Below are 72,089 nucleotides of genomic sequence, written 5' to 3'. Positions count from 1 at the left end.
CACAACTTCCCACTACTATCCTTGACTGGACCGATACCTACCCTAGTCATCCTTTTATTCTTGACATACCTATAGAAAGCCTTTGGGTTTTCCCTAATCCTACCAGCTAAAGACTTTTCATGTCCCCTTCTCGCTTCTCTTAGCTCCCTCTTTAGCTCCTTCCTGGCTACCTTATAACACTCAATCGCCCCTACTGAACCTTCACGCCTCATCTTTACATATGCCGCCTTCTTCCCTTTCACAAGGGACTCCAATTCCTTACTAAACCACGGCTGCCTCACAAGGCCCTTTACACCATGCCTGACTGGTACATACCTATCGAGGACACGCAGTAGCTGCTCCTTGAACACTCCCCACATCTCATTAGTGTTCTTCTCTTGAAGCCTGTTTTTCCAATCCACACATCCTAAGTCATGCCTCACTGCATCATAATTTCCCTGCCCCCAGCTATAGCTCTTGCCCTGCGGCACACGATTATCCCTCTCCATCACTAAAGTAAAAGTCACCGAGTTGTGGTCACTGTCCCCGAAGTGCTCACCTACCTCCAAGTCTAACACCTGGCCTGGTTCATTACCTAGAACCAAATCCAATATAGCCTCCCCTCTTGTTGGCCTGTCGACATATTGTGTCAGGAAACCCTCCTGCACACATTGTACAAACACCGACCCATCTAATGAACTCGAGCTATAGCTCTCCCAGTCAATATCTGGGAAGTTAAAGTCCCCCATAACAACCACCCTGCTACCTTCACTCTTTTCCTGAATCATCCTCGCAATATTATCCTCTACTTCTCTAGGACTATTAGGAGGCCTGTAGAAAACACCTAACAGGGTGACCTCACCTTGCCTATTTCTAACCTCAGCCCAAACTACCTCAGATGGCAAGTCCTCTTCCATCGTCCATTCCACTGCTGTGATACTGTCTTTGACAAGTAATGCCACGCCTCCCCCTTTTTTACCCCCATGTCTGATCCTACTAAAACATTTGAACCCTGGAACGTGCAACAGCCATTCTTGTCCCTGTTCTACCCACGTCTCTGTAATGGCCACAACATCGAAGTCCCAGGTACCAACCCACGCTGCAAGTTCACCTACCTTATTCCTTATACTTCTGGCATTGAAGTATACACACTTCAATCCACCTTTCTGGTTACAGGCACCCTCCTTAGAGATCGCTGCATTATTCCTAACCTCCCTACACTCAAGGTCCTGTACCCTAAAGCTACAGTCCTGGTTCCCATGCCCCCGCGGAGTTAGTTTAAACCCTCCCAAAGAGCACTAGCAAACCTCCCCCCAAGGATACTGGTGCCCCTCAGGTTCAAGTGTAGACCATCCTTTTTATAGAGGTCCCACCTTCCCCAGAAAGGACCCCAGTTATCCAGAAACCGGAATCCCTCCCTCCTGCACCATCCCTGTAGCCACGCATTTAACTGCTCTCTCTCCCTGTTCCTCGACTCTCTATCACGTGGCACGGGTAACAAACCAGAGACTACAACTCTGTTTGTTCTAACTCTGAGCTTCCAACCTAGCTCCCTGAAAGCCTGCCTTACATCCTCACCCTTCTTCCTACCTATATCGTTGGTGCCAACGTGGACCACGATCTGGGGCTGCTCCCCCTCCCCCTTAAGGACCCGGAAGACACGATCAGCGACATCACGTACCCTTGCACCTGGGAGGCAACATACCAAACGTGAGTCCCTGTCGCCCCCACAAAACCGTCTGTCTGTACCCCTCACTATCGAGTCCCCAAGAACAATTGCTCTACCTTTCTCCACCCTACCCTTCTGAGCAACGGGGCCAGGCTCCGTGCCAGAGGCCTGAACCTCGTTGCTTACCCCTGGTAAGTCATCCCCCCCACAAGTATCCAAAACGGTATACTTGTTCTTGAGGGGAATGACCGCAGGGGGTCCCTGCACTGTCTTCCTCCTCCCACTCCCCCTCACTGTCACCCATCTATCTTGAACTTTCGGAGTAACTACTTGCCTATAGCTCCGATCTATGACCTCCTCTGCCTCCCGAATGATCCGCAGTTCATCCAACTCCAGCTCCAGTTCCCTAACACGGGTTTGGAGGAGCTGGAGATGGGTGCACTTCTTGCAAGTGTACTCAGCAGGGACGCTAATGGCTTCCCTCACCTCATACATGTTGCAAGAGGAACATTGCCCTCTCTGCACTGCCATCCCTCTAAAAGTAAGCTTTCCTTAAAAAAAAAACAAAAACCAACTAAATCTAAAGAAACAAACAAGGAAAATGCAGCACTTACCCGCTAGTCACAATTGGTCTTATTATTAGGTTAGAGGAGGTGGAAGGGTGGGAGGCACTACTCGTGTAGTGCCTTGGGTGACTCGCCTACGCGTTTAAATAAGGGGAGAGAAAAAACCTTACCCAGGTAACCTAGCGCGCCTTCCGGGTCTGCTACCGCTTTTTCAAAGGAAAACTTTAAATTTACAACTATTAAATAAACGACCAAACTTACCCACCAGCCGTCGCGAAGTCTTCCGAGAGACTGAGGCCTACAACTCGGAGCCCGCGTTTAAATAAGGGGAGAGAAAAAACCTTACCCAGGTAACGTAGCGCGCCTTCCGGGTCTGCTACCGCTTTTTCAAAGGAAAACTTTAAATTTACAACTATTTTATGTCATCCCTTATTTCCATGTTGCGTGACACTGAACCCACTGCCTCAGAGCTGGCTCCCAGAGTGAGCAGAACCCCCGACCCTCCCGTTTATTTTCCATCTCCTCTTTGCTAGCAGCAGTGCTTATTCCGCACACCCCCACCCACCACATCCACGGCACGTGTATTTGCAGGCGTCGGACACAGTGTAAAACAACTAGGGTGTACACTTTATTGATACCAGGAAGAAAGGACACACCCGAGTGGCCAGTGACAAGCAGTGTCCTTCACAAAGACAGTGACAATGACATTTGTACATTAAACAATATGGTTACATACAGAAGTGCGGACAATACAGACCCAGCAAGCTCCCGCCCCTCCCACACTCCTGTTTATTTTTTATTTTTTTTATTTTTTTTCCAGATCCTTCCTCCTTCCTCCTTCCTCCTTCACTGGTCCAACTCCTAACAGGGAAAACACCCAAGTGGTCCAGTGACAAGCAGTGCCCCATCCCCTGGTTATATATTTTTTTTTCCTCCTGTTCTTTTTTTTCTTTTTTGTTTCTTTTCCCTTTTTTTCTTTCTTTTTTAACCCCCACACTACCGCCTAACTGCGGTAGTGCTTATTATTTTTATCCCCAGCACCCATGGTGTGTGTGCGCAGGTGTGAGACACAGTGAGAGACAAGGTGTACAAATCTTTATTCAATTTCCACCACCAGGAAAAGTAGGAAAACACCCGAGTGGCCTGTGACAAGCAGTGCCCTTCACAAAAGGCAATGCTGTGTGACCTCTCCTGTCTTTTTTAAAATTATTTTTTATTTTATTAAACAACTTGCAAAACAGTTTAGAAAAGACATTTACAGCTGTACACAAGAGACTGCAATTTTACAAGGGAGAGGAGCAGCAAAGCCAGGCCCCAAACCCTACTGTTCAACCAGTTTACAGGGAGATGAGGACAACCCTCAAATCCCAGTCCCACATATGACAAGACAGTGACAATGACATTTGTACATTAAACAATATGGTTACATACAGAAGTGCGGACAATACAGACCCAGCAAGCTCCCGCCCCTCCCACACTCCTGTTTATATCTGTCAGCCAGGGCTCCCTGATTGGCTCCAGATTAACAACCCCAAATCAGGGATCTCATAACCAAAGACATCCACCTGGTTCCAATTCCCACAGGGGGAAAGCTGGGAAACTGTGGATTGAGCCATTTGCGACTTCATCTCTCAATTTTCAAAAACTTGCTGATGATATTTATTCCCTCTGTATTTTCTTGGGGTACATTCTGCGTTGTGCACTGTTGTCACTCGGTTGAGTTGCCAGCAAAGTGGTCAGCCATTTTAGATCCATCTGGGAATTGCTGCCGGGGACTGAAGGGACCTGAGTAAAACGGCTTTTACAAACTGACCCACAATTCAACACACCTCGGGCAACAACACTGAGAGCCCACACCACACTGAAGCACACTTTCTATCCCATCAGAAATGTTCCGAAGATCCTTTCGACAGCGATTATATCAGGGATCAATGTGTCATCTGAGGGGGAACGGGTGAGGAGAGTAGAGGAGATGCCGGAAGATTGTGGCTTTGAGGTGTCCTTGTGAAATGAAGTGGAATCTGACACTTATAGGACCTTGTCTCAACAGGAAACTTTTTATTCACTCATGGCACAAGGGCTGCGTTGGCTGGGCCAACATCAACTGCCCGTCCCTAGTTGCCCAGAGAGAAGGTGGTGGTGAGCTGCCTTCTTGAACCACTGCAGTCCACCCGGCTCTCAACGGGAGGGAATTCCAGGTTTGTCGCCCAGCCACAGTAAGGAATAGCTATGTACTTCCAAGTCAGGAGTCAACCGCCAAGTAAACCCAGGGGGACCCAAACCCCAATTAAACCCAGGGACCCAAACCCCAATTAAACCCAGGGGGCTCAAACCCCAATTAAACCCAGGGGACCCAAACCCCAATTAAACCCAGGGGGCTCAAACCCCAATTAAACCCAGAGACCCAAACCCCAATTAAACTCAGGGGGCTCAAACCACAATTAAACCCAGGGGGCTCAAACCCCAATTAAACCCAGGGGGACCCAAACCCCAATTAAACCCAGGGGGACCAAAACCCCAATTAAACTCAGGGGACTCAAACCCCAATTAAACCCAGAGACCCAAACCCCAATTAAACCCATGGGGCTCAAACCCCAATTAAACCCAGGGGACCCAAACCCCAATTAAACCCAGGGGCCCAAACCCCAATTAAACCCAGGGACCCAAACCCCAATTAAACCCAGGGGACCCAAACCCTAATTAAACCCAAGGACCCAAACCCCAATTAAACCCAGGGGAACCGAACCCCAATTAAACCCAGGGGACCCAAACCCCAATTAAACCCAGGGGGCTCAACCCCCAATTAAACCCAGGGGACCCAAACCCCAATTAAACCCAGGGGGCTCAACCCCCAATTAAACCCAGGGGGACCCAAACCCCAATTAAACCCAGGGGGCTCAAACCCCAATTAAACCCAGGGACCCAAACCCCAATTAAACCCAGGGGACCCAAACCCCAATTAAACTCAGGGGGACCCAAACCCCAATTAAACCCAGGGGGCTCAACCCCCAATTAAACCCAGGGGGACCCAAACCCCAATTAAACCCAGGGGGCTCAAACCCCAATTAAACCCAGGGACCCAAACCCCAATTAAACCCAGGGGGATCAAACCCCAATTAAACCCAGGGACCCAAACCCCAATTAAACCCAGGGGCCCAAACCCCAATTAAACCCAGGGACCCAAACCCCAATTAAACCCAGGGGACCCAAACCCTAATTAAACCCAAGGACCCAAACCCCAATTAAACCCAGGGGAACCGAACCCCAATTAAACCCAGGGGACCCAAACCCCAATTAAACCCAGGGGGCTCAACCCCCAATTAAACCCAGGGGACCCAAACCCCAATTAAACCCAGGGGGCTCAACCCCCAATTAAACCCAGGGGGACCCAAACCCCAATTAAACCCAGGGGGCTCAAACCCCAATTAAACCCAGGGACCCAAACCCCAATTAAACCCAGGGGACCCAAACCCCAATTAAACTCAGGGGGACCCAAACCCCAATTAAACCCAGGGGGCTCAACCCCCAATTAAACCCAGGGGGACCCAAACCCCAATTAAACCCAGGGGGCTCAAACCCCAATTAAACCCAGGGACCCAAACCCCAATTAAACCCAGGGGGATCAAACCCCAATTAAACCCAGGGACCCAAACCCCAATTAAACCCAGGGGACCCAAACCCCAATTAAACTCAGGGGGACCCAAACCCCAATTAAACCCAGGGGGCTCAATCCCCAATTAAATCCAGAGGACCCAAACCCCAATTAAACCCAGGGGGCTCAACCCCCAATTAAACCCAGGGGGACCCAAACCCCAATTAAACCCAGGGGGCTCAAACCCCAATTAAACCCAGGGACCCAAACCCCAATTAAACCCAGGGGGATCAAACCCCAATTAAACCCAGGGACCCAAACCCCAATTAAACCCAGGGGACCCAAACCCCAATTAAACTCAGGGGGACCCAAACCCCAATTAAACCCAGGGGGCTCAATCCCCAATTAAATCCAGAGGACCCAAACCCCAATTAAACCCAGGGGGCTCAACCCCCAATTAAACCCAGGGGGACCCAAACCCCAATTAAACCCAGGGGGCTCAAACCCCAATTAAACCCAGGGACCCAAACCCCAATTAAACCCAGGGGGCTCAAACCCCAATTAAACTCAGGGGACTCAAACCCCAATTAAACCCAGGGACCCAAACCCCAATTAAACCCAGGGGGACCAAAACCCCAATTAAACTCAGGGGACTCAAACCCCAATTAAACCCAGAGACCCAAACCCCAATTAAACCCATGGGGCTCAAACCCCAATTAAACCCAGGGGACCCAAACCTCAATTAAACCCATGGGGCTCAAACCCCAATTAAACCCAGGGACGCAAACCCCAATTAAACCCATGGGACCCAAACCCCAATTAAACCCAGGGGCCCAAACCCCAATTAAACCCAGGGACCCAAACCCCAATTAAACCCAGGGGACCCAAACCCTAATTAAACCCAGGGACCCAAACCCCAATTAAACCCAGGGGAACCGAACCCCAATTAAACCCAGGGGACCCAAACCCCAATTAAACCCAGGGGGCTCAACCCCCAATTAAACCCAGGGGACCCAAACCCCAATTAAACCCAGGGGGCTCAACCCCCAATTAAACCCAGGGGGACCCAAACCCCAATTAAACCCAGGGGGCTCAAACCCCAATTAAACCCAGGGACCCAAACCCCAATTAAACCCGGGGGGATCAAACCCCAATTAAACCCAGGGACCCAAACCCCAATTAAACCCAGGGGACCCAAACCCCAATTAAACTCAGGGGGACCCAAACCCCAATTAAACCCAGGGGGCTCAATCCCCAATTAAATCCAGAGGACCCAAACCCCAATTAAACCCAGGGGGCTCAACCCCCAATTAAACCCAGGGGGACCCAAACCCCAATTAAACCCAGGGGGCTCAAACCCCAATTAAACCCAGGGACCCAAACCCCAATTAAACCCAGGGGGATCAAACCCCAATTAAACCCAGGGACCCAAACCCCAATTAAACCCAGGGGACCCAAACCCTAATTAAACCCAGGGACCCAAACCCCAATTAAACCCAGGGGAACCGAACCCCAATTAAACCCAGGGGACCCAAACCCTAATTAAACCCAGGGACCCAAACCCCAATTAAACCCAGGGTCCCAAACCCCAATTAAACACAGGGGGCTCAAACCCCAATTAAACCCAGGGGGACCCAAACCCCAATTAAACCCAGGGGGCTCAAACCCCAATTACACCCAGGGGACCTAAACCCCAATTAAACACGGGGACCCAAACCCCAATTAAACCCAGGGACCCAAACCCCAATTAAACCCAGGGGTCTCAAACCCCAATTTGGATTTCTTCAGACACTAGTGAAAATGCATGATAGATATTGTACCCTCATTCTCCCCCCCACCCCCCCGATTGCAAAATGTTTCACCATCTTCCAAAGGTGTGTTGGTGCTGGTGACAATGTTGGGAAATTGGAGCTAAATTAGATAAGATCCTTGTTTCGAGACGTTCCAGAACATGTGCTGTTGTGTATCAATAATATAACTCTCCCAGGAGCTTGAAAACATGGTCTCCCATGTGACCAGTCAAATACACTGGCCGCCTTTCACTGTCATTGGCTGTTAGTCACCTCTTTAACAATCACAGATTGTGAAAACAAAACAGTTCCTATTGCCTGAGACCAGGGAATTCCAACGTTCCTTCCCATTGGTTTTAGTCATCGATATTTCTGGATGTTTCAGTTCACCTCAGCTCTCTTCCGAATACAAAAACCCAAGGCAGTGTTCCTCAGCACAGCCAATCGCTGATCAAATCCCCTCCGACCCCAAACACACCCCCACTGTGACCCACTCAACAATCCTTCCCAAAGAACTCTTCAAACATATCTGAAGTCAGAATTCAGCTGGTGAATGTTGTTTTCCTAACTTCAGTTGTGCCTCGGGTAACGACAATAATCTTCATTTGAAAGTGTCCCAGAGTCACCAGCTCTTCATTCGAGACACACTGATCTCCACACTTGACCAGATAACCAGAGGCCGGTGGATTCAGGAACACCGACAGCACTTTCCCGATCAGTGTCCCGAGGTGGGACTCTGTGCTCTACGGGCTGTTCCCTGAGACACACTCCGAGACAAACATCCACTGCGCCTGGAGGACCATCAACGCTGTGAAAGATGCTCTTTGGTCTGCCCGAAACCTGTTGGCCTTTCAGAGCAAGGGGTTGACCCTAACCAAGTGTTGCAGTCTGGGGCATTCCAATGTCCAGGACCACGTGCCGAGGGATGTACGGAAGCTTGGGGAGCTGCTGCCAAGGCACAACAGGGAAAGACCACTGTCTGAGGTCTTCCTGCTGAAGGTTAAATAGGGGCCTGTTCAGTTATTGGACCCTCCCAGCCCCTGAAATGTGTGTCAATATAGTCTTGTAAGAGATGGCTTTGCCTATGTTGGATAGAGTCAAACTCCAATGTTTGTTTGTTCTTTCATGTGTGACTGCACAGAACTGAACTGCCTCAGTGATTAAGTACGTATATATATCACAAAGATATTTTTATGAATAAAGTATATTTTTGAAATAAAAAAAGGAAGCAAACGTACAGTATCAAAGCCACCAGCTCCTTAACAGACAACCTCTGCAAAACATTCAATATTGACGTGCTTATGTGAGCAGAGCTGTTGGTGTAATGGTAGTATCCCTATCTCTGGGTCAGGAGACCCAGATTCAACTCCCACCTGGCCCAGAGGTGTGTCATAGCATGTTTGAACAGGTTGGTTAAAATAACTGTAAGCACATGCGCTGAGGGGCTCTCATTGCACAGTGGTAGTGTCCCCACCTCTGACCCAGAAGAGCCCAGTTTCAAGTCCCGCCCTGCCCCAGAGATGTGTCAAAACATGTCAGCACAGATCGGTTAAAAAGATCTTTAAACACACACGTGTCCCCTACTCCAAGAGGAGATGCTGACTACACGCACATCCATAATGTAATGGCTGGTGTATTTATTCCTGATAAAAACATTTCCAAAAAAGAACTTCCCTCAGTAATGTGGCAGAGTCCTTTGGGAATGAACTGGTGAAAAACAGAACCCACACTCCTTCATGTGTGGAACACATCAAAGTACACTGGAATGGGCAATTTTCTTTCGGAGTCATAGAGTTGGTCAGCACAGAAACACACCCTTCGGTCCAACTCATTAATGCCGATCAGATATCCTAAATTAATCTATTCCCATTTGCCAGCACCTGGCCCATATCCCTCCAAACCCTTCCTATTCATATACCCATCCAGATGACTTTTAAATGCTGTAATTGTACCAACCTCACCACTTCCTCTGGCAGCTCATTCCATACACGTACCACCCTCGGTGTGAAAATGTTATACCTTAGGCCCCTTTTAAATCTTTTTCCCTCTCACCTTAAACCTATACCTTCTAGTTTTTCCCCACCCCAGGGAAAATTTCTTGTCTATTTACTGTATCCATGCCCCTCATGATTTTATAAACCTCTTTATGGTCACCCCTCAGCCTCCGACGCTCCAGGGAAAACAGCCCCAGCCTGTTCAGCCTCTCCCTGTAGCTCAAACCCTCCAACCCTGGCGACGTCCTTGTAAATCTTTTCTGAGTGAGCATAATTCTATTAATTTTAAAATAGTGATGGAAAAGGATAGACTGGATCTAAAAGTGAAAAGTTCTGAAGGAAGACCATTTTTGATGGTGTTATGTGAGAACTTTCAAAAGTTGATTGGATACAGATACTTGCAAATAAAGAGACAGCTGGAAAATGGGAAGCCTTCAAAAATGAGATAACATGAGTCCAGAGACAGTATATTCCTGTCAGGGTGAAAGGCAAGGCTGGTAGATATAGGGAATGCTGGATGACCAAAGAAATTGAGGTTAAGGTTAAGAAAAAGAAGGAAGCCTGTGTCAGGTATAGACAGCAGAGACCGAGTGAATCCTTAGAAAAGTATAAAGGCAGCAGGAGTATATTTAAGAGGGAAGTCAGGAGGGCAATACGGGGACATGAGATAGCTTTGGAAAATAGGGTTAAGTAGAATCCAAAGGAATTTTCCAAATACATTAAGGACAAAAGGGTAACTGGGGAGAGAATAGGGCCCCTCAAAGATCAGCAAGGCAGCCTTTGTGTGGAGCCGCAGGAGCTGGGGAGACACTAAACGAGTGTTTTGCATCAGTGTTTGCTGTGGAGAAGGACATGGACGATATAGAATGTGGGGACATAAATAGTGGCATCTTAAATAATATCCATACCACAGAGGTGGTGTTTTATGCCTTATAACACATAAAGGTGGATAAGTTCCCAGGACAGATCAGGTGTAACCCACCCCTCTGTAGGAAGCCAGGGAAGTAATTGCTAGGTGAAAGTGAGGACTGCAGATGCTGGAGACCAGAGGTGAAAAATGTGATGCTGGAAAACCACAGCAGGCCAGGCAGCATCCGAGGAGCAGGAGAATCGACGTCAGGAATTCCTGAAGAAGGGCTTATCCCCGAAACCTTGATTCTCCTGTTCCTTGGATGCTGCCTGACCTGCTGCGCTTTTCCAGCACCACATTTTTCAACTCAGGTAATTGCTAGGTCTCTTGCTGAGATATTTGTATCATTGACAGTCACAGGTGAGGTGCTGGGAGACTGGAGGTTAGCAGGTCAGTGTGTGTGTGAGAGAGTGTATGTGAGTGTGTGTGTGAGATTGAATGTGTGTGTGTGAGTGTATGTGGGTGTGTGTATGTGAGTGTGTGTGTGAGAGTGTATGTGAGTGTGTGTGTGTGTGAGATAGTGTGTGTGAGTGTGTGTGTGAGAGTGTATGTGAGAGAAGACGTGAATGTGCGCGTGTGTGTGAGTGGATGTGGGTGTACATGAGTGTGTGTCTAAGAGTGTATGTGAGTGTGTGTGAGTGTGTGAGAGTGTATGTGGGTGTGTGTGAGAACATATGTGGATGCGTGTGAGAGTCTATGTGAGTGTGTGTGAGAGAGAAGATATGAGTGTGTGTGTGAGAGAGTGGATGTGAGTGTGTGAGAGTGTATGTGGATGTGTGGGAGTGTATGTGGGTGTGTGTGTGAGAGAGTGGATGTGAGTGGGTGTGAGAGTGTGTGTGAGTGTATGTGAGTATGTATTTGAGAGTGTGCGTGAGCGTGTATGTAAGTGTGTATGTGAGAGTGTGTGTGTGTCTGAGAGTGTATGTGAGTGTGTGTGCGTGTGAGAGTGTATGTGAGTGTGTATGAGAGTGTGTGTGAGAGTGTATGTGAGTGTGTATGTGAGAGTGTGCATGAGCATGTATGTAAGTGTGTATGTGAGAGTGGATGTGAGTGTGTATGAGAGTGTGTGTGAGAGTGTATGTGGGTGTGTGTGTGTGATACTGGACGTGAGTGTGTATGCCAGAGTGTAGGCGTGAGTGTATGTGAGTGTGTAAGTGTGGGAGTGTGTGTGTGAGAGTGGATGTGAGTGTATATGTCAGAGTGGATGTGAGTGGGTGTGTGAGAGTGTATGTGAGTGTGTGAGAGTGTGTGTGGGTGTGTTGAGAGTGTATGTGAGTGTGTTTGTGTGTGAGAGTGGATGTGAGTGTGTGTGAGAGTGTGTGTGAGAGTGTGTGAGTGTGTGTGTGAGAGTGTATGTGGGTGTGTGTGAGAGTGTATGTGAGTGTGTGTGAGAGTGTATGTGAGTGTGTGTGTAAGAGTGTATGTGAGCGTATATGTGAGAGTGGATGTGAATGTGTGTGAGAGTGTTTGTGGGTATGTGAGTGTGAGAGAGTATGTGACTGTGTATGTGTGTAAGAGTATATGTAAGTGTGTGTGTGTGAGAGTGCATGTGTGTGTATGTGAGTGTGTGTGTGTATGCGAGAGTCGATGAGAGCGTGTGTGTGAGTGTGTATGCGAGGGTGTGTGTGTGTGTCTGAGAGTGTATGTTGGTGTGTGTGTGTGGGTGTTAGAGTGTGTATGTAAGCGCATTTGTGAGAGTGGATGTGGGTGCGTATGTGGGTGTGTGTGTGAGTGTGTGAGAGTGGATATGAGTGTGTGTGTAAGAGTGCATGTGAGTGTATATGTGAGAGTGTATGAGAGTGTGTGTATGTGAGTGTGTATGCGAGTGTGTGTATGTAAGAGTGTATGTGTGTGTGAGAGTGTGTGAGAGAGTGTATGTGAGAGAGTGCGTGAGTGCATGTGTGAGAGTGTGTGTGCGGAAGTGTATGTGGGTGAGTGTGTGAGTTTGTGTGTGAGAGTTTATATGTGCGTGTGAGAGTGTATGTGTATATGTGAGGGAGTGTATGTGGGTGTGTGCATGAGAGTGTATGTGAGTGTGTGTGAGAGTGTGTGTGTGAGAATGTGCATGGGTGGGTGAATGTGAGTGGGTGTGTCAGTGTGTGTGAGAGTGTATGTGGGAGTGTGTGTGAGAGTGTATGTGGGTGTGTGTGAGTGTGTGTATGTGAGTGTGTGTGTGAGATATATGTGGGTGTGTGTGTGAGAGTGCATGTGTGTGTGTGAGAGGGTATGTGGGTGTGTTGAGAGTGTATGTGAGTGTATTTGTGTGTGAGAGTGTATGTGAGTGTGTTTGTGTGTGAGAGTGGATGTGAGTGTGTGTGAGAGTGTGTGAGTTTGTGTGTGAGAGTGTATGTGGGTGGGTGTGAGAGTGTGTGGATGTGTGTGAGAGAGTGTATGTGAATGTGTGTGGGAGAGTGTATGTAAGTGTGTGTGAGAGTGTGTGAGAATGGATGTGAGAGTGTATGTGGGTGTGTGTGAGAGTGTGTGTGAGAGTGTATGTGGATGCATGTGAAAGTGGATGTAAGTGTGTGCGTGTGTGAGAGAGTGTATGTGGGTGTGTGTGTGAGAGTGTATGTGGGTGTGTGTGAGTGTGTGTATGTGAGTGTGTGTGTGAGATGTATGTGGGTGTGTGTGTGAGAGTGTATGTGTGTGTGTGAGAGGGTATGTGGGTGTCTGTAAGAGTGAATGTTAGTGTGTGTGTGAGAGTGCATTTGAGTGTGTGTGTGTAAGAGTGTTTGTGGGTGTGTTTGTTGGAGCGTATGTGATGTGTGTGAGAGTGCAAGTGAGTGTATATGGGTGTGTGTGTGAGTGTGTGTGTGTGACAGTGGATGTGGGTGTGCCTGAGTGTGTGCGTCAGAGTGTGAGAGTGTATGTGAGAGTGTATGTGGGTGTGTGTGAGTGTGAATGTGGATGCGTGTGAGAGTGTATGTGAGTGTGTGTGAGAGAAGATGTGAATGTGTGCGTGTGTGTGAGAGTGGATGTGATTGTGTGCGTGAGTGAGAGAGTGTATGTGAGAGTGTGTGTGAGAGTAGATTTGAGAGTGTATTTGGGTGGGTGTGATAGTGTATGTGGATGCGTGTGAGAGTGGATGTGAGTGTGTATGTGTGAGAGAAGATGTAAGCGAGTGCGAGCATGTGAGAGTGGATGTGAGTGTGTGAGAGTGCATGTGGGTGTGTTGAGAGTGTATGTGAGTGTGTTTGTGTGTGAGAGTGGATGTGAGTGTGTGTGAGAGTGTGTGAGTGTGTGTGTGAGAGTGTATGTAGGTGAGTGTGAGAGTGTGTGGATGTGTGTGAGAGAGTGTGAGTGTGTGTGAGAGAACATGTGAGTGTGTGCGTGTGTGTGAGAGTGGATGTGAGTGTGTGCGTGAGTGAGAGAGTGTATGTGAGAGTGTGTGTGAGAGTGGATTTGAGAGTGTATGTGGGTGGGTGTGGGTGAGACGGTATGTGGATGCGTGTGAGAGTGGATGTGAGTGTGTATGTGTGAAAGAAGATGTAAGCGAGTGCGAGCATGTGAGAGTGGATGTGAGTGTGTGAGAGTGTATGTGGGTGTGTTGAGAGTGTATGTGAGTGTGTTTGTGTGTGAGAGTGGATGTGAGTGTGTGTGAGAGTGTGTGAGTGTGTGTGTGAGAGTGTATGTAGGTGAGTGTGAGAGTGTGTGGATGTGTGTGAGAGAGTGTATGTGAGTGTGTGTGAGAGAGTGGATGTGAGTGTGTGCGTGTGTGAGAGAGTGTATGTGAGAGTGTGTGGGAGAGTGTATGTGAGTGGGTGTGAGAGTGTGTGTGAGAGTGTATGTGGGTGGGTGTGAGAGCGTATGTGTGTGTTTGAGATGTATGTGGGTGTGTGTGTGAAAGTGTATGTGGGTGGGTGTGAGTGTATGTATGTGGGTGTGTGTGAGAGTGTATGTGGGTGTATGTGAGTGTGTGTGTGTGTGATGTATGTGGGTATGTGTGTGAGATGTATGTGAGTGTGTGCGTGAGAGAGTGTATGTGGCTGAGTGGGTGAGAGTATATGTGGGTTTGACTGAGAGTGTATGTGGGTGTGTGTGTGAGAGTGTATGTGGGTGTCTGTGAGAGTGAATGTGAGTGTGTGTGTGAGAGTGCATTTGAGTGTGTGTGTGTAAGAGTGTATGTGGGTGTCTTTGTTAGAGCATATGTGATGTGTGTGAGAGTGCATGTGAGTGTATATGAGTGTCTGTGTGAGTGTGCGTGAGTGTGTGTGTGTGTGACATTGGTTGTGGGTGTGCCTGAGTCTGTGCGTGAGAGTGTGAGAGTGGATGTGAGAGTGTATGTGGGTGTGTGTGAGAGAAGATGTGAGTGTGTGCGTGCGTGTGAGAGTGGATGTGGGTGTGTGTATGAGAGTGTGCGTGAGAGCGTATGTGAGTGTGTGTGAGAGTGCATGTGAATGTATATGAGTGTGTGTGTGAGTGTGCGTGAGTGTCTGTGTGTGACAATGGATGTGGGTGTGCCTGAGTGTGTGTGTGAGAGTGTGAGAGTGGATGTGAGAGTGTATGTGGATGCGTGTGAGAGTGTATGTGGGTGTGTGTGAGAGCAGATGTGAGTGTGTGCGTGCGTGTGAGAGTGTATGTGAGAGTGTGGGTGAGCGTGTATGTAAGTTTGCATGTGAGAGTGTGTGTGTGTGTGTTTGAGAGTGTATGTGAGTGTGTGAGTGTGAGAGTGGATGTGAGTGTGTGTGAGAGTGTGGTGAGAGGGTATGTGGGTGGGTGTGAGAGTGTGTGGATGTGTGTGAGAGAGTGTATGTGAATGTGTGTGGGAGAGTGGATGTGAGAGTGGATGTGAGAGTGTATGTGGATGATTGTGAGAGTGTATGTGAGTGTGTATGAGAGTGGATGTGAGTGTGTGCGTGTGTGTGAGAATGTATGTGAGTGTGTGTGTGAGAGTGGATTTGAGAGTGTATGTGGGTATGTGTGAGAGTGTATGTGGTTGCGTGAGAGATTGTATGTGGGTGTGTGTGTGAGAGAAGATGTGAGTGTGTGCGTGTGTGAGAGAGTGTATGTGAGTGTGTGTGGGAGAGTATATGTGGATGCGTGTGAGAGTGGATGTGCTTGTGTATGTGTGAGAGAAGATGTAAGCATGTGCGTGTGTGTGAGAGTGTATGTGAGTGTGTGAGAGTGTATGTGGGTGTGTGTGTGAGAGTGTATGTGTGTGTGGGAGAGTGGATGTGAGTGTGTGAGAGTGTATGTGGGTGTGTTGAGAGTGTATGTGAGTGTGTTTGTGTGTGAGAGTGGATGTGAGTGTGTGTGAGGGCGTATGTGGATGCGTGTGAGAGTGTATGTGAGTGTGTGTGTGAGAGTGTATATGTGGGAGTGTGTGAGGGTGTGTATGTAAGTGTGTGTGTGAGAGTGTATGTGAGTGGGTGTGAGAGTGTGTGTGAGAGTGTATGTGGGTGGGTGTGAGAGCGTACGTGTGTGTGTGTGTGTGTGAGTATGTGTGAGAGTGTATGTGAGCGTGTGTGTGAGAGTGTGCTTGAGTGTGTGAGAGTGTGCTTGAGTGTGTATGTAAGTTTGTATGTGAGAGAGTGTGTGTGTGAGAGTGTATGTGAGTGTGTGAGAGTGTGTGTGAGAGTGTGTGAGAGTGTGTGTGAGAGTGTGTGAGTGTGTGTGTGAGAGTGGATGTGAGTGTGTGTGAGAGTGTATATGGATGCGTGTGAGAGTGTATGTGTGTGTGAGAGTGGATGTGAGTGTGTGCGTGTGTGTGAGAGTGTATGGGAGTGTGTGGGAGACTGTATGTGAGTGGGTGTGTGAGTGTGTATGTGAGTGGGTGTGAGAGTGGATTTGAGAGTGTATGTGGGTGTGTATGAGAGTGTATGTGGGTGTGTGTGTGAGAGTGTATGTGAATGCATGTGAGAGTGGATGTGAGTGTGTGAGAGTGTATGTCAGTGTGTGAGAGTGTACGTGGGCGTGTTGAGAGTGTATGTGAGTGTATTTGTGGGTGAGACTGTATGTGAGTGTGTTTGTGTGTGAGAGTGGATGTGAGTGTGTGTGAGAGTGTGTGAGTGTGTGTGTGAGAGTGTATGTGGGTGGGTGTAAGAGTGTGTGGATGTGTGTGAGAGAGTGTATGTGAGTGTGTGTGGGAGAGTGTATGTGAGTGTGTGTGAGAGTGTATGTGGGTGTGTGTGTGAGAGAAGATGTGAGTGCGTGCGTGTGTGAGAGAGTGTATGTGAGTGTGTGTGGGAGAGTATATGTGAGTGGGTGTGTGAGTGTGTATGTGAGTGGGTGTGAGAGTGTATTTGAGAGTGTATATGGGTGTGTGTGAGAGTGTATGTGGATGCGTGTGAGAGTGGATGTGAGTGTGTATGTGTGAGAGAAGATGTAAGCATGTGCATATGTGGGAGAGTGTATGTGAGTGTGTGAGAGTGTATGTGAGTGTGTGAGAGTGTATATGGATGCGTGTGAGAGTGTATGTGAGTGTGTGAGAGTGTATGTGGGTGTGTATGAGAGTGTATGTGGGTGTGTGTGTGAGAGTGTATGTGGATGCATGTGAGAGTGGATGTGAGTGTGTGAGAGTGTATGTCAGTGTGTGAGAGTGTATGTGGGCGTGTTGAGAGTGTATGTGAGTGTATTTGTGGGTGAGAGTGTATGTGAGTGTGTTTGTGTGTGAGAGTGGATGTGAGTGTGTGTGAGTGTGTGTGTGAGAGTGTATGTGGGTGGGTGTGAGAGTGTGTGGATGTGTGTGAGAGTGGATGTGTGTGTGTGGGAGTGGATGTGAGTGTGTGCATGTGTAAGAGAGTGTATGTGAGTGTGTGTGAGAGTGTGTGTGGGTGTGTGTGAGAGAGTGTATGTGAGTGTGTGTGTGAGAGTTTATGTGGTGGGTGTTAGAGTGTGTATGTGAGTGTGAGTGTGAGATGTATGTGGGTGTGTCTGTGTGAGAGTGTATGTGGCTGTATGTGAGAGTGGATGTGAGTGTGTGAGAGTGTATGTCAGTGTGTGAGAGTGTATGTGAGTGTGTGCGTGTGTGGGAGAGTGTATGTGAGTGTGTGAGAGTGTATGTGAGAGTGTGAGAGTGTATATGGATGCGTGTGAGAGTGTATGTGAGTGTGTGAGAGTGTATGTGGGTGTGTTGAGAGTGTATGTGAGTGTGTTTGTGTGTGAGAGTGGATGTGAGTGTGTGTGAGGGTGTATGTGGATGCGTGTGAGAGTGTGTGTGTGAGAGTGTATATGTGGGAGTGTGTGAGGGTGTGTATGTGAGTGGGTGTGAGAGTGTATGTGGGTGGGTGTGAGAGCGTACGTGTGTGTGTGTGAGTATGTGTGTGAGAGTGTGCTTGAGTGTGTATGTAAGTTTGTATGTGAGAGTGTGTGTGTGTGTGTGAGGGTGTGTATGTAAGTGTGTGTGTGAGAGTGTATGTGAGTGTGTGAGAGTGTGTGAGTGTGTGTGTGAGAGTGGATGTGAGTGTGTGTGAGAGTGTATGTGTGTGTGAGAGTGGATGTGAGTGTGTGCGTGTGTGTGAGAGTGTATGTGAGTGTGTGTGGGAGAGTGTACGTGAGTGGGTGTGAGAGTGTGTATGTGAGTGGGTGTGAGAGTGGATTTGAGAGTGTATGTGGGTGTGTATGAGAGTGTATGTGGGTGTGTGTGTGAGAGTGTATGTGAATGCATGTGAGAGTGGATGTGAGTGTGTGAGAGTGTATGTCAGTGTGTGAGAGTGTATGTGGGCGTGTTGAGAGTGTATGTGAGTGTATTTGTGGGTGAGAGTGTATGTGAGTGTGTTTGTGTGTGAGAGTGGATGTGAGTGTGTGTGAGAGTGTGTGAGTGTGTGTGTGAGAGTGTATGTGGGTGGGTGTAAGAGTGTGTGGATGTGTGTGAGAGAGTGTATGTGAGTGTGTGTGGGAGAGTGTATGTGAGTGTGTGAGAGTGTATGTGGATGCGTGTGAGAGTGTATGTGAGTGTGTGTGTGAGAGAAGATGTGAGTGTGTGCGTGTGTGAGAGAGTGTATGTGAGTGTGTGTGGGAGAGTATATGTGAGTGGGTGTGTGAGTGTGTATGTGAGTGGGTGTGAGAGTGTATTTGAGAGTGTATATGGGTGTGTGTGAGAGTGTATGTGGATGCGTGTGAGAGTGGATGTGAGTGTGTATGTGTGAGAGAAGATGTAAGCATGTGCGTATGTGGGAGAGTGGATGTGAGTGTGTGTGAGGGTGTATGTGGATGCGTGTGAGAGTGTATGTGAGTGTGTGTGTGAGAGTGTATATGTGGGAGTGTGTGAGGGTGTGTATGTAAGTGTGTGTGTGAGAGTGTATGTGAGTGGGTGTGAGAGTGTATGTGGGTGGGTGTGAGAGCGTACGTGTGTGTGTGTGAGTATGTGTGTGAGAGTGTGCTTGAGTGTGTATGTAAGTTTGTATGTGAGAGTGTGTGTGTGTGTGAGGGTGTGTATGTAAGTGTGTGTGTGAGAGTGTATGTGAGTGTGTGAGAGTGTGTGAGTGTGTGTGTGAGAGTGGATGTGAGTGTGTGTGAGAGTGTATGTGTGTGTGAGAGTGGATGTGAGTGTGTGCGTGTGTGTGAGAGTGTATGTGAGTGTGTGTGGGAGAGTGTATGTGAGTGGGTGTGAGAGTGTGTATGTGAGTGTGTGTGAGAGTGGATTTGAGAGTGTATGTGGGTGTGTATGAGAGTGTATGTGGGTGTGTGTGTGAGAGTATATGTGGATGCATGTGAGAGTGGATGTGAGTGTGTGAGAGTGTATGTCAGTGTGTGAGAGTGTAAATGGGCGTGTTGAGAGTGTATGTGAGTGTATTTGTGGGTGAGAGTGTATGTGAGTGTGTTTGTGTGTGAGAGTGGATGTGAGTGTGTGTGAGTGTGTGTGTGAGAGTGTATGTGGGTGGGTGTGAGAGTGTGTGGATGTGTGTGAGAGTGTATGTGTGTGTGTGGGAGTGGATGTGAGTGTGTGCATGTGTAAGAGAGTGTATGTGAGTGTGTGTGAGAGTGTGTGTGGGTGTGTGTGAGAGAGTGTATGTGAGTGTGTGTGTGAGAGTTTATGTGGTGGGTGTTAGAGTGCGTATGTGAGTGTGAGTGTGAGATGTATGTGGGTGTGTCTGTGTGAGAGTGTATGTGGCTGTATGTGAGAGTGGATGTGAGTGTGTGAGAGTGTATGTCAGTGTGTGAGAGTGTATGTGGGCGTATTGAGAGTGTATGTGAGTGTATTTGTGGGTGAGAGTGTATGTGAGTGTGTTTGTGTGTGAGAGTGGATGTGAGTGTGTGTGGATGTGTGTGAGAGTGTATGTGTGTGTGTGGGAGTGGATGTGAGTGTGTGCATGTGTAAGAGAGTGTATGTGAGTGTGTGTGAGAGTGTGTGTGGGTGTGTGTGAGAGAGTGTATGTGAGTGTGTATGGGAGTGTATATGGGTGGGTGGGTGAGAGTGTATGTGGGTGTGTGTGAGAGAGTGTATGTGCGTGTGTGTGTGAGTGTATGTTGGTGTGTGAGAGTGTGTATGTGAGTGTGTGAGAGCGTATATGGGTGTACGTGTGTGAGTGTGTCTGTGGGTGTGTGTGAGAGTGTATGTGGGTGTGTGTATGAGAGTGTATGTGGGTGTGTGTGAGAGTGTATGTGAGTGGGTGTGTGTGGGAGTGTATGTGGGTGGGTGTGAGAGTGTGTATGTGAGTGTGTGTGGGAGAGAGTGTATGTGAGTGTGTGTGTGAGAGTGTATGTGAGAGTGTATGTGTGTGGGTGTGTGAGAGTGTATGTGGGTGGGTGTGAGAGTGTGTATGTGAGTGTGTGTGTGTGAGATGTATGGTGGGTGTGTGTGTGTGAGAGTGTATGTGGGTGTGTGTGAGAGAGTGTATGTGGGTGTGTGAGAGCGTATGTGGGTGTGTGTGTGAGAGTGTGTATGTGAGTGTGTGTGTGAGAGTGTCTGTGGGTGTGTGAGAGAGTGTATGTGGGTGTGTGTGAGAGTGTATGTGGGTGTGTGTGGGAGAGAGTGTATGTGAGTGTGTGTGTGAGAGTGTGAGTGTGTGTGAGAGTGTATGTGTGTGGGTGTGTGAGAGTGTATGTGGGTGGGCGTAAGAGTGTGTATGTGAGTGTGTGTGTGTGAGAGATGTATGGTGGGTGTGTGTGAGAGTGTATGTGGGTGTGTGTGAGAGTGTGTATGTGAGAGTGTGTGAGAGAGTGTATGTGGGTGGGTGTGAGAGAGTGTGTGTGAGAGTGTGTATGTGAGTGTATGTGAGTGTGTGTTTGAGAGTGTATGTGGGTGGGTGTGAAAGTGTGTATGTGAGTATGTGTGTGAGATGTATGTGTGCGTGTGTGAGAGAGTGTATGGGGGTGTGTGTGAGAGAATGTATGTGGGTGTGTGTGAGAGTGTATGTGGGTGTGTGAGAGAGAGTGTATGTGGGTGGGTGTGAGAGTGTGTGTGTGAGTGTGTGTGTGAGATGTATGTGTGTGTGTGAGAGAGTGTATGTGGGTGTGTGTGAGAGTGTATGTGGGTGTGTGAGAGAGAGTGTATGTGGGTGGGTGAGAGAGTGTGTATGCGAGTGTGTGTGTGAGATGTATGTGGGTGTGTTTGAGAGAGTGTATGTGCGTGTGTGTGTGAGTGTATGTTGGTGTGTGAGAGTGTGTATGTGAGTGTGTGTGTGAGAGTGTATGTGGGTGTGTGTAAGAGAGAGTGTCTGTGGGTGTGTGAGAGAGTGTATGTGGGTGTGTGTGTGAGAGTGTGTATGTGAGAGTGTGTGAGAGAGAGTGTATGTGGGTGTGTGTGAGAGAGTGTCTGTGGGTGTGTGAGAGAGTGTATGTGGGTGTGTGAGAGAGTGTATGTGGGTGTGTGTGAGAGTATATGTGAGTGGGTGTGAGAGCGTGTGTGAGTGTGTGTTAGAGAGTGGGTGTGTGTGAGTGTAAATGGGTGGTTGTGTGCATGTGTACGTGTTTGTTTGTCAGAGTCTGGTTGAGTGTGTGTGAGCGTGAGCATGTGTATGAGTGTGTGAGAATGAGTGTGTGTGTATGTGTAAGCGTGTAAGTGGGTGTGTGTGTGTGTGTGTCAGAGTGTATGTGGGTGGGTGTGTGTGTGTGTGAGTGAGTGTGTAGGAGTGTGTGTGTGTGTGAGTGTGTGTGTGTGTGTCAGAGTGTATGTGTGTGTGTGTGTCAGAGTGTAGGTGGGGGTGGGGGTGTATGTGTAGGAGTGTGTGTGTGTGTGTCAGAGTGTAGGTGGGGGTGTGTGTGTATGTGTAGGAGTGTGTGTGTGTGTGTGTCAGAGTGTAGGTGGGTGGGTAGGTGTGTGTGTGTGTCAGAGTGTAGGTGGGGGTGTGTGTGTGAGAGTGTATGTGGGTGTGTGTGTGGGTGTGAGTGAGTGTGTAGGAGTGTGTGTGTTTGTGTGTGTGTGTGTGTCAGAGTGTAGGTGTGTGTGTGTGTGTGTGTGTGTGTGTGTGAGAGTGTAGGTGGGTGTGTGTGTGTGTGTGTGTGTGTGAGTGTAGGTGGGTGTGTGTGTGTGTGTGTGTGAGTGTAGGTGGGGGGGTGCGTGTGTGAATGAGTGAGAGAGAATGCCCTTTGTACTTGCGAGGCCGGCACTAATAAAGCAGGTCTTTATTTTGAAACCTGAGCAAATTACAGGGACTGCTGGAGTTCTGAAACGGAAGGAGTGAGTGGTGATGCCCCTCAGGTGGTCAGCCAGTGCCTGAGCTGAGGGTTTCATGTTCAGGGTGGGCTCTCCCATTCTGCTGAACATTAGCAGCACGTTCTGTTGGGATTGCTTTATTCTGAATCCCTGATCCAGTCCGGTGAAAATAACTCCATCCCCAGCCTGGTGCCCCCTGGTCACAAGGTGGAGCTGTTCTGACCAAATGCCAGTGAATTCCGAGTGGAACATCAAAAGCTGCTGTCAGCGTTCCCGGCTCCTGCTGGGATTGTTACGTACGGAGGCATTATTTCCACACCCTGGCATGGAACTGGAAGGCTGGGCTTGCATGGTGCTCACGTAGTGCATGTCAAGTCAGTAAGCCCAGAGCACTCGGCACGGCTGCTCTATACAAGCTGAGCACTAAGCCCCCAGTCTGGGAAAGGTAGCCCTTTCCCCTGCAGGGACTGTACAATACCACAAGCGGAAAAGCTCATGGTTCGGGTGGGCAGGCAATGGGCTGGAGGCGGGGCGGAGGGTGCAAGATGAGAATTCGGCAGCCCCGGGTTTTGTTTGAGTACTGGCCAGCATTTATTGCCCCCGTCCCCTTGAACTGAGTGGCTTTGCTGGGTCATTTCGGAGGGCAGGTGAGAGACCACTACATTTAGCTGTGAGTCTGGAGTCACATATACACACGTGGAGGACATGCGTGAGCCAAATTCCTGGCAATTGGCGATGGTTCCTTCCTTAATCCTAGATTTATCGAATTCAAAGTCCCCCATCTCTCCCTGTAAGATTCAAACCCAGGTCCCCAGCTGAGACTCTAGGCTAATAGTCCACTGATATTAGCACACCAGCCCATCGCCTCTGCACACACAATACTGATGCTTATTCCTGTTGTATCCCAGGTGTGTCACCATACCAATTTCTAACCCCGTCTCCTCTCCAACACTCTGTCTTGACCTTTGTAACTTCATCTGTTGACCCTTCGGTCTCTGGTCACCTGAAGCTAAAACCTTTGTTTGTCGATATTTTGACATCTCCCCATGAAGTGCCCATTCAGTTTTATCCCAAATCCAAAGCCACACCGACATCTCCCATTTAAAATCTCTCCGAGCCCTCCCTGCTGCCTGTCTCTGTGTCCCCCCCACCCCCCTCCAGCCCGACGGTGTGCCTGAATTGCTCCAGTTCACCCCACCTGGGCCATCGCCCACTCCCTCCACTCCTCGGTCTTCAGTTCCTGGGGAATCTGCCCAGTGAGCACTCCACCCCTCTCTCCCCCCGAAACCCTCTCTTTGAATCCTACCTCCTTGACCAACCTCATGGCCTTACCTCCTTATGTGAGAGTTCATCCAATGGAGTGCATTGGACCATTGAAAATAGGAGCTGGAGTAGGCCATTCGGCCCCTGCGTGCCTGCTGTGCCCCATCATGGCTGATCATCCAACTCAGTGCCCTGTTCCCCACTCACTCTCTCCCCGTCGCCTTTGATCCCCTGAGCCCTGAGAACCATATTGAACTCCTTCTTGAAGTCATTCAACGTGTTTGGTCTTGGCTGCTTTCTGTGGTAGAGAATTCCTACAGGCCCCCCCACTCTCTGGGTGAAGACATTGCTCCTCATCGCCGTCCCCCCCATCCCACACCCCCCTTTCCCAGACTGATTCTGGAACATTCTGGGTTTGCCCTGTCTGGTCAGTTTAGAATGTTAGAGGTTTCTATGAGATCGCCCCTCATTTGTCAAACTGAGCGAATGCGGTCCCGAATGATATGGTCTCCCTTCAGACATCAGTTCTGCCAACCTTGGCATCCCCTCCACTTCCCACACCACTGGCCCTGAATCCCACCCCTCCCAACCACAACGAGTACAGAACCCCCCCAATCCTCACTTTCCACCCCACCAACCTCGGCATACCTCGCACCATCCTCTGTCACTTCCACCACCTCCAAATGGACCCCACCTCCAGAGATATATTTCCCTCCCCACCCCTAGCAGCGTTCCCTCCACGACTCCCTTGTCAGGTCCACACACCCCCACCAGCCCACACCCCACTCCCGGCACCTTTCCCTCCCACCGCAGGAAGTGCAAAGCCTGCGCCCACACCATTCCCCTCACCTCTGTCCAAGGCCCCAGAGGATCCTTCCACATCCAACAGCTTCCCCCCATTTCCCCTCCCCCACATTATCCCAGTCCCAAGCCTCCAACTCGGCACCGCCCTCCAGAACCGTCACTCCCCCCCTCTGACCTATCACCCTCTCCCTCACCTTCATCCACCTGTCACTTTCCCAGCTCCCTTCCCCACCCCCGCTCCCATTTCTCGCTCGGCCCCTAACCCACAAGCCTCATTCCTGATGAAGGGCTTATGCCCGAAACGTCCATTCTCCTGCCCCTCGGATGCTGCCCGGCCGGCTGTGTTTCTCCAGCACCACACTCTCGACTCCAACCTAGGAATCAGCCTGGCTCCCAGGAACCAGTCGGTCGTTTCACTAGGCGCTATAAAAATGCACGTTGGCTTGAGTGCTGTTGGCGTTGTGCGTGCACTGAGAAGGGATGAAGGGGGGGCAGAGGGGGGGTTTCTCCTGGCCCAGTGGTGTAAACAGATAAATGCAGCCGATATCACACTGAACTGTCTGGAGGAAGAAAGTGAGCACTGCAGATGCTGGAGATTGGAGTCGAGAGTGTGTGGTGCTGGAAAAGCACAGCAGTTCAGGCAGCATCCGAGGAGCAGGAGGATTGACGTTTCGGGCACAGGCCCTTCATCAGGCATCATGCCTGAAGGTCTGGACTGACCAACTCCCATGCGAATCGCTGATGGCCTTGTATTGAAATTGCCCCCGCGCGCTGAACACACAGTAAAGGTGCCTCTCGGGTTGATGTCTCTCTGAAAGCAGGTCAGGTCAGGTCAGCCCGGGGGGACCCCAGTGCTGGGAAAGTTCACCTGCGCACACGTTTCCCGGGGACTCTGCCATCTCCCCTGACTGTCTCCCAGTCCGAACTGACTGAGCTCACACCCTATCTGTGCTCTTGACCTGTCTAACTAACTCAGCAGAACCTCACCCATCCAGCGATAGGGCCTTGCCTGACCTTTGGCAATGGGTATCCTTAGATGGGCAGATTCTTACTGAATTCAGACACCACTCCTGGCGGGATTTGAACCCGGGTCCCCAGAACATTGCCTGGATCTCTGGATACACAGTCCAGCACTAACACCTTTTACAAAGGGATTACAATTGGAGAGCTTCCATCAATGGTTCATCATATTTTTTATTTGAAGCTTGAATCTCATTATTCCCAATGAATAGTCATTCTTGTTAAATGCAGAAAGTCATTAGTGCTGTTACCTTTGCAGACTTTATTTATAGGAACACAAGGACATTAGAAATAGCAGGCTGGAGGGCAGGCCATTCAGCCCCATGAATCTGTTCCACCAATCAGTGATGGCCTTTTATTTCGACCCCATGCCCCTGACCTATCCTGATATGTTTTTAATCTGTAGAGACCCCTCAATCTCTGTCTTGAAGGTACTCAGAGATGGACCCTCCACAGTGCTCAGGGGGAGAGGACTCCGTACACATGCACATACATGTGCATTTACATATACAGACATGGATTGGTGTCAGCCCGGTGTGTCAGGCTATTTTTCTGAAAGGTTATAGTTTTGCATTAATCCGCTTGGTTCTACCATAACATGGCGGGGACACAGTGGCTCAGTGGTTAGCACTGCTGCCTCACAGCGCCACGGATCCGGGTTCGATTCCAGTCTCGGGCGACTGTCTGTGTGGAGGTTGCACGTTCTCCCCATGTCTGGGTGGGTTTGCTCCGGTTTCCTCCCACGGTCCGAAGATTGTGACCATGTTAAATTGTCCATAGTGTTAGGTGTGTTAGTTAGAGGGGAATGGGTCTGGTGGGCTACTCTTTGGAGGGTCGGTGTGGACTTGTAGGGCCTGTTTCCACACTGTAGGGATTTGATAATTCTTCAGCATAAATCGGCTTTAACGCAAGTGAAGCCGTTATGTGTTGAACGCGAACCTTCCTTACCTCTATTTGTTACAACGTGATTCCGACCCCATCAGTTTATATAGTGATTCTCCAATAATGGGAGATCGCGTGAGGTACTGTTGCACTATATTGGATTCAACTGGACATTCAGTTCCAGTCCCAACTGCAATACTCATATCAAGTTCCATTTTACATGCCATAAATAGGTGGTTAGGTTACCTGTATCTGATCGCTGAGTACCTTAGTATTAATGGTCTTTTCCCCTTTCAGTAGCCCCCTTTGAAGGAGCTAACTAATGCCCTGGATTCTGCTGGGAATCCATATCCACTTTTTCATCAACAAACACGTTGACTTGGATCCCATTTACCACGAGTAAAAAGTGAGGTCTGCAGGTGCTGGAGATCAGAGCTGAAAATGTGTTGCTGGTTAAAGCACAGCAGGTCAGGCAGCATCCAAGGAACAGGAAATTCGACGTTTCAGGCCAGAGCCCTTCATCAGGAATTGGGCTCATCGGGCTCTTAACCAGCAACACATTTTCAGCTCCCATTTACCACCCCGAGGAAAAATAACAGGAAATGACATCACCGCGGGAAATGACATCACTACAGGAAATGACGTCGATGACCCAAGGAAACTTAAACACATAAATAGAGAGCGGGTCACTAACACCAGTGCTTCACCGGAGGCTCACTGATGATGCTACCTAGTGTGCTGACGAAACATCTGAAAGTGAACCTTCCAGCTCAGCGAGCAAACCTACACCTTTTCATCAATCACTGCTGACATTTTGAATTGATTAATTGCCTTATGGGGGTTTCCCGGCCAATAATGGGCAGATGACCTGTCACCAAACTTTCTGACATTGTTTTTTTCATTTCAAAAATATGCTTTAATTCATAAATTATCGACGATAGAAAATGTACAAATCAATTTCAGTAAGGACGCTACAGAGATCGCAGCGGAATTTTTACATCCCACATTAAGGCTTCAACCCAGTTGCACCAAAAAAACACTTTCTAATCACGGCGAGGAACTATTTGTAGGAGAAAGTGGAGGCCTGCAGATGCTGGAGATCAGAATCGAGAGCGGGGTGCTGGAAAAGCGCAGCAGGTCAGGCAGCATCTGAGGAGCAGGAGAGTCGACATTTCAAGTGAACAAGCTTCCTGATGAAGGGCTTATGACCGAAACGTCGATCCTCCTGTCCCTCGGATGCTACCTGACCGGCTGTGCTTATCCAGCACCACACTTTTTGACAAGGGACTATTTATATTCCAATGAAAGCTAGGAGGGGATATGGAACATAACAATCCCTCATTATATTTAAGCAGAGACATCTTAAGACAATGTTTTTCCTCCAATGAGCCTTGTTACCCCAACCTTCAGACCTGGACCTTGGAATGTGTCAGTGTGCAACACCTGGTCGAGGATTATCCCTTGCTCTGGAAGGCCAACAGGTTTCGGGCAGACCAAAGAGCAGCTTTCTCTGTGTTGATGGTCCTCCAGGCGCAGTGGATGTTTGTCTCGAGTGGGCGTCTCAGGGAACAGCCCAGAGTCCTGCGACACGGAACTACTCAGGACAAACCCGACAAAACAACTCCTACATCTCTCTCCAGAATTCCTTCACAAAGGCACATTCCAGCAGTAGATGTGTGCCCCTCTCTATCCCATGCCCCACAGCCGCTTTGAGGGCAGTGTACGGTGCCAGGGATTGTCACGGTTTCGACAGGTAGTGCCCTTCACCCCACCAGCCGAGCGACGTCTTGGTGCTTGTTGGGAAGTTCTGGTGATGGAACCGTCCAACGGGACCCACTCTCTCCTTTTCCCGTGGGGTCTTGAGGACGCTACGTGCTGACCACTTCCTGATGGACTGATGGTCACAGTTGCTTCTCATTGTGCATGTCTGCAGGAAGGGGGCATGTGACATGGAACATGTTCCCAGCGATATGGTCAGTCCCATCCTTCCCAACACAGGGGATGGGAAGAACCTCAGTACGTAGTGACACTCAGCGTTTGCGTACTGAGGGTCTACACACAGCTTGATGCAGCCGCACACAAAGGTGGCCATTGGGAAGAGGGAGGTGACACTGGGTATGAGTCCAGAGTCCTTGCAGACCCGGTCTATCTTAGATCTCCAAAGTGGAAGATGGCTTGGGGGGAGCTGAAACAGCCCAGGTTCGGGGAATCTGTACCACATACCACAACAGAGACAGTGCCTCATACCCAATGACCAGGGTTTTACCCATAATGGAGAGAGACTGGCACTGTCACACAACCAGTTTCTGCCTCACCTTGGTGATGGGCTCCTCCCAAGCGTTTGCACACGCCCCAGCCCCTCCAAACTACATTCCCAGCCCCTCCAAACTACATTCCCAGCCCCTCCAAACTACATTCCCAGCCCCTCCAAACAACTCCTCTACTATCTTCGGGTAATCTGCCCTGGTGGTGAAGGAGATAGAGGATAGGTCAGCCCCTGGTGATATTGATCTCCACCAAGCTCTTTCCTTCCTCAATAAAAACAGTCCCAACTTCTCTGGTCTGCCTTCAGCACTGAAATTCCTCATTCGGGAATCATTCTGATAAACCTCTCCCAGTCACGTCCTTCTAAAAGTGGACTCAACACAACGTTCAGCTGAAGTCTAGCTGGGGTCTAATATAAACTATTGTTCTTGTTCCCATTCTCTCTGCTCCCTTAATAAAACCCAGGATCATCCATTCTTTATAAACTCTTGTCTCAACCTTCCTTGCACACAGACCCATGCACACAAACACACAGATACACAAACACACACGCAGATATAGAGACACAGACACACAAACACATACTCACTAACACACACAGATACACAGACACCCACAAACACACACAGATACACATACACACACACAAACACAGATATAGAGACACAGACACACAAACACATACTCACTAACACACAGATACACAGACACCCACAAACACACACAGATACACATACACACACACAAACACACACGCAGATATACAGACAGACACAAACAGATACACACTAACACACAGATACTCACAAACACACACAGATACACACACACATACATGCAGATACATAGACAGACACACACTAACACACACAGAGATGCACAGACACCCACAAACACACACAGATACACATACACACACACAAACACACATGCAGATACACAGACACACACTAACACACACAAATACACATACACACACACAAACACACATGCAGTTACACAGACACACACAAACACATACACACATCACACAAGCAGATACATAGACAGACACACACAAACACTCTGATACACACGCAGACACACACATCCCAGGTCCCTATATTTAGGAAGTTGCTTGTGCTTGTGGATAGAAATCAAAATTAACCCTAATTTCTCTCTTACAGACATTGCCAGACCTGTTGAGCTTTTCCAGCAACTTCTGTTTTTGTTTCTGATTTACAGCATGCACAGTTTTTACACTGTAGTTCGAGTTGTACCCTTGATTTTATACTCTGTCTCTGTAAGCTATTCCTTCCAAACTACATCTCCTCACATCTCACTAGGAGTCAGTGTCATCATGAGGCAGCCAATTTCTGTACAGCAAGATCCCACAAACAACAACGCGATCAATAATCTCTGACGGGGACGCAGAACGGGGAGGGGGGGGCATATAGAGACACTGTCCATCTCTCAGCTGGGAGATCCAGGTTCAAATCCCACCTGTTCCAGAGGCATGGAACTACATCTCTGAAACAGGATGGGGAGAAACCATCGGGGGGTCTCAGTCACCTCAGGGAGGTGTTTGGTTGCAGTGTTCTCCATGTATGAGGGAATTGGATCAGTCCCAAAAAGAGGGGCGGGCCCTCATGCAGAGAGCCAGCACACACTGGAAGGGCCGAATGGCCATCTTTACCCTGTGGGTCGGTGAGGGGCCCTGCAGCCTATATTTGGCTGAGGCGAGGCCTCCAATAAAATTTGCATTTCTGAGCTTTGAAATGACATCAGCTCCCACCTCCAGAAACTGCCTTTTTATTTGCAAGAAATCCCTTTGTGCGTTACTTTAGCGGCGTGGGGGATGCCATATAAGACGGGGGGGCGGTGCTGTTCTCCTCCAGCTTCCTTTTGTCTCCGTTTTAAATAAAAGGTTTGATTATTTTTTTGCTACCCTTTTACCCACATTGTTGGAGGAAATAAAAGCTATTCAGTGATGTTTTAAAAATGATTTCCTCCTTTCAACATTCCCTGCCTTAATCCCTCACTCTTCCTACCTTGTCTTTGTTCCCCATCCGTTTAATGTCTCTCTCTCTCTCTCGTATACATCACACTCTCCCCTCCCCTGAATTGTGGCGATAGGTCTCTGACTCTGTTTTCCTCCAGCTCTCTCTTGGCTGGCTGCCTGCCTAATTTTTTTTATCCCTTCCCCATTGCGCAGAAAAGAGAGAGAGAGAGAGAGAAAACAGCCCGGCTCAAACGTGACTAGGCAGTTAAGTGGCTGTTATGCAACGACCGACCTACTAACACATATCCCCATAGTTCCTGGCAATGAGAGAGGAAAGGTACAACATAGCAGCCAGAGCAAAGGATACAAACTCAGCCAAGATACAAGTTGCTCCAAGATCCACACAGGAAAGCAAAATACCTCTATATTCCTAAATATATAGAGCAAGAGATCAATTTGTGTGTGTTATATCTGGCAAAGGAGCAGTGCACAGTTTGGATGCTTTGTGTAAAGTCTTAGCAGAAGGTACTGTGTCAAATCTCTGTGTTGTACATGTGTAGTGATGGTATCTTTCTCTCTCTCTCTCTCTCTCTCTCTTCTGTTCCATTCTGTCAGCCCAGTTGACCAGCCTTGGCAATGCATTGCCAGTGTTCTGTCTTACTTAAATGTAAAGTGGGTCAGTGTGATGACTGTTCCATGTTGATCTAATTAAGTGCTGGATAGCTGTCTTTTGACAGAAGTGGAGTGTGTCTGTGTGAGAGCGCCTCATACTATATTCACCTAAATAAACACTTTGCTTTTAAGTCAGTTGTGTTCAGAAGCTAATGATTATTAATTGATTCATTAATGATTGAAAAACCTTTTTAAAAATGGCTAAAATTGTTGGCAATTTAAGTGGAATCCGCTGAATTTGATTGCAGGATCAGAGAGAGACTAGACTTAATTGGACATTTTTATTTTTAGAGCGGTCCCTGTCAGATGAGTGGATTTATACCTCGCCTGATCTATAATTAAACTTCAATTCTGTGGGTGAAATGCCGCACGTTGGTTGCGTGGGAGTGAGTTTGCCAAACGGCAAGCTGTCTCTTGTGGGTCCTATTTATTGTGGGTTTCTTCAGATCTGGTGTCTGTGGGGGTTGTAGGGTTGGGGGGGGAAGGGAGGTGAGGCTGGTGGGAGTGTTGGGCCTTGCCATTTCTCGAGTGTCCAGCATGATGTCTGGATGGGGATGGGGTGGGGACGGCAGGTTTCTGTGTGCAAGAGTCATTCAGATGTGTATTTGCACACGGGGATGGGTGAGCGCTTGGTGGGTGAGCGCCTGAATGCTGAGATTCCTGGACGTGGCAGTCAGTAACTCATTAAGTGCGAGAAGTCAATGTGAAGGAAATAGCAGAGCTGAAATAACACATGATAGAATCACCAGCTTTCCAACTGGACATGTCTCTAACAGAGTGGCCCATGATTTTGGGAATGTTTATTTCAGTCACCTTATAACCTGTAGTTGGGGATGTTCTTTTTTTTTAAAAAAAAGAGGTTTTTTTTAAACTTTTACTTTTAATTTTTGTGTGAAGTTAAAAATCTGGGAGATATTAATTGGAAGGAAAATTGAGTGGTCCCGCGTACAACTGAATAGCGATTGATAAATGGGCAATTTTCATAGCTTTTGAGTCAGCCTGCTGTGATAAAAATCTACAGCACACAAAAGACATCCTTTGACCCACCTAGTCAAGAACAAATAGCAAGCCATCCTTCCATCATCCTCAGAAAACAGTAAGGATTTTAATCCCCTCTAACTCCAGAAACACTGATATAACACTCTAACCAGGGGCAGGACGGACTCTAACACCAGAAACACTGATATAACACTCTAACCAGGGACAGGACAGACTCTAACTCCAGAGATACTGATATAACACACTAACCAGGGACAGGACAGACAGAGTGCAGTGTTTCTTTGGCTGGATAGTTTGGAACTGAGGGGGGGGGTGGGTACAGTGTTAGGAACACAGGGTTAACCTGAAGTTTGGGGAAAATATTGGTTATCAAAAAGATAGTGAATTCTCTGGAGGCTGGGATTCACCTGAGAAAGAGAATGTTGAGGTTTTAAATCACGGGGTATGTTAAGAATATGACATTGAGATAGAAGATGCAGTGCAGATGAGAAGGGCAGTGGGGTGGGGGTTCCTCGTGTCTCCATCCTGCTGTCCCTCCCAAGGGTATCCTGGGATTTTTGAAAAAAAAATTCATTCAACTGGATTAACCAATCTTGTTGGCTGTGGGATCTTGCTGTGTGAGGCGGTGGCCGGAGTGAGACTCACTTCAGAGGGCCAGCACTTTAGAAGGGAAGGGCGCTCCACAAATGCAGGGGTTCGCCAGACCGAACAAGATTCGGCTCTTGCTGTTTGGGAGGGAGACTCGTTTGCTCCAGTCTCGCAGCGTCATCTATTTTGACTCTCTTTCGAGTCTAAAAATAAAACTTCAGTACCATATGCTCCCTGGATTCCCTGATCTTCAGAGCTATGCAAATTCTGGTTCTGCCTTGCGTGAAACAGAAACGACTTGAAAATGTACAGAGTGTTCTGTCAGAGAGTGTACACAGTGTGGAGGCAAGTTTCTAATTAGGGAAACGTAGTCAGGTTTGGAAGGATTGATTGAACTCTAAAGGGAAAGGCTGAGGGGTGACTGTTTACATCTGCAAAGGAGCTCAAGAAAAGGGTAAAAAATCATAACCTTCAATATGATTAGATTCCCAACAGTGTGGAAACAGGCCCTTTGGCCCAACCAGTCCACACTGACCCTCTGAGGACCAACCCACCCAGATCCATCCCCCTCTGACTAATGCAGCTAACACTAGGGGCAATTCACCTGCATCTTTGGAGGGTGGGAGGAAACCCACGCAGACACAGGGAGAATGTGTAAACTCCACACAGACAGTCGCCTGAGGGTGGAATTGAACCTGGGGCTGGGAAGCAGCAGTGCTAACCACCAAGCCACCCCTAAAGAAAGGCTCATGCCCCGAAACGTCGATTCTCCAGCTCCTTTGATGCTGCCTGACCTGCTGCGCTTTTCCAGCAACACATTTCCCCCCCCTAAAGATAAGACCATCATCAATAAATCCCAATAATTCAGGCAGAACCCTTCCTACTCTGACAGGTTGCAATGTTGAAGTGGCCACTATTAGACATAATTAAGCTCAAGTGGCTTTGAGTTTTAAAAAAAAATCAGAAAGAATATTTTTATTTTACTTTAGTCCAGGCTCGCATTTACTGTCCATTCCCCTCACCCACATTGTTCAGTGGTTAGCACTGTAACCTCACAGTGCCTGGGACCCGGGTTCGATTCCAGCCTTGGGTCTGTGCGGAGTTTGCACATTCTCCCTGTGTCTGCTTGGGTTTCCTCCGGATGCTCCGGTTTCCTCCCACAGTCCAAAGATGTGCAGGTTAGGGTGGATTGGTCAGGCTAAATTGCCCATAGTGCCCAGGGATGTGTGGGTCAGGGTGAATTGGCCACGCTAAATTGTCCATAAGTGTTAGGTGCATTAGTCAGAGGGAAATGGGTTTAGGTGGGTTACCCTTCAGAGGGTGGGTATGGACTTGTTAGGCCGAAGGGCCTGTTTCCACACTGTTAGGAGTCTAAACCTAATCTAATCTAAGACATCACTGTGAGTCTGGAGGAGGATGGGTGAGGATGGCAGATTTCTTTCTATAAAGGACACGAATGAACCAGATGAGGTTTTAAACAACAGCGAGACACTTAACATAGAGGAGACGGTGGTGGCATTATCACTGTTAATCCAGGGCACCTGGGATCAAATCCTGCCCAGGCTGATGGCGGAATTTGAATTTGATTAAACATATCCAGAATTCAGAGCCGAATGATGACTGGGAATTGAGTGTCAGGGGAAAACCCATCTGGTCCACAAAGGGTCTTTAGGGAACAAAACCACCATCCTCTGGGGCAATTAGGGATGGGCGCCAGTGATGTCCTTATCGTGTGAATGAAATCAAAATAACTCCAGATTATTACTGAATTCTAATTCCACCGTCTGCTCCGGGGCGGATTCGTACCCAGGTCCCCCCGGAATGTTACGTGGTTCCCTCGACGAATAGACATAATAGATTTATCTCTCCGCCCCTTCCCCTTACCTCCACATTCCTGGTGAAGGGCTCATGAATTGAATTGAATTGATTGTGTACCGAGGCGCAGTGAAAAGCTTTGTCTTGCGAGCAATACAGGCAGATGACAGAGTTAAGGAGCATCGATAGTAAATAATAGGGAAACAGCAGCAGAAACAAAAACACAGGTACAGGCGAATGTTAAGAGTTTGTGAGTCTATTCTAACAACAGTCGGGTAGAAACTGTTTTGAAACCGGCCGGTGCGTGTGTTCAGACTTCTGTACCTTCTCCCCGATGGTAGAGGTTGTAGAAAAACATTGCCAGGGTGGGATGGAGCTTTGAGAATGCTGGCCGCCTTTCCTTGACAACGGGCCTAGGAGATGGATTCTAGAGATGGGAGGTTGGCCTTTGTGATTGCCTGGGTCCGCGTTCACCACTCTCCGTAACCGTCTCCCATCTTGAATTGAATTATGCCCGAAATGTAGCCTCTCCTGCTGGTCAGATGCTGCCTGACCTGCTGCGCTTTTCCAGCATCACTCTCTCGACTCTGGCTCTCCAACATCTGCAGTCCTCACTTCCTCCCAATCGATATGACCACTTGTAGTCTCCTGGCTGGAAGCTTTCGTGTGAAATCCCTTCACACCAAGTGTCTCACTGAATTATATAAAGATCTCACAGTGACTGGATAGAGTGCATTCCACGAGGGCGTGGTTTTAAGAAAAAGATGTCTCCCCTTTTTTAAGAGAGATTGAGGAAACTGCATCCTCTTCCCCAGCGTTGGATGGGTCTTGATGTTTACTGAGGGTTGTGTTCAATGGATTAGGACAGCTCAGTGGTTAGCGCTGCTGCCTCACGGTACCTGGGTTCGATTCCACCCTCGGGTGACAGTGTGCGTGGAGTTTGCACATTATTTGCACGGAGTTTCCTCCCACAATCCGAAGATGTGCAGGTTAGGTGGCCCGGCCATGGGAAATGCAGTATTATAGGGGCAGGCTGCTCCTCAGAGGGTGGACTCGATGGGCTGAATGGCCTGCCTCCACACTGATTTGGGACTCTCTGAGCTTCGATGGAGTCCAGGGTAAGATGGGGTGCGAGGCTGTGGGCAATTGGAAAGTGGAGCTGAGACCACAACCTGGTTGTTTTGAGTGGTGGAACAGGCTGGAGGGGCCGAATGGCCTACCCCTGCTCCGAATCCCCAGAGAAACCAACCTGCTGCAGGATTGCAAGCAGTGGCCATGGACTGCACACAGTCAGGCAACTGCAAGTGGTGAAGGGTAGGCCAGCAGCAGTTCCTGTTTCTCAACATGAGAGTGATTCTCTCTGCCTTCCTGAGCCATGAACAAGCTGCTGTCTGCATCTCTGTCCTCAGTGTTTGCAGCTTCCTTTTCATCTCAAGTCTCACAATGTAGCTGGCTCATTTTACTTTTGTAAGAGTCACACTTCCCTTGAAACAGGGAGACAAGAACCTGGTGTCCAAGGGCTTTGTACATAGGGTACTAGGTTGGGAGCTTATATCTGGCCAAGTCTAGTTCTGAAACATGAACCCATAACACAACTCAGTGTGTAGGTTAGGGTGGACTGGCCAGGCTAAATTACCCATAGTGCCCAGGGATGTGCAGGTTAGGGTGGATTGGCCAGGCTAAATTACCCATAGTGCCCAGGGATGTGCAGGTTAGGGTGGATTGGCCATGCTAAATTACCCATAGTGCCCAGGGATGTGTAGGTTAGGGTGGATTGGCCAGGCTAAATTACCCATAGTGCCCAGGGATGTGCAGGTTAGGGTGGATTGGCCATGCTAAATTACCCATAGTGCCCAGGGATGTGCAGGTTAGGGTGGATTGGCCAGGCTAAATTACCCCATAGTGTTCAGGGATGTGTAGGTTAGGGTGGACTGGCCAGGCTAAATTACCCATAGTGCCCAGGGATGTGTAGGTTAGGGTGGACTGGCCAGGCTAAATTTCCCATAGTGCCCAGGGATGTGCAGGTTAGGGTGGATTGGCCATGCTAAATTACCCCATGGTGTTCAGGGATGTGTAGGTTAGGGTGGACTGGCCAGGCTAAATTACCCATAGTGCCCAGGGATGTGTAGGTTAGGGTGGACTGGCCAGGCTAAATTACCCATAGTGCCCAGGGATGTGTAGGTTAGGGTGGTCTGGCCAGGCTAAATTACCCAGAGTGCCCAGGGATGTGCAGGTTAGGGTGGATTGGCCAGGCTAAATTACCCAGAGTGTTCAGGGATGTGTAGGTTAGGGTGGATTAGTCAGAGGGGGATGAGGGTAGTCGGGGAATGGGTTTGGGTGGAATACTTTTCCTGGGGGTTGGTGTGGGCTTGTTGGCCCAAATGGTCTGTTCCCACAAAAATAAAAAATAAACAACATAACCAATATCGAACAATCAATATACAACCAAAAAGTAGGCGTTAAAACTTCTCGAGATTATGTATGAACACCTTGGGCCTATTTCTGCGCTTTTTAATCCTGTGCAAACCTAACTTGAGGGTCTGAATTACCCGGGTAACCTAGGAACAGTGACCTTTGTTCTCAAGCCTGTATCTCGGCCTATTTTTAAGCTCACTACAGGGAAGTAATTTAAACAGTGATGTCAGTCATAAAACGGTGGATAAAAATAGAATTACAACCAAGGCACTGGAGAGATTGTGACATTTCACTGGGCACTAGTTTTTCTTTGTCGAAGTGGCTTCAGAGGACAAAGACAGTGCCCGTGTGAGGAGTTGTCTATTCCTGGTGCGATACACACTGTTTTTCCCAGCTTCTAACAGCTGAAGGTTATGTAATTGATTTGGATGTGGTGCTTCTGAAAGAGGAACTTGGGTTTCCTAATTGTTGCGTATCAGTAATGTGGAAAGTTCTTGTTAATAGGGGCCTGAATCTGAGATGAGAGAGGCTGTACCTCGATGGATAGTATCCATCACGAGCCGGGGTAGTCAGAGAGCCACGCTGAAACCTGGGACGGTTCTGCAGCTCCCCCCACCTCCCCTTTTATTTCAGTTTCTCTGATTCAAATGCTCATACTCACACACATAAACACACTCACAGACACACACATCGACACATGCACGCACGCACACACACACAAACACACACATACACCCATAGACACACACACCTTCACACACATACAGACAAATACACATATACACACTCATAGACAATCACACAGACGCACTCATACACTCATCTCCACCCAACACACACACACGTTCTCTCACACACGCACACACACACACACACACATACTCTCTCCCTCTCACACACACACTCACCCACACATGTATACACACAGACACACACACGTGTGCCTCCACATACATACACACACACGTGTGCCTCCACATACATACACAGGCACACACATACATTCACTGACGTACACACACACTCTCATACACAAATATAGAGACACACACACCCTGTCCGTCAGATACAAGCTCCTCACATATCCACACAGTCCCACTGTCAGATACCAGTTCCTCCAGCACACACACACACACACACACACACACACACACACACACAGTCCCACTGTCAGATACCAGTTCCTCCAGCACACCCAGACACACACACACACACGCACACACACAGTCCCACTGTCAGATACCAGTTCCTCCAGCACACCCAGACACACACACACACACGCACACACACAGTCCCACTGTCAGATACCAGTTCCTCCAACACACACACACACACACACACACACAGTCCCACTGTCAGATACCAGTTCCTCCAGCACACACAGACGCACACACACAGTCCCACTGTCAGATACCAGTTCCTCCAGCACACACAGACACACACACACACACACACACACATAGTCCCACTGTCAGATACCAGTTCCTCCAACACACACACACGCAGTCCCACTGTCAGATACCAGTTCCTCCAACACACACACACACACACAGTCCCACTGTCAGGTACCAGTTCCTCCAACACACACACACACACACACGCAGTCCCACTGTCAGATACCAGTTCCTCCAACACACACACACGCAGTCCCGCTGTCAGATACCAGTTCCTCCAACACACACACACACACACACGCAGTCCCACTGTCAGATACCAGTTCCTCCAACACACACACACACACACACACAGACACACACAGTCCCACTGTCAGGTACCAGTTCCTCCAAAACACACACACACACACACACACACACACACACACACAGTCCCACTGTCAGATACCAGTTCCTCCAGCACACACAGACGCACACACACAGTCCCACTGTCAGATACCAGTTCCTCCAGCACACACAGACACACACACACACACAGTCCCACTGTCAGATACCAGTTCCTCCAACACACACACACGCAGTCCCACTGTCAGATACCAGTTCCTCCAACACACACACACACACACACACAGTCCCACTGTCAGGTACCAGTTCCTCCAACACACACACACACACACACGCAGTCCCACTGTCAGATACCAGTTCCTCCAACACACACACACACACAGACACACACAGTCCCACTGTCAGGTACCAGTTCCTCCAAAACACACACACACACACACACACACACACACACATAGTCCCACTGTCAGATACCAGTTCCTTCAGCACAGACACACACACACACACGCAGTCCCACTGTCAGATACCAGTTCCTCCAACACACACACACACAGTCTCACTGTCAGATACCAGTTCCTCCAACACACACACACACACAGTCCCACTGTCAGATACCAGTTCCTCCAACACACACACACACACACACAGTCCCACTGTCAGATACCAGTTCCTTCAGCACAGACACACACACACACACGCAGTCCCACTGTCAGATACCAGTTCCTCCAACACACACACACACAGTCTCACTGTCAGATACCAGTTCCTCCAACACACACACACACACACACACACACGCAGTCCCACTGTCAGATACCAGTTCCTCCAACACACACACACACACACACACACACACAGTCCCACTGTCAGATACCAGTTCCTCCAGCGCGCGCGCGCACACACACACGCAGTCCCACTGTCAGATACCAGTTCCTCCAGCGCGCGCGCGCACACACACACGCAGTCCCACTGTCAGATACCAGTTCCTCCAACACACACCCCATTCTCCTCAATTGACACCAGCTCCCCAGTCACCCTCACACATCGCCTTCCCACTCTTTGATATCTCCTGCCCTATCAGCCACTCGGAGAGTCTGTATCTAGTGTGGGGTTCTCAAACTTTGGAACACTGGTTAGTGTCAAGGCACTGACTGAGCAGACAGCACAGGAACCTGATGTAAGCCTGAACAGCTGCTGGCCAGAGTGTACTGTAGTGATGGTTTAGTGGTGATGTAATTCTTTCATACAGACTGACTGATCTTCATTGCTGATAAACGTGGGAAGCAGCAAAGTTGAATTTCTGTTCACACTGTTCCAGATGTCACTGGGAACAATCTTTCTGTCTGCTGAGCTAAATCGCTTCTCTAGACAGCAGTCAAACACTGCGAATTGTTACAAAAGTCACATTCCTGCGGGATTCTCTGAAATAAAATGCAGGCAGGGACACAGGCAGAGTCTCACAGTCGCACAGTTACTGTACTTTTGCATGCTGCTGCCCAGGTACTGTTGAGTTACAGACGTACGAACACAATCTGTTGACGGGCCATGCAGCTTTTGGAGACTGCCAAGTATTCAGCTCTTGCCAGTCTGTAGTTAGGTGGTTATCTGTCACTGAGTGCAGGGTATGTGGGCACTGCGGTGTTTGTACAGACTGTATTGTTTGTGGCTGTGACTGGTCAGCAATACACACTGGCATGGGGCAGATGTTCCAATACCACCATCACCCCACCCCAACCCCTCTAAAAATACACTTCCCACCCTCTCCTCAGTGTCTGTGCCCCCTCTCTCGTGGTACTGCCCAGCTCAGACAACTTGTTGACTCTGAGCCTTCACTGTTGGAAGCAGACCCAGGTCTGGGCTGTATGTCGTGTACAAGCAGACGCCTTCGCTGCAGCTTATTGTGCTCCATGGGATTTAGATTTCTCCCCGAGTTAGGAGAGTCCAGCCGCCCCCGCCAAAAAAAACCAAACCAAACCAAACCTAGGGCCCCGTGAATCTGAGTACAGATGCTGAGATATTCAGGTGTGGAGTCACGGAGATGTACAGCACGGTGTAACTCCTCCATGATATCCTAATCTAATCCAGTCCCATTTGCCAGCACTTGGCCCACACCCCTCCAAACCCTTCCTATTCATATACCCATCCAGATGCCTGTTAAATGTTGTAATTGTACCAGCCTCCGCCACTTCCCCTGGCAGCTCATTTCATACACGTACCACCCTCTGCGTGAAAAAAGTTGCCCCTTAGGTTCCTCTTATATCTTTCCCCTCTCACATTCAACCTATGCCCTCTAGTTCTGGACTCCCCCCACCCCAGGGAAAAGACCTTGCCTATTTATCCTATCCATGCCCCTCATGATTTTATAAACCTCTATAAGGTCACCCCTCAGCCTCCGATGCTCCAGGGAAAACAGCCCCAGCCTGCTCAGTTGCTTGCTGATTTCTTCTAGTTACAGAGCCTTCTCATGAATAATACAATCAATGCAGCACAGGATTAGGCTTTTCAGCCTGCTAGGCCTCTGGTGATTCCAAGTCCTTATTTAGACGTGCTACCTGTTGCCCATACCTGGTATCTATCCCTCTGTTTGCCTCCTGTTCACGTGTCTGTCAAATTGAACATTGAATTTTATACAACCCCTGCAGTGTGGTAACAGGCCCTTCGGCCTGACCACTCCACACCAACCCTTCAAAATGTATCCCACCCAAACCCATTCCTCTACATTTACCCCTAACTTACACATCCCTGAGCACTATGGGTAATTTAGCCTGGCCAATCCACCCTAACCTGCACATCTCTGGGCACTATGGGTAATTTAGCATGGCCAATCCACCCTAACCTGCACATCCCTGAACACTATGGGTAATTTAGCATGGCCAATCCACCCTAACCTGCACATCCCTGAACACTATGGGTAATTTAGCATGGCCAATCCCCCCTAACCTGCAAATCCCTGAACACTATGGGTAATTTAGCATGGCCAATCCACCCTAACCTGCATATCCCTGGGCACTATGGGTAATTTAGCCTGGCCAATCCACCCTAACCTGCACATCCCTGAACACTATGGGTAATTTAGCATGGCCAATCCACCCTAACCTGCACATCCCTGAACACTATGGGTAATTTAGCATGGCCAATCCACCCTAACCTGCACATCCCTGGGCACTATGGGTAATTTAGCCTGGCCAATCCACCCTAACCTGCACATCTCTGGGCACTATGGGTAATTTAGCATGGCCAATCCACCCTAACCTGCACATCCCTGAACACTATAGGTAATTTAGCATGGCCAATCCCCCGTAACCTACACATCTCTGAACACTATGGGTAATTTAGCATGGTCAATCCACCCTAACCTGCACATCCCTGAACACTATGGGTAATTTAGCACGGCCAATCCACCCTAACCTGCACATCCCTGAACACTATGGGTAATTTAGCATGGTCAATCCACCCTAACCTGCACATCTCTGAACACTATGGGTAATTTAGCATGGCCAATCCACTCTAACCTGCACATCCCTGAACACTATGGGTAATTTAGCATGGCCAATCCACCCTAACCTGCACATCTCTGAACACTATGGGTAATTTAGCATGGCCAATCCACCCTAACCTGCACATCCCTGAACACTATGGGTAATTTAGCATGGTCAATCCACCCTAACCTGCACATCTCTGAACACTATGGGTAATTTAGCATGGTCAATCCACCCTAACCTGCACATCTCTGAACACTATGGGTAATTTAGCATGGCCAATCCACTCTAACCTGCACATCCCTGAACACTATGGGTAATTTAGCATGGTCAATCCACCCTAACCTGCACATCTCTGAACACTATGGGTAATTTAGCATGGTCAATCCACCCTAACCTGCACATCTCTGAACACTATGGGTAATTTAGCATGGCCAATCCACCCTAACCTGCACATCCCTGAACACTATGGGTAATTTAGCATGGTCAATCCACCCTAACCTGCACATCTCTGAACACTATGGGTAATTTAGCATGGTCAATCCACCCTAACCTGCACATCTCTGAACACTATGGGTAATTTAGCATGGCCAATCCACCCTAACCTGCACATCCCTGAACACTATGGGTAATTTAGCATGGCCAATCCACTCTAACCTGCACATCCCTGAACACTATGGGTAATTTAGCATGGCCAATCCACCCTAACCTGCACATCTCTGAACACTATGGGTAATTTAGCATGGCCAATCCACCCTAACCTGCACATCTTTAGTCTATGGGCAGAAACTGGAGCGCCCGGAGGAAACCCACACAGACTCAGGGCGAATGTGCAAACTCCACACAGACAGTCAGCCAAGGCTGGAATCGAACCTAGGTCCCTGGCGTTGTGAGGCAGCAGTGCTAATCACTGAGCCACCGTGCCACCTTTAGCTAGCATGCCTGCCTCCACCCCCTCCACTGCCTGTGTGTTCGAGGCACCCACCGCCCTCTGTGTGAAACATTTTCTCCCGGAAACGTTCCCCCCTCTCGCCCCGAACCTGTGCCCCCTTCTAGTTGACCTTTGCACCCTGGGGAGAAAGCTTCTGCCTATCCAGTCCAATCAGAATGCGTGAGGGCGAGCAGCTGGAACACCACTGGGATCTGAGGCAGCTGTACGTGTTTACACACGGTCAGGTCAGATCAGGACAGAGACACACTATCTCCCGCTCCCTCCCCTCTTGGCTGCTTCCCCTTAGTGATGAAGGAGGTGGACTGGTCGGTGGAGATTTCGACAACCCTTCTCCTGGAGCTGAAGGCTTGACTGCAGATAATCCCTGACAGTTCCAATACCACTCTGTCTTTATTCCCGTTCTAAGCTTACTCAGGCCTCCTTAACACCTTCAGTGTGTTCGTGGAACATAGAACATTCCATTCTCATCCATATGTTTATCCAATGACCATTTAAATGCCCTTCAAGTTGGCGAGTCTACTACTGTTGCAGGCAGTGTGTTCCACGCCCCTACTACTCTCTGAGTAAGGAACATATCTCCCACGTCTGCCCTATATCTATCACCCCTCACTGTAAAGCTATGTCCCCTCCTGCTAGCCATCTGAGAAAAGAGACTCTCACTATCCACCCTATCTAGCCCTCTGGTTATCTTGTATGCCTCTACTAAGTTACCTCTCAACCTTCTTCTCTCAAACAAAAACAGCCTCGAGTCCCTCAGCCTTTCCTCATAAGACCTTCCCCCCATACCAGGCTAACTTGCGCATCCCTAAATACTATGGGTAATTTAGCATGGCCAATCCACCCTAACCTACACATCCCTGAATACTATGGGTAATTTAGCATGGCCAATCCACTCTAACCTGCACATCCCTGGGCACTATGGGTAATTTAGCATGGCCAATCCACCCTAACCTGCACAACTCTGGGCACTATGGGTAATTTAGCATGGCCAATCCACCCTAACCTGCACATCCCTGGGCACTATGGGTAATTTAGCATGGCCAATCCACCCTAACCTGCACATCCCTGAACACTATGGGTAATTTAGCATGGCCAATCCACCCTAACCTGCACATCCCTGAACACTATGGAGTAATTTAGCATGGCCAATCCACCCTAACCTACACATCCCTGAACACTATGGGTAATTTAGCATGGCCAATCCACCCTAACCTGCACATCCCTGAGCACTATGGGTAATTTAGTATGGCCAATCCACCATAACCTGAACATCTTTAGACTAGGGGAGGAAACTGGAGCACCCAGAGGAAACCCACACAGACTCCGGACGTAAATCTCTTCTGCACCCTTCCCAATGCTTCCACATCCTTCCTATCACGTTCCTCATGACCCCCCAAATCCTGCCGCCAGTCTGTGTAACCAACACTCAGCCAGTGGGAAGAAACTTTTTGATATTTTTAAAACATGTTTAATTCCCTTCGACTGCGAATGAGCTAACCTTTCTCCCGGCATGGCCAGGGTTTAATTTTAGCTAAAGCCTTATTCCCTGCATTGGGCTAATTAATGGTTGACCTATATTTTTTCTGCTCAGACAAAGCCTGGCTTACATCAGGCAGCACTCGCTGGCATTCGGTTGATGGCTCTCGGTTTCAGAATCTAGGTTTTCTCTCGATGATTCGATGTGTGCATTTAATAAACGAGGTCACAATGTTGCTGCTGTACATTCCCCATCTCTGACCTACTTTAACGTGTCGGCAGATCATGTGTGATTCCTCTCCCTGTCGTCCATTGAAATCAGGAAGGCAGGCGAGGCCGGTGTATCTCTCTGGATGTTTCAGGTGGCATTGGAGCGGGAGTAGGCCATTCAGCCCCTCAGGCCTGTTCCGCAGCTCCTCATCTGTCCCCTGGTAACTCTCGAACCCCGTTTCCTGGCAGAATCTGTCTGTCTCAAACCTATTTAATCAGCAGCTTCACATACAATCCCAACAGCATGGGAGCAGGCCACTTGCCCCATGGAGAACATACCAACCCTCCGAGGGGCATCCCACCCAGACTCATCCACCTAAGCCTGCATTCCCCTGGACACCACAAGGTAATTTCCCATGGCCAATCCCTAACCTACACATCCCAGGGCACTTTGGGTAATTTAGCATAGCCAATCCCTAACCTACACATCCCTGGACACCACAAGGTAATTTCCCATGGCCAATCCCTAACCTACACATCCCGGGGCACTTTGGGTAATTTAGCATAGCCAATCCCTAACCTACACATCCCGGGGCACTTTGGGTAATTTAGCATAGCCAATCCCTAACCTACACATCCCTGGACACCACAAGGTAATTTCCCATGGCCAATCCCTAACCTACATATCTCAGGGCACTATGGGTAATTTAGCATGGCCAATCCTGAACCTACAAATCCCTGGACACCACGGGACAATTTCCCATGGCCAATCCCTAACCTATATATCTCAGGGCACTATGGGTAATTTAGCGTGGCCAATCCCTAACCTACACATCCCTGGACACCACAGCGTAATTTCCCATGGCCAATCCCTAACCTAAATATCTCAGGGAACTATGGGTAATTTCTCATGACCAATCTCTAACCTGCACATCCCTGGGCACTATGGGTAATTTAGCATGGCCAATCCTTAACCTGCACATCCCTGGGCACTATGGGTAATTTAGCTTGGCCAATCCCTAACCTACACATCCCTGGACACCACAGCATAATTTCCCATGGCCAATCCCTAACCTAAGTATCTCAGGGAACTATGGGTAATTTCTCATGACCAATCCCTAACCTGCACATCCCTGGGCACTATGGGTAATTTAGCATGGCCAATCCTTAACCTGCACATCCCTGGGCACTATGGGTAATTTAGCTTGGCCAATCCCTAACCTGTACATCTTTGGACAGTGGGAGGAAACCGGAGCACCCGGAGGAAACCCATGCAGCCACGGGGAGAATGTGCAAACTCCACACAGAGAGTCGCCTGAGGCTGGAATCGAACCCAGGACCCTGGTGCTGTGAGGCAGCTGTGCTAACCACTGAGTCCGAGACAGAGATCTCTGAGGTAGAGGTTTCCAAAATCATGTTACTTTCTGAGGGAGAGAACCATTCTCCTCACTTCCGTCAGAAAAGGACCACCCTAATATGAAAACAGGCCTCCCTCCAGCCCTGGACTCACCCACAAGAGGAAATATCATTTTCACACGGAACTTGTCAACAGTGTTCCACGTTTCAATGAAGTCAACTCTTTGCAACCGCCAGCGAAAAGGTGTCCAGTCTGCCCAACCTCAGCTCGTCTTCCCTCATGACAGTATGGTAGGCCACCTGAACATATACATCCCGAGCACAGAGACTGCCTGGCTTCGCTGTATTACTCAAACTGGAGGCCTGATGAAGATAGCCATTGGCGTGTCCCTTGTCACGACTGAAACTCTTTCTTACAAGAACCACACCATTTTTTTTCATTTATTTTCCCCATGTTTATCCTAATGAACTTTCCCTTCACTTTATCGCCCTCCTCAATCTCTTTTCTCTCTCTTACATTGCGCCCTTTAGTCCTCCCTCTTTCTCCATCTCTGTTTTACATCGTCCCCCTTTTACGGTTTGCCACAATGCTGTGACCTCTGCTCTCAGCTCAGTTGGGGTCCTGTCGAACAGCAAAGCGTGGGGCCGAATGGCCTACTCTTGTTCCTATTCCCCCCGGTCTTAACTTACTGTCAAGTCAGGGCAGGATTTATACACTTAACGGTAAGGTCCTGGGGAGTGTTGCTGAGCAATGAGACCTTGGAGTGCAAGTTCATAGCTCCTTGAAAGTGGGGTCGCAGGTAGATAGGATAGTGAAGAAGGTGTTTGGTATGGTTTCCTTCATTGGTCAGTGCATTGAGTGTAGAAGTTTGGGAGGTCCATGTTTAAGGGCATTGGTTAGGCCACTGTTGGAATACTGCGTTCAATTCTGGTCCCCCTCCTAGCGGAAAGATGCTGTTAAACTTGAAAGGGTGCAGGAAAGATTTAAAAGGATGTTGCCAGGGTTGGAGGGGTTGAGCTACAGGGAGAGTCTGAACAGGCTGGGGCTGTTTTCCCTGGAGCATCGGAGGCTGAGGGGTGACCTTATAGAGGTTGACAAAATTACGAGGGGCATGGATAGGATAAATAGACAAGGTCTTTTCCCTGGGGTAGAGGATGCAGAACTAGAGGGCATAGGTTTAGCGGGAGAGGGATAAAATATAAAAGGGACCTAAGGGGAAACATTTTCACACAGAGGGTGGTGCATGTATGGAATGAGCTGCCAGAGGAAGTGGTGGAGGCTGGTACAATTACAGCATTTAAAAGGGATCTGGATGGGTATATGGATAGGAAGGGTGTGGAGGGATATGGGCCAAGTGCTGGCAGGTGGGACTCGATTGGGTTGGGATATCTGGTCAGCAGGGATGAGTTGGGCCGAAGGGTCTGTTTCTGTGCTGTATAGCTGTATGGCTCCGTGTAATAGCCACTGAAACTTATTACATGAAACGTGATGTCCAAAGTGTTGAGCTGAAGTCATGTGATTTGTCAGAGCTGTGAAAGAGGCAACGACAATACTGCTTAAAAAAAAAGGGATTAAAACAGTAAGCCGCATCTTTGGATGAGTCGGGATGGCTGTGAATTTTCCAGTCCCTACAATGCTATGGAAATGAAAGGTGATATGAGGCTGAGATAGAATTTATTCTAGACTTAGTGACAAAACTCTGAGGTTGCAACTGAATTGAACAAATTGGGGTAGCAACTGGTGTAATTGATGCTGGGGAGGCAGTGGTGCACTCCATCTTGTGTTCCCGATCTCACAGCGTTGTGAAAGACCTAGTGAGACATTTTGAACTCTCCACAACAGTTACATTTGCAGAAATGCCAACAATAAGATCAAGGGCAGTGCACAGAATGGAGGAGACCGCACTGAAGAAGGTCAAAGGTGCGAGGCAGTGCTCTGAATCGATTTGGACAGAACTACTTAGCTAGGAAGGGGCTAGGCTTGCTTCGAATGATGGCTGCTGGAGAGATGGTCAGGTTGTGGTTCAGAGATATCACTGCAGTAAATTAGCTCATAGGTCAAACCTGAAGGTGGTCAAGGATTTGTGACGGTCCTGAAGCAGTGGCAAAGTGATAGCCTCGTGATATTATTGCTGGATTGTTAATCCAAAGCCCCAGGTAATAACCGAGGGAGACTGGGTTCAAATCCTGCCACAGCTGATTGACAGAATTTGAATTCAACAGGAACGAGTCTAATGATGACGCGATTGTCAGAAAAGCCCGTTTGGTTTGTTCAAGTCCTTTAGGGAAGACAACTGCCATCCTTATCTGGTCTGGCCTAATGTGGCCCCAGACCCACAGCGATGTGGGTGACTTTTGAGTGCTCAGATGGGCAATAAGTGATGGCCCACATCCCGTGAATGAATGGGAAGACATTAAGTGAAGGTGAAATGTCTGATTAAAACTCGGGCAACATCCTAAGCTTCCCAGGTGGTTGGAGGCAGCTGAAGGTGTTGGCACCCAAATGAAACTCTGGAAGCCGCCTTCAAGGAGGGAAAATTGGGCCTCAACGATAGAATGACATCCACCCCAGAAATCCAATGATGAAGGTCTGGAACCTATAGACCATAGAACATTCCAGTGCAGTCCAGGCCCTTCAGCCCTCGATGTTACACCGACATGTGGACCCAACCATCTAACCTACACTATCCCATTCTCATCCATATGTTTATCCAATGACCATGTAAATGCTCTTAAAGCTGGCGAGTCTACTACTGTTGCAGACAGTGCGTTCCATGTCCCTACTACTCTCTGAGTAAAGAATCTGTCCTGTATCTATCACCCCTCAATTTAAAGCTATGTCCCCTCCTGCTAGCCATCACCATCCAAGGAAAACTGATGTCCACTGTCCACCCTATCTAACCCTCTGATTATCTTCTATGTCTCAATTAAGTCACCTCTCAACCTTCTTCTCTCTAATGAAAACAGCCTCAAGTCACTCAGCCTTTCCTCATACGACCTTCCCTCCAGACCAGGCAACATCCGAGTAAATCTCCTCTGAACCCTTGCCAATGCTTCCACCTCCTTCCTGTAATGCGGTGACCAGAACTGTATGGGGGTATTGAGTATAGTTCTGTTCACAGCATTATTGGAAGGAGTTTCAGATAGCAGCCACTCACCCGTCCACTAAACCTGAAGTAAGTCTAAAGCTTAGACTGCTGCCACTCTCTTAGACAGGCCAGAAGAGAGTGGCAGTGTCTCACAGGGGCCAGCCAGCCACCGATCGCTGATAGACATTAAGAGACCACGACGATATTTTTGTAACAAGTGCCTTCCTGGTAAATATTGCCTCAAAGTGAGACTGACCCGACATCCGCTGAGGAGATTCCCAGCTGATCCCCAAGACCAGTCTCAAAGGTGACAGGGGAACTCGAAAGGAAGGGAGTGACCCAAAGGGATAATTCCTGCAAACTGGATCAGGCAGGGTGGGAACTGTAGGCGGGGAAAAATACCTGGAAAGGTTGGCTTATGGGGATAGACTGGGATTGGACTCATTGGAATTGCGAAGGGGTGGGGGGGGGCGATCTTATAGAAATATGTGAAGGGTAGAGATAAGATGGAAGCAGAGAGGTTGTTTGCACTGGCGGGTGAAACTAGAACAAGGGGGAATGGCCACCAAATAAGGAGGGGGAGGGGGAGGGGGAGGGGTAGGACTGAGTTGAGGAGGAACCTCTTCACCCAAAGGGTTGTGAGTCAGTGGAAGTCCCTGCCCAGGGAAGCAGTTGAGGCTGCCCCCTCGTTGAATGTTTTTTTTGGAGACAAAGGTAGATTTTTGAACAGTAAAGGGGTCAGGGGTTACGGTGAGTGGGTGGGCGAGTGGAGCTGAGATCAGCCATGATCGTACTGCGTGTGTGTGTGTGTGTGTGTGTGTGTGTGTGTGTGTGTAGAAACCAGCAGGTGCGGGACTAACTGGAATGAACATCTGGTTTTGTTCCTGAATGGTATGTTTTGTCATTGGCCAGACATATCGGGGATATTTTAACTGCAAAGTATAGTGTGAAAAGAAATGCATTTGGATATTATTAAAACACAAAAGACGAAGCAGATATTATTTCACTCCATCTCCTTGCTTGATATATAATGTATTTCTCTGTGTAAATTCATATTGCAGTCAGTATCTCGATGGCACACTGCTTAATGACTGATTGTGCTGAGACTCTGATGAGATCTACTGACCTATTATGTTAATCCATCCTGACCTATTAACTAATATATGCAACACTTTGCTTTTTTAAATCAACTTTATCTCTTTCCTTCCTTCTATGCTGAGGTCTAATCTTGTCTCCAATAATTCCAATGCTGTCAGAATGGTACGGGGAAGGATATCCATGAGACATGGTCTATGGTTGGAGCAAGGTCAATGGGCTCTAGCTTTCACCCTGGACTCATCCATCACCTCGCCTTCGCGAACAGTCAGCCCCATATCTCATTGTCCGCTGTTCCCTTTCTTCATTCCAAACGGAATGACAGGCTTTTTCACTCACCCCCACACCCCCCAAACTGGAATTCATAGAATCCCTGCAGTCCATGTAGCCCACTGAGTCCACACCGACCCAGCAAAGACCATTCCACTCACTCCCCCGCCCCCCGTATTTCCCATGGCTGACCCGCACATCTTTGGATTGTGGGAGGCAGAGATGGGGAGAACGAGCAAACTCCACACAGGCAGTCACCCGACGCTGGAATCGAACCCGGGTCCCTGGCGCTGTGAGGCAGCCGTGCTAACCACTGAACCACCCAATGCTTCATCGTTCCAGGGAAGTCTTCCAATTTGTCACAGCCCCCCTTGTGGGCTGATCCAGTTACACGCCCGAGCTGTTCCCAGTATGTTTCATAAAACCATTGGCTTCCTCTCCATATTCAGCCCTTTATTTCTGGCCGGTTCCCAAGGTATAAACTCCATTATGGATTATTCTGGATGGCCGTTCCTGTATGTGATTTCCTTGCCCTTCAGTGACAGAGGGTTCAGGGTGAAGAATCCTTCGTGAATTGCTGCACTCAATGCGGTACATGGTACCCACTGCATTGTGCATGGTGGTGGATGAAGTCTAGGTGCACGATGGTGGATGTAGAGCCAATCAAGCTTTGTCCTGATGGTGTCCTAGGCCCAACCATAAGACATAGGAGTGGAACTAAGGCCATTCGGCCCATCGAGTCCACTCCGCCATTCAATCATGGCTGATGGGCATTTCAACCCCACTTACCAGCATTCTCCCCGGAGCCCTTAATTACTTGTGACATCAATCTCTGCCTTGAAGACATTTAGCATCCTGGCCTCCACTGCACTCCGCGGCAATGAATTCCACAGGCCCGCCACTCTCTGGCTGAAGGAATGTCTCCGCATTTCTGTTCTGAATTGACCCCCTCTAACTCTAAGGCTGTGTCCATGGGTCCGAGTCTCCTCCCCTAACGGAAACAATTTCCTAGCATCCACCCTTTCCAAGCCATGTATTATCTTGTAAGTTTCTATTAGATCTCCCCTTAATCTTCTAAACTCCAATGAATACAATCCCAGGATCCTCAGCCGTTCCTGGTATGTTAGACCAACCATCTTCAGCTGCTCCATCCATGACCTTCCCTCCATCATAAGTTCCGAAATAGGGATGTTTGCTGATGGTTGGACAATGTTCAGCACCATTCGTGACTCCTCAGAGACTGAAGCAGTCCATGTTCACATGCAACAAGATCTGGACAATATCTGGGCTCCTCGGATGCTGCCTGAACTGCTGTGCTCTTCCAGCACCACTAATCCAGAATCTGGTTTCCAGCATCTGCAGTCATTGTTTTTACCTCTAATATCCGGGCTTGGGCTGGCAAGGGGACAATAACATTTTGGCCAGGCAATGACCTACAGGAGAGAGGCTAAGCCATCTCTCCTTGACACTCGATAGCATTACAATCGCTGAATTACCTTGGGTGTCACCATTAACCAGAAACTGAACCAGATTAGCTATCTGAACACTGTAGGTAAAGAGCAGGGCAGAGGCTAGGAATTCTGCAGCGAGTAACTCACCTCCTGACTCCCCAAGGCCCGTCCACCATCTACAAGGCACAGGTCAGGATTGGGATGGACTACTCCTCACTTGCCCTGGATGGGTGCAGCTCCAAGAACACTCAAGGAGCTCGATACCATCCACCCACCAAGCTGGTTAAAACAATCCTTCTCCCACCTTCAATATTCACTCTCTTCACCCACCCAACACTCAGTAGCAGCAGTGTGGACCATCTACAAGGTGCACTGCAGAAACTCACCAATGTTCCTTTGTCAGCACCTTCCAAACACATGCCTGCTACTCTCCCAAAGGGCAAGTGCAGAAGACACATGGGAATGTCGTCCTGACTCGGCACGATATCACCGTTCCTGGGTTAGAATCCTGGGAATTCCCCTCCCCAAACATCCCGGGTCAAGGGGGGCACCTCAGCAGCACCTTCTCAAGGGCAGTTAGAGACAGGCGATAAACACTGGCTGAGTTAGTAACATCCCGCTAAAAAGAATTCCCATTCTGGTTCCAGTGGAAAACCATTGGGATGGGGTCACTTTTCGTTCCAACTCCGGCATTGTGTAGCCTGCTCTGGAATCCCCTCTCGAGGACCCCCCTTTGCCCCCTCTCCTGTTCTTTGTTTTCCCTGTTGGTGGTTGGACCTGAAATTGTTGAATGAATATTAAAGTCAATCTGTTTTGTGTCCCCTATCAGGGCTGATTGGAGGGCCGTGGCGTCATTGGGAAATGGATGGAAACATGGTTCTCCAAACGGAGCTTTAGGAGCAGCAGGAGGGTGACCCCGAGGTATCATCCAGGAATGGAATCCGGTTACTACTCTGAGTTGGAGAGCCTGGCCTCAGCTCCTCTCTGCCTCTCAGAGACCCTCGCCCCGTACAGTGAGGGGTTAGCCCCGAGGAACAGGATTGGGAAGGGCCGAAGCACCAGCTCGGGCCGGAGGAAGCGGGAGTTCATCTCCGACGAGAAGAAAGACGCCACCTACTGGGAGAAGAGGCGGAAGAACAACGAGGCCGCCAAGCGCTCGCGGGAGAAGAGGAGGATCAGCGACATGGTCTTGGAGAACCGAGTGCTGGCGCTCAACGAGGAGAATGTCAGGCTCAAGTCGGAGCTGTTGGCCCTGAAGCTGAGGTTTGGCCTCATAACCACCGCCACCTACGCGGTCAAGAGCCAACAGCTGGCCGGAGCCTCCAGGAGCTCTTATTACAGCGCTTACCCCAATGGCGGCCTCCTCAACTCTGACTCCTCAGAGCCCGAGCACTCGAGCCGAGGGAGCGGGCTCATGGCCGGCAGCAAGTACTCGCCCCGGGGCTCTCTCTCGGATGTTTCCGACGGGTCGTCGAGCACCAGCGACAGCCCGGAACCCGTGGTGCCCCGAGACGTCAAGGCCTTGGCGGACCAGGAGCTGACGAAGGAGGCCGGGGCGGGGAAGGCCGGCTGCGGTGACATCGAGTTCATCGGTTACCAAGACCCCGGGAGGCGTAACCCGGGGCCCGGGGACGTCAGGCAGTGTGGGCCACAAGGGGGCGCGGGACACCCTCAGACCCATCCGACCGGACTGGAGGATCTTTCCTCTTCTTCTGCTGTGCCTCAGCCTAATCCAGTAGGCCGCAGGGCGGCTTACGCACAGCCGACAGGACACAGCGCCCCAGTGAGGCTGCTCGCCGTTGGTGGGCTAAGTGAAGCATTTTCTTCGCACGGGCTCAACCAGCTGCATGCTGTTGACTGCTCAGTCTCCAGGGCCCACAGGGTCAAAGGTCACATTGTCTCCAGGCGGCCTGCTGTTGACGTGAATGAGAAGGCTGCTGCCGGGCACGCAGTCGCTGAGGCGTTGGGAAGGCCAGAGCAGGCACCGCCCTGGCAGTCCCCAAGCGAGAGTGAGGAGCTCGAAGAAGCTGGTGCCCACCCTCAGGACGAGCTCCCTCCACCCTCAGCCCCATGCGGTTTTCCAGCCGCCAAGCAGGAGGAGCGTCCCTTTGCCCCGTGCCCTGTCATCGAAGCTCTGCGGGTGTCCCACCGAGGGGCGACGGCACGCCCTGGTGTTCCCGTGGCAATGGCAGCCGACTGCGGCCTTCCCGACAGCGAGGGCCAAGGCCTGGTGTGCAGCTCCCAGTCCCCGGAGCTCAGAGCCACGGCCCTCCCCCACAAACTGCGCCTCAAAATCCGGACCACATCCGTCGGCGAGCGGACTGCCAAAAGCCCAAGCCGCCCGCGGCGACCCAGCTTCCCGCCTCACGGAGACACCCCGCTTGGTGGGGGATGCACGGCAGTGGGGGGCGGAGCTGAGCTCTGGAGCGAATCCGGGATTCTGGACGTGAACGCGCTGAGGCACCCGCCACTCAATGACCCGGAGCGGTACGGAATTCCCAATGGGACTAGCGGGTGTCACAAGTACCTCAGCACGCCGGCTGGCCTGAGCTTCCAGGCTGTGAACGCGGCCTACTTCCAGGCTCTGGGACAGAACGCCGTGCAGGCCGCAGACGCGCTCTCACTGCACGAGAGGAACGGTTTGGTCAGTCCCACTGAGGGGTGAGGGGGCACCGGCAGCCGCGGTGACGCGGAACACGGACGACACGCGCTCCAGACGGTCTCAAACTGAGCAAGGGCTGTTCCCCCTCCACCCCACCATCGCCACTGAGTGGCTTCCAGAAGATGGGGGCTCCTCCTCCGGTTGTCCCCTGTTCCTTCAGCGTGTCAGGGACTCGTACAGCGTTGACCAGGTTGTTAAGTTCGGCTGAGGAAGTCCTGAGGTGTGAGGCAGCAGGTCGCCCAGCCTGGTCTCTCTCAGTGGGGAAAGATCTAGAACCAAAATGAACGCAGTTCTGTGTGACGTGACTTCGGGTCGGAGACCTTGCTGTCCTTAGAACCAACTGTGCCATGCTGTTTGCCCACCTCACCTCAGTGTGGCCCAGTTGGTGGCACCCCGCCTATGGGTTGGAAGCGATTCCTTGCTTGTCGTTTCCTCTGAGTGGAAATCAGGAGTCCTTTTCCAGTCTCTGTGCATTGCCCTGTCTCCATGAGTTCCTCAAAAGGGTGCACTTGCATTGAGTTCAACCTTTTCCCCACAGTGTCAGTCAATACTGAACTCAAAGGGACATCAAGGTGGCATTAAAAAGAATGGCCAGGAACACTGAGCAGGGCAGACTCTGTGTGAGAGAGAGAGAGAGAGAGAGAGAGAGAGAAAGAGAGATGTGTTCCTATTTCAGACAAAGTCACACATCACCAGGTTTATTCAAAGTCACAAGCTTTCGGAGCGCTGCTCCTTCATCAGGGGACGAAAGCTTGTGATTTCAAATCAATCTGTTGGACTATAACCTGGTGCCGTGCGGTTTCTCACTGTGTCCGCCCTAGTCCAACAGCAGGACCCACAACGTATTTCAGAACTTTTGAGATCTTTTCGAGCTCCCCAGAACCACAGGTTTGGAAATTCCACCTGCATTCTGACCACCGGGCGAGGCGTTCCCCAAATCATCACGGAATTCCAGAATAGCTAATGTTGTGCCAGGGGTCCATTCAGCCCATCGGGGTGGGTCTCTGCAGCAGCGACTCGCCTGCTCCCCCCATTCCTCAACCTCCTACCTAGCTTTTTCCTTCAGACACTGACCTAAGCCCCTCTCTCTCTCTCTCTCTCTCTCTCTCTCTCTCTCTCTCTCGCAAACAATGGGTCGAATCTACCATCACCACATTCGGCAGGCAGTGTATTCCAAATCCCAGCTTCCCGACGCAAAATGCCTATCCTCAGGTCGCCAGGGGCACATTTTGACAGTCACTCCAACCCCCCACCCAACCCCTACTTCCTGATCCTTTCTCCAGCTGGTGGCTCACGCTGTCTCCTCTGCCCAGAAGCCCTCATGTCACCCTGCTATCAGATTTCCCCTCAGCCCATCCACTGGATGGGAGCTGTATTCCACCCTGGCATTATGAGTCTGACACGAGGCACCTTGGGCGAGTTATCACGAGAACTATCGTGAATTGAGACGATTATAGGAGGAATGGAGAACGCCCAAACTTTGTCTGAGTTCCGTCTATGTTGGGGTTGCACCTGTAGCCATGTGACAGGTCATGTGTGCCTGTCTCAGGATAGGCAGCACATTGATGGGCAGCTATCAGTCATCCCTTGACATCTTGTAAGAATGAAAAAGCACTGACCACTTGTCCAAATATCCAGGTCTCCCTGACAGCTGTTTTCCAGTTGCAATAGGGAAGGTCTTTTTATCAGAGGGTGGGGGAGTCCACAATGAGAGGGTGTAGATTCAGGGTGAGAGGGGAAAGATATAAAAGGGACCTAAGGGGCAACTTTTTCACACAGAGGGTGGTACATGTATGGAACGAGCTGCTGGAGGAAGTGGTGGAGGCTGGTACAATTACAGCATTTAAAAGGTATCTATATGGGTACATGAATAGAAAGGGTTCAGAGGCAAGTGGGACTAGATTAATTTAGGATATCTGGCCGGCATGGTCAAGTTGGACCGAAGGGTCTGTTTCTGTGCTGAATTAGAGTGGTGCTGGAAAAGCACAGGAGGTCGGGCAGCATCCGAGGAGCAGGAGAATCGAAAAGCCCTTCATAAAGAGCGAATGGCCCGATTCTCCTGCTCCTCGGATGCTGCCTGACCTGCTGCGCTTTTCCAGCACCACTCTGACCTAGACTCTAATCTCCAGCATCTGCAGTCCTCACGTTCGCCCCTGTGCAGTATGCCTCTATACAGGGAAAATGACAAAGGGGGAACAATTTTAATTGTTCAGATGCAAAAACTGGGCCAACAAATTATTTTATTTGGACCCTGAGTTTCTTCTGGGATATTTCGGTTGTTCGGGAAGATAATGCAGAGGAATTGGTTTTGAATCAATTTAGAAATGGGATAAAAGTTTTAGGTTCCCACTAAAAGACTCAAATGTAATGTTATTTAAGACCACAGATGGTTAGAAACAGGAACAGAAGGAAGATGCTGGAACCCAGATTCTGGATCAGTGATGCTGGAAGAGCACAGCAGTTCAGGCAGCATCCAACGAGCAGCGAAATCGACGTTTCAGGCAAAAGCCCTTCATCAGGAACAGAAGCAGGCTATTCAGCCCCTCGAGCCTGCTGTCCCATTCAACAGGATGTTGGCTGATCCGACATTCCTCACATCCACTTTCCTGCTCACTCCCGGTAATCCTTGACTCCCTGACCATCCCGGTCACAAGGACACTTCCCGCACAGCTCTCAGCCACAAGGAGTTCCAGAGACTCACAAACCACTGAGGGAAAAAAAATCCTCCTCATCTGACCCTTCATTGTTCTGGGACTGTGCCCTCTGGTTCTAGACTCTCCCATGAGGGGCTACCATCCTCTCAGCATTGACCCTGTCCAGCCCCTTCAGAATCCTGCCTGTCTCAGACAGACCCTTCCAATGCAATGACAGTTGACCCCATTGCTGTTAGGATTATAGCAGCGCTGAGAAAGCACAGCAGGTCAGGCAGCATCCGAGGAGCAGAAGTATCAACATTTCGGGCAAAAGACCTTCTCTTGCCATTTTGGTAGAACGTGGTGCCCGTCTGCATCTGGTGCCAGGCTGGGTGAGGGGTGTTGTCAGTGCAGTGCACTCACTACGGGGTGCTGTGTGAGAGCAGCGTGCAGTCTGTTCAAACAGATACCAACGGTAGCGGAGGGGTTTCTCTCTCTCTCTCTCTTTCTCTCACCCAGTCTCCGAGCCCATTGCTCTGTTGCTGTGTCATTGGGGGTTGACCCCAGCACCAGCCCTGTCTCTTAACCTCTGTAAGACAATCTCAAATGCAAGTGAGGTTCAAACCCAACTGCCCCGGGGCAGGGAGCTAGGCCGTGAAGGAGGTTCGACCTGGTCAGCCTGAGGGGGTAGTGGCTCTCTGAATAAGTGTGCACTTTGTATGAATCACGTTGTGTGGTAAATATTGACACTGTTATGTATTTATGAAGGAGACAAATGTCCAGATATTTCATGTCTTGTGTCAATTGTAAAGCTGTTCCTTTCTATCAGAATCTCGACGATGAATGTGTGTGTGTTTTTTTTAAACCATTCGTTGTACATTATGTAAAGAGCTGTCACGTGCCTGTTGTCTTACTTTGTTCTGTCATTTTGTTCTGGAGTCACACTGTACCAGAAAGGAGAGAAGAGAAGCCGCCCTGGATGTTTATGTGGACAAAGGGAATGGAATCGGAATTAATGACACTGGCCGATCCCGCAGTGCGATACTGAGAGAAAACTGTACCTCTGATGTGCCGCAATTACTGCGAATCCGCAGGGTTTTGTGGCATTTTCTCCAACGAGGGGAGCACATTTCCCTGGTGTCCTTTTGCGATTCCTCCCTCCCGAACCAACAGAACAGGGAATACTGGGGAATCTCAGCAGGGTCGGGGGACAGACAGACAGAGTTAACCTTTCAACTCCAGTGCCACCGCTCTTGTCTTCAGGAGCAGGCGACGGGTGAAGGTTGGCACGGTGGCTCAGGGGTTAAGCACTGCTGCCTCACAGCGCCAGGGACCTGGGTTGGACCCCAGCCTCGGGCGACTGTGTGGAGTTTGCACGTTTTGTACGGAGTGCGCAGGTTTCCTCCCACAGTCCAAAGATGTAGAGGTCGCGGTGAATGGGTCATGCTGCATTGCCCTGTAGTATGCAGGTGAGGTAGATTAGCTATAAGGAGCGCGGCGATGAGAGGGTAGGGGGCACGCTGGATGCTCGATGGAGGTCGGTGCAGACTAGGTTGGGCTGAATGGCCTCTCCCTGCACGTATTCCAGGGCACTGGCGTTACGTCGATTGGCACTGACTGAAGTCCCATCTCTCGAACACCACTTTAAACTGTGGCCCCGAGTGCTCTGTCGGGAGTATCCAACAGCGCAGTTCACGGCTCGAACCAATCAGCGTCTGCTGCTTGTTGTGGTGGGAGTTTCCTGCGTATAAATTGGTTGCCAGTAGCCATTCGACGTCACTGACCGAAAACCTCTGCGGGACGCTAGCTAAATGCGAGAGAGCTTCCTTTTCGAATGGGATGCACTTTGACCTCTTGCCCGCGCTGACGCTCATTCAGCCAGACAGCTAAGCTGCATTGTGTAATGGCTTGAGAGACAGCCAGGCCCACTGACTGAATTAGGCTGCTCGGTTAAATCTTCCTGAAAACCAGGTCACTCAACTGGGTCAGGGAGCCTGAGAGAAATGTACAGGCAGCCAGCAAACGACGCGAGCAAAAAGACAAAGGCTCGTATAAATAACACACAGCAGGGGCACTGTTCCACACTGAAGTAAGTTATGACTGAGTCCATTTCTCTGTTACAATAGATGTTTTGTTGAGCAATCCCCCAGCCTTTGGAATGGAAACAAAAAAAAAGAGGTGTGTTAATTGAAGGGAAATGTTTAACATAGCAAACACTCCTGAGATTGTTTGATAAAGGGCAAAGCACATTATTATGTTGACCTGATGCCTCACCATGGCACTGGTTCACAGAGTTCGTTCTCCCTCACGTTACCCACAAGGCTCAGACGAAACAAACAAACTGATCTGTGAAGGTAAAATCTAAAAGTCTAATCAGGTTTTCTGTCACCTTTAGGGGACAAATCTGACCTTTTTTTTCACATTTTAGTTTCTCAAAATAACCTTCATGAACATCTCTTTATAAATGGATATTACTGTTACTAATTTCCTGTTAGTACAAAGGACATTATAGCACAGGAACAGGCCCTTCGGCCCTTCCAGCTTGCGCCAATCCAGATCCTCAATCTAAACCTGTGGCCTATTTCCTAAGGATCTGCTCCCTGCCCATTTATGTATCTGGCTCGATGCGTCTTAAACGTTAGCTCAACTTGGCCGAAGGAATTCGTCGTTGTCCAGTCCTGAACCAAGCTGTCTCTCACTCACTACAGTGGCACAGCTCAGGATAAAGTTCAGGCACAATTTTACTGTAAGGAAGGCGAGACTCGCCTTGGAGCGGTACTGTGAAAGTTCGTGTGAAGAGTCCCTGGTCTGAGCAAGAATTCACCCCCTCCCCTCCCCCCGCTAAAAGGCTGTGTGGATTTAGTCTTCACTTCACAGAGTTTATAAGAACCAGGCCTCAGCTCAGTAATAGACACAGAATTCTACGGCAGCTTGACACTGAGAATTGGGTCTGGCCTGGGCTGGGGAAGCAAGAATATGGAGAGAGGCCTCAGGCTGAGGGGCGTGTCGTTTTGGACTGACGTGAGGAGACATTTCTTTACTCAAGGGGCTGTGAGTCTCTGGAATTCTCTACTCTTTTAAACTCCATCACTGTCACTACAGGGACACCACGGGGTTAGATACAGAGTAAAGCTCCCCATTGAATGCTCCCAGGACAGAGATAGCAAGGTGTTAGATACAGAGTAAAGCTCTCTCTACACTGTCCCCCATCAAACACTCCTAGGTCAGGGACAGCATGGGGTTAGATACAGAGTAAAGTTCCCTCTACACTGTCCCCATCAAACACTCCCAGGACAGGGACAGCACAGGGTTAGATACAGATTAAAGCTCCCTCTACACTGTCCCTATCAAACACTCCCAGTACACGGACAGCACGGGGTTAGATACAGAGTAAAGCTCCCTTTACACTGTCCCCATCAAACACTCCCAGTACAGGGACACCACGGGGTTAGATACAGAGTAAAGCTCCCTCTACACTGTCCCCATTGAATGCTCCCAGGACAGAGACAGCAAGGTGTTAGTTACAGAGTAAAGCTCTCTCTATACTATCCCCATCAAACACTCTCAGGACAGGGACAGCACAGGGTTAGATACAGATTAAAGCTCCCTCTACACTGTCCCCAACAAACACTCCCAGGACAGGGACATCATGGGTCTAGATTCAGAGTAAAACTCACTCTACACTGTACCCATCACACACTCCCAGGACAGGAACAGCATGGGTCTAGATTCAGAGTAAAACTCACTCTACACTGTACCCATCACACACTCCCAGGACAGGGACAGCACGGGGTTAGATGCAGAGTAAAGCTCCCTCTACACTGTCCCCATCAAACACTCCCAGTACAGGGACAGCACGGGGTTAGATACAGAGTAAAGCTCCCTCTACACTGTTCCCCATCAAACACTCCCAGGACAGGGACAGCACGGGGTTAGATGCAGAGTAATTGTCTCCCTTGAGTGAGCCGTGGGTGCACCATAGATGAGTATATCGAGGGCTGGATTAGTCTGGGTTTTGATCTCTCTGGTTATCAGGGGATATGGGGATTGGCCTGGGAAGTCTAGTCAGGCCCGGGGTCTGTCCCGATGACATTCAGTGGTGGAGCAACATTACCTTGATGGAACTTTCACACCGAGGTGAATCTTTCACATCCTACCCACTTCAACCCCTCAATGACAAACCACCTCTGACCCATACCCAATCTTTTTTGGGTCATTGTCACCTGTGTATGGAGCCATGACAGGGATATAAAATTATTTTTATACTCGAAATGTGCCAGCCAGCGTTCTTTACTCATTTGTACAAACATTGTTTCTTGTGCAAGTCTCCTTCCTGTTGGGTCATCCCTAGGTCACTGCACCTTGGGCGCTCCCATTGCTCCCAGCACTTTCTGCCTCTGAGGCTTCTCAGATGTTTGATACTCGGACGTGGAAATAAACACCGCTTTGTAAATTCTGGTCCACGTCATCTTTCAGCTTTCAGATCCAGCTCACGTGTGCAAAGACGAGATGGAGACCTGATGTTGCCTTCCATCTTACTGATGAAGTAAAAGTGGCTATCGATCCCTCCGTTCAAAGGATCACTTCCTCGGCTCACTTACAAACCATTTCCTAAACATAAATTCCCACGCGGTTGCAGGTGGAGCACATCTCCTGGTCCCCCTCGATTCTGTTAAACATCAAGTTTCAAAAGATTTGTTGCTTGTGGTTATTCCAGTGCAATTGTGTAGATTCCCTACAGTGTGGAAACAGGCCCTTCGGCCCAACAAGTCCACACCAACCCCCTGAAGAGTAACCCACGCAAACCCATTCCCCTGCCCTATATATACCCCTGACCAATCCACCCTAACCTGCACATCCCTGAACACTATGGGTAATTTATCATGGCCAATCCACCCTAACCTGCACATCCCTGAATGTTATGGGCAATTTAGCATGGCCAATCCACCCTAACCTGTACATCCCTGAACACTACAGGAAAATTAGCATGGCCAATCCACCCTAACCTGCACATACCTGAACACTATGGGCAATTTAGCATGGCCAATCCACCCTAACCTGCACATTCCTGAACACTATAGATAATTTAGCATGGCCAATCCACCCTAACCTGCACATTCCTGAATGTTATGGACAATTTAGCATGTCCAATCCACCCTAACCTACACATTCCTGAACTTTATGGGCAATTTAGCATGGCCAATCCACCCTAACCTGTACATCCCTGAACACTATGGGCAATTTAGCATGACCAATCCATCCTAACCTACACATCCCTGAACACTACGGGAAAATTAGCATGGCCAATCTACCCTAACCTACACATCACTGAACACTACGGGCAAATTAGCATGGCCAATCCACCCTAACCTGCACATTCCTGAACACTATAGGTAATTTAGCATGGCCAATCCACCCTAACCTGTACATCCTTGAACACTACGGGAAAATTAGCATGGCCAATCCACCCTAACCTACACATACCTGAACACTATGGGCAATTTAGCATGGCCAATCCACCCTAACCTATACATCCCTGAACGTTATGGGCAATTTAGCATGGCCAATCCACCCTAACCTGCACATCCCTGAACACTGTAGGCAATTTCCTATGGCCAATTCACCCTAACCTGCACATCCTTGAACGCTATGGGGCAATTTAGCACGGCCAATCCACACTAACCTATACACCTTTGGACTGTGGGAGGAAACCCACACAGACACAGGGATAATGTGCAAACTCCCCTCAGAGAGTTGCCCGAGGCTAGAGTAGAACCTGGGAGCCTGGCGCTGTGAGGCAGCAGTGCTAACCACTGACCCACCCCTGTGTCCAATGGGAGTTGGGATGTCATGTTGGGGCTGTGCAGGATATTGGTGAGGCCACTTATAGAGTACTGCGTTCAATACTGGTTACCTGGTTGTAGGAAGGATATTGTGAAATTTGAAAGGGTTCAGAAAAGATTTACAAGGATGTTGCCAGGGTTGGAGGGTTTGAGCTACAGGGAGAGGCTGAACAGGCTGGGGCTGTTTTCCCTGGAGTGTTGGAGGCTGGAGGGGGGGGGCGACCTTATAGAGGTTTATAAAATCATGAGGGGCATGGATTGGGTAAATAGACAAAGTCTTTTCCCTGGGGTGGGAGAGTCCAGAACTAGAGGGAATAGGTTTAGGGTGAGAGGGGAAAGATATAAAAGGGATATATAAGGGGCAACTTTTTCTCACAGAGGGTGGTGCGTGTATGGAATGAGCTGCCAGAGGAAGTGGTGGAGGCTGGTACAATTACAACATTTAAAAGGCATCTGGATGGGTATATGAATAGGAAGTGTTTAGAGGAATATGGGCTGGCAAACGAGACTAGGTTAATTTAGGATATCTGGTTGGCATGGACGAGTTGGACCGAAGGGTCTGTTTCTGTGATATATAACACTATGAGCCTGTGACCCTAAATATAGCTGTCTGTTCCAGCTCAAAGTAGTTGAACTGTTTCAGCTCTCTATTCAGTGCAATTCTTATACCTTCCCAGTACTAGTTTAAACTAGTGCCTTCTTGATGGATAGAATCTTTAAAAATTCACCAAACAATTGCCTACGTGCTCATACCTTGGAGATGCCAGTGTTGGGCTGGGGTGTACAAAGTTAAAAATCACACAACACTGGGTTATAGTCCAAAGTAGAATGTAACTCTGCAAGAACAAATTCACCCCGTAAGCTTTTGTGTGTGTGTGTGTGTGTGTGTGTGTGTCTGTGTCTGTGTGTGTGTGTGTGTCTGTGTCTGTGTGTGTGTGTGCGCGTGCTTATAGGGTGAACTTGTTCTTTCAGAATAGCATTTTATTTTGCTCAGCAACTGCACAACTTTGTGTCAAATAATACAGAGGTATTTGTCAGTCTGACATAGCATTGGGACACAGCCACCTATTGTTCGCAAAGCCGAGCAATCATGAGAATGTAGTTCTGGGGTTTATGTATCAAAGAACAGAAACCAGCATTTCCCATTCTAATTCGAAGTTACAAATCACACAACACCAGGTTAGAGTCCGACAGGTTTAATTGGAAGCACTAGCTTTCGGAGTGACGCTCCTTCATCAGGTGATAGTGGAGTACACAATTGTAAGACACAGTATTTATAGCAAACGTTTACAGTGTGCTATAAATTTTACTTTTACTATAAACTCTGTGTCTTACAATTGTGTACTCCACAACCACCTGATGAAGGAGCGTCGCTCCAAAAGCTAGTGCTTCCAATTAAACCTGTTGGACTCTAACCTGGTGTTGTGTGATTTGTAACTTTGTCCACCCCAGTCCATCTCCGCATCATGTTTTAATTGATGATTGTTTACTGTGTCACATCTCCGGGACACCGGCAAGACGTGGCATCAGTTGGTTCAGCACCGTCTCCCAGTCAACCGAACGGTGCTGAGGTTCACACGAGAGAACAGTCTGTGCTCTGGCTCTCTGTTATTGGGGAAGGTGGGAAAGACCACCAGGAGGAATGACGGTCATGTATCCCCCACCACGGTTTTCCCTCAGGATTGGTTATATTTCCAATCCAAGAGGGCCACAGATACTCAGGGCTTGGATGAGAGTCCAAATCCGAACTTTTAATGAAAGTTGGGGGAAAAGAGGAAAATCATAGAATCCCTACAGTGTGGAAAGCGCCCATATGGTCCAACAAATCCACTGCTCCCTCACAGCGCCAGAGACCAGGGTTCAATTCCCACCTCGGGCGACTGTCTGTTTGGAGTCTGCACATTCTCCCCGTGTCTGCGTGAGTTTCCTCCGGGTGCTCCGGTTTCCTCCCACTGTCCAAAAATGTGCAGGTTAGGGTGGATTGGCCATGCTAAGTTGTCCGTAGTGTTAGGTAAACATAGGGGAATGGGTCTGGTTGGGTTGCGTTTCGGCAGGTCAGTGTGGACTTGTTGGGCTGAAGGGCCTGTAAGTAATCTAATCTAATATCGACCCTCCGAAGAATATCCCATCCAGACCCATTCTCCTAAGTAATGCACACATCTCTGAACACTAGGGGCAATTTAGCATGGCCAATTCACCTGACCTGCACATCTTTGGACTGTGGGAGGAAACTGGAGCACCCAGAGGAAACCCACGCAGACACGGGGAGAATGTGCAAACTCCACACAGTCACCCGAGGGTGGAATCGAACCTGGGTTGCTGGTGCTGCGAGGCAGCAGTGCTAACCACTGAGCCACCGTGTTGCCCTGCCAAAGAGGAAGTCATGTGGTTTTCCTTCCCCCTCACCCTTCACCCTCTTAAATCTACCAATGGGCACACACACTTGTCCGTGGCACAGGCCTCACTGGATCTGGGAAATTCACAATGGAGAATAAAAGAGGTGGTTTTGCATCGGTCCACATTGTGGAGGCTTTGGATAACACCTCGGAAATCGTTCCATCTCAGGAGCTGAAGCAAATTGCAAACACCAGGAGCGTGGCACTGAACAAATTGTTGGATCATGAACAACGTTCCAAGTGAAACAATTGATTTTAATTTTTCCAAAATTCTCTAGATTCTTGAAGGTTCCATTAGGTGAAAAAAAGTGTCACTCCTTTATTCAAAAAGGGAGGGAGACAGAAATCACCATTGAATCCCTACAGTGTGGAAACAGGCCCATTGGCCTAACAATGCCCTCTGAAGAACATCCTGCCCAGAGCCTTTCCCCTACATTTCCCATGGCTCACCCACCCAGCCTGCTCATCCCTGGATACCATAGGCAACTGAGCATGGCCCATCCACCTAAGATAGAACATAGAAAAATACAGCACAGTACACGCCCTTTGGTCCTCGATGTTGCGTCGATCCAAGCCCACCTAACCTACACTAGCCCACTATCCTCCATATGCCTATCCAATGCCCATTTAAATGCCCATAAAGAGGGAGAGTCCACCACTGCTACTGGCAGGGCATTCCATGAACTCACGACTCACTGAGTAAAGAATCTACCCCTAACATCTGTCCTATCCCTACTACCCCTTAATTTAAAGCTATGCCCCATCGTAATAGCTGACTCCATACGTGGAAAAAGGTTCTCATGGTCAACCCTATCTAAACCCCTAATCATCTTGTACACTTCTATCAAGTCACCCCAAACCTTCTTTTCTCCAATGAGAACAGCCCCAAGTGCCTCAGCCTTTCCTCATACGATCTTCCTACCATGCCAGGCAACATCCTGGTAAACCTCCTCTGCACTCGTTCCAATGCCTCCACATCCTTCCTATAGTATGGCGACCAAAACTGCACACAATACTCCAGATAAGGCCGCACCAGAGTCTTATACAACTGCAACATGACCTCAGGATTCCGGAACTCAATTCCTCTACCAATAAAAGCCAGTACGCCATATGCCTTCCTCACAGCACTATTTACCTGGGTGGCAACTTTCAGAGATATGCACAGCATTGGATTGTGGGAGGAAACCAGAGCACCCAGAGGGGACCCACACAGACACGGCGAGAATATGCAAACAGACATTCGCCCGAGGCTGGAATTGAACTCGGGTCCCTGGCACTGTACTTTGATCGGGTACTTGGAAAAATTTCAGATAGTCAGGCAGAGTCACCATGGCCTGTGAAAGGGAGATCGTTGGCGGGGTGGATTGCACCAACATTCGGTGGGTAGGTGGTGGATTGGATTGCACCAATATTCATGAGCGGGGGGGGGGGGGGGGAGTTGGATTGTGCCAACATTGGGTGTGTGCGGGGGAGGCAGTGGGATTGGATCACACCAACATTCGGGGGGGGAATTGGATTGCACCAACATTCGGGGGGTGGATTGGTTTGCACTAACATTCGGGGAGTGGATTGAATTGCACTAATATGGGGGGGGGGGGTGGATTGTACCAACATTCAGGGGGGTGGATTGGATTGCACCAACATTCGGGGGGGTGGATTGGATTGCACCAACATTTGGGGGGGGTGGGTGGATTGGATTGCACCAACATTTGGGGGGGGTGGTGGATTGGATTGCACTAATATTGGGGGTGGTGGATTGTACCAACATTCAGGGGGTTGGATTGGATTGCACCAACATTCGGGGAGGTGGATTGGATTATACCAACATTGGTGAGCGAGGGAGTTGGATCTATGGGAGTTTACAATTCATTGGCAAACTGGTGTTGTAGATAACAGGGAACTAGCCTGTCCCTCTTCCGCAGTTATGTTAGAGCCCAGATGTCCTTGGAGAAGGAGCACGCGGTGTCCACCAACACCCTGGAGTTGTTCAGGGAGAGGTGGGTGCCGCAGGGAGTGGAGTGCATCATTTCCCCCTCCAACTCTATTTTGATTTAGGCCCTGCCCTCCCCTTCATGGTTTGATCACACAGCATTGCCCTTTTTGATGTGAAGGGCACTGCTTGAAAAAAAAACAGGGAACTAGCTGTTGCAATGTACTAGGAATTCCAGGAAGCATTTGAGAAGGTGCCAGATCAAAGGTTATTTGGGAAATAAAAGCTATAAAAGTCTTGGCACAGACAGAGGAGATTGGCTAGCTATCAGGAAACAGGAAGTAGGCCGAGATGAGGCAGTTGTTGGTTGGCAAGTTTGAGGAAGCCACATGGTCAGCGCTATTGATTTTTAAAGGTGTTGAAAGCTGAGGGGTGACCTTATAGAGGTTTATAAAATCATGAGGGGGCATGGTTGGGTAAATAGACAAGGTCTTTTCCCTAGAGTGGGGGAGTCCAGAACTAGAGGGCATAGGTTGAGGGTGAGAGGGGAAAGATATAAGAGGAACCTAAGAGGCAATTTATTTCATGCAGAGGGTGGTGTGTGTGTATGGAATGAGCTGCCAGAGGAAGTGGTGGAGGCTGGTACAATTACAGCATTTAAAAGGCATCTGGATGGGTAGATGAATAGGAAGGGTTTGAAGGGATATGGGCCGGGACTGGATGAATTTGAGATATCTGATCTGCATGGAGGAGTTGGACGGTCTCCATGTTGTGAGTCTAAGTGATGGGACCAAAGGATAGGCAGCTAAATTTGCGAGGTAAAAACAACTAGGTAAAAACAATGACTGCAGATGCTGGAAACCAGATTCTGGATTAGTGGTGCTGGAAGAGCACAGCAGTTCAGGCAGCATCCAACGAGCAGCGAAATCGACGTTTCGGGCAAAAGCCCTTCATCAGGAATAAAGGCAGTGAGCCTGAAGCGTGGAGAGATAAGCTAGAGGAGGGTGGGTGTGGGGAGAAAGTAGCATAGAGTACAATGGGTGAGTGGGGGAGGGGATGAAGGTGATAGGTCAGAGAGGTGAGGGTGGAGTGGATAGGTGGAAAAGGAGCTAGGCAGGTAGGACAAGTCCGGACAAGTCATGGGGACAGTGCTGAGCTGGAAGTTTGAAACTAGGATGAGGTGGGGGAAGGGGAAATGAGGAAACTGTTGAAGTCCACGTTGATGCCCTGGGGTTGAAGTGTTCCGAGGCGGAAGATGAGGCGTTCTTCCTCCAGGCGTCTGGTGGTGAGGGAGCGGTGGTGAAGGAGGCCCAGGACCTCCATATCCTCAGCAGAGTGGGAGGGGGAATTGAAATGTTGGGCCACGGGGCGGTGTGGTTGATTGGTGCGGGTGTTCCAGAGATGTTCCCTAAAGCGCTCTGCTAGGAGGCGCCCAGTCTCCCCAATGTAGAGGAGACCGCATCGGGAGCAACGGATACAATAAATGATATTAGTGGATGTGCAGGTAAAACTTTGATGGATGTGGAAGGCTCCTTTAGGGCCTTGGATGGAGGTGAGGGAGGAGGTGTGGGCACAGGTTTTACAGTTCCTGTGGTGGCAGGGGAAGGTGCCAGGATGGGAGGGTGGGTTGCTGCTGACACAAAGATAGGTGGGGAAGTAAGTTGTGAAGAGGGCATTGAGAGTCTACAAGAGGATATAAATAAGAGAGGAGTCAATGTGAAAAAAAAGGAACTTTTCCATATTTCGAGGAAGATTAAAAAGAGAAGCACATTATCTGAATGATGAGAGATTGCAGAGTCATCAGATGCAGCGGGACCAGGGTGTCTGAGTAAATGAGTTGGTCAAGATTAGTGTGCCGTTATAGCAGGAAGAGTTATAAAACATACCCAGTTATTGTGAGGGGAATTGAACACAAAGGTTGGCAAGTTATACTTTAGTTAGAAAGGGCATTGGTGAGACCACATCTAGAATCCCATGTACCAATGTTCCCTCTCATTGCAACAAGAACAACAAAGAAAATTTATAGCCCGGGAACAGGCCCTTCAGCCCTCCAAGCCTGAGCTGATCCCAATCCCACTATAAATACCGGAAGAAACATCAAAGCAGCGCTTCACAGGAGGCTCCAATAGCACTGATGATGTTCCCTAGCCAGGGAACGAAACGTTTGCAGCAAAAACTTCCAGCTTGGCGAACAGAACCACAACAATGATCCCAATCCACTGTCGCCCAATTCCTAAGCATCTGTATCCCTCTGCTCCCCACCTACTCATGCATCTGTCCAGGGGCACCTTATATGAATCTACCATGCCTGTTTCTGCTAGCAACACGTTCCACGCACCCACCACCCTCTGTGTAAAATATTTGCCCACGTGTATCCCCCTTAAACCTTTCACCTCTCACCTTGAATTACTGCGGTCTCTGTGTGTCACTCTGAGTCACATGATTAAGCCAGAGCATTCATTGAACAGGGGTCAGGGGACAATGTTTTCACAGTGTTTATTAAGTATTAGAAGTGTACCGTTATTTTACAGTTCCAGGTCCTCTACATGCTGAACTAAACAAAGATATTCATCAGTGATGGGGTCACATATACCACGTGTTATTAATGACTGAAAGAAGGCATTATGGCTCTCCCCTCCATTTGTCTGCAGCTAATTGCACTGTCTTTATTTACTGCTCAGTAAATGTACACCACGTCCCACTCTGAGATTGTCACCTGATGAAACGTATGACTTAATTTGCGTCAAGTTGTCCCAGTCATCAATTTCTCATCTAATTCTGGATTTAAGTTTAATCAGGTCTGAGATGCTAAATTCACACTCACAGTCAGCACTTGGAATGTTGTCCATTAGGATAGACATTTGTCAGAACTGGGTGTCTTTCAGTAGGGAGACCACCAAATTCACTGAGGGGGTCTGAGTTCAACCTATCTTGAATTTTTCCACAACTATAAATTTGGAATCATGGCATTTTTTCAATGTGTCTGTGAACACACCATCTTCACGGTTTACCGAGAGAGGAATGTTTCACTGTCAATCGCACAACGCCATCTTCACCGTTTTAAAACCAGGAGTCTTGTCTTAGCTCAAATGTGGGCCACTCCCTTAAAACTTCTTCAGGAAATCTGCTTTCCAGGTCCTCACGTAGTATTGAAGTATGTTACTAAGTCCACAACGCTGTGGAGAGCAGTGAAAGCTGTGCAGGTTAGGGTGGATTGGCCATGGGAAATTACTCACAGTGCTCAGGGATGTGCAGGTTAGCGTGGATTAGCCATGGGAAATTACCCATAGTATCCAGGGATGTGCAGGTTGGGGTGGGTTGGCCATGCTAAATTACCCATGGTGCCCAGGGATGTGCAGGTTAGAGTGGATTGGCCATGGGAAATTACCCACAGTGTTCAAGGATGTGCAGGTTAGCGTGGATTAGCCATGGGAAATTACCCACAGTGCCCAGGGAAGTGCAGGTTAGGGTGGATTGGCCATGGGAAATTACCCATAGTGCCCAGGGAAGTGCAGGTTAGGGTGGATTGACCATGGGAAATTACCCACAGTGCCCAAGAATGAGCAGGTTAAGGTGGATTGGCCATGGGATATTATCCATAGTGCCCAGGGATGTGCAAGTTAGGGTGGATTGGCCATGGGAAATTACCCATAGTATCCAGGGATGTGCAGGTTGGGGTGGGTTGGCCATGCTAAATTACCCATGGTGCCCAGGGATGTGCAGGTTAGAGTGGATTGGCCATGCTAAATTACCCATAGTGCCCAGGGATGTGTAGGTTAGGGTGGATTGGCTATGCTAAATTACCCATGGTTTGCAGGCTAGACGTGTTAGCCATGGGAAACGCAGGGTTATGGGGATGGGGTGAGTCTGGCTCAGATGCTTTTTGGAGGCTTCCTGTGGATGCAGTGGGCCGAATGGCCTCCTTCATCACTGGAGAGAGACCATAAAATTCTCAGCAAGAATTTCCCCAGTGACGCCAGTACACTGAGAACATCATTCAGAGCTGTCAATGCAATGTGTCCTTGTGAGTATTTTCAGGCAATATATTTGTTGATTGGATGGCTGCGCTGATTTATGAGCTCTGTCGAGTACTCAGTGAGGACATTACGGTTTTGCATTCGCGTACCCACTGCTGTCTGCCTCCTCTTCATTCAGAGATCAGCTTTCCACTGCCTAACACTCTGTGAAAAATCACACAACACCAGGTTAGAGTCCAACAGGTTTAATTGGAAGCACACTAACTTTCGGAGCGACGCTCCTTCATCAAGTGACTGTGGAGGGCTCGATCGTAACACAGAATTTATAGCAAACATTTACAGTGTGATGTAACTGAAATTATACATTGAAAAATTGATTGTCTGTTAAGCCTTTCATCTGTTAGAATACAGTGATAATTTCACTTCTTTCATGTGTAAATCACAAAACCTTAAGGCTTACACATGAAAGAAGTGAAATTATCACTGTATTCTAACAGATGAAAGGTTTAACAATCAGTCTTTCAATGTATAATTTCAGTTACATCACACTGCAAATTTTTGCTATAAATTCTGTGTTACGATCGAGCCCTCCACACCCACCTGATGAAGGAGCGTCGCTCCGAAAGCTAGTGTGCTTCCAATTAAACCTGTTGGACTCTAACCTGGTGTTGTGTGATTTGTAATTGCATAATTGAGACCTTCTTCCAAGTGCTGTCTATTCCCAGATTGTCCGAGTGAGCCACACAATGCCATTCCAACAAATGGATGGCTTCGTGTTGCAACACTGCCAC

At 49.1% G+C, this 72,089-nt stretch overlaps 1 protein-coding gene across 1 annotated transcript; it reads left to right on the top strand.

The window, feature by feature from the left end:
- Nucleotides 1–30,478: 30,478 nt before the first annotated feature.
- Nucleotides 30,479–57,996, top strand: LOC132836004 (uncharacterized). Its single transcript, XM_060855192.1, has 2 exons — nt 30,479–30,776; nt 52,687–57,996. Exon 2 carries the CDS (start codon nt 52,723–52,725, stop codon nt 54,520–54,522), a length of 1,800 nt encoding a protein of 599 aa, XP_060711175.1. The 5' UTR covers nt 30,479–30,776; nt 52,687–52,722; the 3' UTR covers nt 54,523–57,996.
- Nucleotides 57,997–72,089: the final 14,093 nt, after the last annotated feature.

The sequence above is a fragment of the Hemiscyllium ocellatum genome, chromosome 45 (assembly GCF_020745735.1).
Source record: "Hemiscyllium ocellatum isolate sHemOce1 chromosome 45, sHemOce1.pat.X.cur, whole genome shotgun sequence".
NCBI classification, from domain to species: Eukaryota; Metazoa; Chordata; class Chondrichthyes; order Orectolobiformes; family Hemiscylliidae; genus Hemiscyllium; species Hemiscyllium ocellatum.
This window is presented reverse-complemented; position numbering and strand designations above follow the sequence as displayed.

Bases quoted from the DNA above. Each gene is read 5' to 3' on its own strand.
- LOC132836004 (XM_060855192.1), top strand. From the start codon at position 52,723: ATGGAAACATGGTTCTCCAAACGGAGCTTTAGGAGCAGCAGGAGGGTG.